Source organism: Ambystoma mexicanum, chromosome 12 (genome assembly GCF_040938575.1).
Source record: "Ambystoma mexicanum isolate Mex_15411 chromosome 12, UKY_AmexF1_1, whole genome shotgun sequence".
Classification (NCBI taxonomy): domain Eukaryota; kingdom Metazoa; phylum Chordata; class Amphibia; order Caudata; family Ambystomatidae; genus Ambystoma; species Ambystoma mexicanum.
The window spans coordinates 909,082,336-909,154,424 of NC_090936.1; positions in this window are offsets into that span (position 1 = coordinate 909,082,336).

Below are 72,089 nucleotides of genomic sequence, written 5' to 3' on the forward strand. Positions count from 1 at the left end.
AGGGGCCAGCAAGGGTGGAAGGTTCTCTGGAATCATCCAGGGTGATGGAGGTGGCGGTGGAGGAGGAGGAAGATGAAGGCCAGTGCAAGGAGTCAGGTGGGGACATTGAGGAGGGTGTTCAGGCTGCACCCTGGGCCAGGGATGGAAGGATGTGCATTGCACCAAGGAGGGAGCTGACCAACCTCCTGTCCCTGATGCAGCCTTGACCGCCATCATTGATGCGCCTGCATTTGAGGCCACAGTGATCACCCCTGAGATGCCACATGCCCTGATGGCTGGGATTGCGAGGCGTACGGGTGGGATATTTGATGATGTGAGAGGGATTTCTGACAAATCATCACAAAACATGTGCATCTCAATGTCCCAGCTGTCACGTGTGCTGCTCTCGGGTGGCTTCTGTGCACTGCCACATTCAGCTGCTCCCTCCTCCACTGACTCCTCTGTTCCCAGTCGTCCTGTGGGGGCTTTCCTTGCCACTTCCCATCACGGCCCCCTCTCCTCCTGTCCTACCCACACCACCCATTCTGGTGGTCAGAACATCCCTGCGTAAGGTGGAAGTCAAGAAAAGTACAACAGAGGTGGTTGCTGTGCCTGCCCAGGCATACAAACAAGAACAGGCATCAGTTGGGCAGCTGGCACATCATGACAGTGCTGGTACTGTATCCCCCATTGTGCAACATCCAGGTGGTAGGGGTGCATGCGCAGGGTACGCTTAGCCAGGCAACAGCACCATAGAACTGCCCAGGGTAAAGCAACACAGGGCCCAACAACATCAGGGAGGCAAGCGAATCAGCAAGGTTTGGACAACTGGCAGGAGCAGCGCTGCCGGTTCAGCCATATGGTGTTCGTCCGCATGGATTTGCGAATGCAACTGATGGTGGAGAGGCAGCAGGCCAGGGCGGCACGGGTTGCAGGGCACAGGTGGTGAAAAGAAGGACACTGAGGTGGGTTGAGATTCTGGAGGAGGCTTGTAGGGATGCAGGGGGGAGGAGGATGAGGGACCACCTGCAAGCCATCCAGGACTGGTCAGTGGCCCGCCTCGAAATCGAGGACGAATAATGTGACCCTGCACTAAAGGACATAATGGCACAGTATTGAGCCTGCTGCCCATGTAAATAGTTGATTTTGGGGTTTATTGTTTTGGTTCTTTTCTTCCCTTGGAAATGTCCCCCTTTAAATATTGAGATTGTTGCTAGTGTATACATTGCTAATACAGTTTCTTGTTATTCTTCACACAGTTGTTGTCTCTTTGTTCATGTGTTTTAGTTTTATTTTGCTATGCATTTTGTGTGTGACTCTCACGTGGGTTGGGAACACACTGTGGAGGGGTGGTATATGCTCTGCAATTATGTATGGGGTGGTTTGGGGGGCTCACAATGCATGGACACCCACCAACACACATGAACTGACAAACAGCGTGTGGTCCCATGTCATGTAGCACTTCTTTCACTGTATTGCTTCTTCATCACATGTGAGTTGGGTTATATGTGGCTCAAGTGTCATGTGAGTCCATCCTCTAGAAGCAACTCACTCTGGGGTCCATAATCTTGAAAAGCCCTTGGACACGTGCCTGGGCACCTTGACTTGCAGATACTGTCCTGGTCACACATTCAGCTATCTCACTAAATTATACTGGTCATGATTTTCATGGTACTTATAATGGTTCTGTCTGACTCTGCCCACTAACACCTTCATATCTACTTTCATGTGACCTTCTTTCTCCAGTTGGGCTGTATTCTATCTACTGTGTGGCTTACATGCCCCCATCAGCATAAATGGTTTAACATATGTGTTTTAGTGTGGTGATGAGCATGTAAGGATTCAGTGCCCCTTTGAGTGCCCTTTTCAAATGTAGTGAACTTGCCACTGACATCTGTATCCTACCCTCGAAAAACCTGTTCATCTGCTCAACAAATCCATTTATGGAAGTTTGGTATAACCAGGTAGTCCTCTTTACACTATTGTGTTCCCATAAAACGTTGTGCATCTTATTTGATTGGAATTTCCCCCACATTCCTATGACATATTCTCAGGATCACTTCTTGATCAAAGATGATGGAACTGAACTTCATAATATTGTGTGATGCTACACCTCTCATAACTACAATCCGTTCTACTCATTTGGATGGATTCCTTGTGGAAGCTTTTGGTTCTCAAATGATCCCGCTATATTCATTCCAATGTTCAAACAGACCATACCCATGACTTCAACAGCCCAGAGGGGTGTCATGAGTTGTGGCCCACAATCTCTCACCAAGTCAAGTCAGTATATTTCCAGCCACCAATAGTTCTTTTCTACTTTTATTTTTGTTATGTTGTTGTTTCATGAGCAAGCTCAAAAACCCTCATTCTAAGGCTTGTAGGGTGAACCAGTTGGCTGGCTCTCATGATACCCCATTGTCATTATTTGCATTATATATCTATCATTTGAACAATGGCTCTATCTCCAAGCCAGACACATAATCCAGCAGCCATAAATGGAATATTCCTGTTGATTTTTATAGGGATGCAATTCACAAATGGAACATTCTTATTGACATTGGCAGGGGAAGCATTTCTCAAATGTGGGTACACAATGATTGGCTTTGACATATTACCTTTTCAAGCACATTTAACAAAATGTACAGAACATTATTGAACAATTCAGATTCCATTATTTTGGTAAAACTGTGCTTATTGTACAACAGCTTGGTGTGTTTGAAAAATGGTTCCCTTTATCCAATGTAAAACACCTGAAAATAGATGTGGGCAGAGAAAAATCTCCCACTTATAGCTTGTCCTGCTTACAGAGTGTTTTTCAAAGCAAATAATTTCCCTTATTTGCCATTATGAGTAGGTAGACATATTATCAGCATTGTCATTAAGATATAACATCAGAGAACACAGCACTTCCAACATAAGAATGTTAATTGGTAAACAGAGGAGGAATTTTGAAAGGATGTAATTGCATACTGCAAAACATGCACAACAATTGCACTGCAGAATTATGTAAGGGTGTTTTGCACAAATACACATCCGAAGCTATTTATGTAAATGAAAAGGACAGACATCCAAGATAATATAGATAAAACACCATTCAATCAAGAACACTCAATTGTTTGACACACCGATAGCCAAATATGTTTTGTATAAGTACTAACACCAGTGTACTATTTGGTAAAGATCTTCTTTTTCCAAAACATGCTAGCTTATTTGTACACGGTCAATAATGGCAAGTTGAAATCATTGAAATCGTAAACAAACATGATAGTCAGTTCTACTGTTGTTACTTATTACATTAATGACATCATCATCTGTTAGGATTGGATTGGCAAATAGGGAAATGGAGATGCTTTTAGCAGGTTTGGGTGATCCTCCAGAATTTGACCCTGAGAAACCTGAAGGGGCAAGAGTTTGGAGAACAACTGCTAACCCCCATTTTCTCCTGCCTGGTTAAGGAAAAAAATACTACTGGGCCAAGACTGTAATTCTAGTCTGTGAGCCTGACAATTGGCACATCGCCAATTTTAACATATTTTGATTTGTAATGATTGCTTCAATAATTAGGAGTAAAGCTAAATAACAAAGCTGAACTGCCTTGGAAAAAAACAGCAACAACTTTTCAGATACCATGGCTCTGAGACATTAATGGGGCTAACCATTGTCATTTTGCCAGTGTTTATACATTTTTATCCATTGACTGTTTCAATATTATGGGAGGTGAAAAAAGCTATTTTTGCAATTTTTTGTAACATGTATTTTTATTTTCAATGGGAGTAAGATTAAGTCACACAATGATGTCGTTTTGTGTGGATAGGCCTTCAGCTTTGCCTGTGCTAGTGAAACACTGAGCTAAGCATGGTACTGAGTCTCAGCACAGTCTCCATACATAACCTGTGTTGCCCCTCAAACGTCTATTGCCTGGAAACGTGATACCATCAAGGCACAAAGGAAGGATGAGAGGAATCCTTGCAGGAGGATTTAAATTGCTTTACCTGTAATCTTTTTGATCCATGGCAGTAAAATAATCTTTAGGTTTTTCTTAGTAGACTACCCATAGAAGCCCCTACTCCAGTGTTGTTTTGTTGTTGCCATCTGGGACTCGAAGTCCTGGAATTATAAAGGGGAACTAAGGCACAATGGGAGTAATTACAACCCTGGCGGGATGGGGTTAACAGGGCCGGTAGAGCTGCCGGCCCCATTAACCCCCTACCGCCTCATTACAAGGTTTCCTCGAGGGACCCGCTAAGGATGCCTGGTTTTACGAGGCGTCCTTAGTGGGTCCCGCGAGCAGACCAGCATGCTAACAGGCTGTCATTAACGGGCTCATTGTTAGCATGCTTCCCATTCCCATTGAGCCCTATGGGGGTTCGAATGGGAATAAGGATGGGTTCCTGGAATGGGGAAATACTGGGCCCTCCAAGGTCAGAATGGGCCGGTATTTCCCCATTCCAGGAACCCGGACCCGGTACTCGGAATGGGGGTAGCCATGCCGCAAATAGCGGCATGGCTACCTCCAATGTTGTAATGACCCCTAATAAGTCTCCCCTAATAAGTCTCCCCTAATAAGTCTCAGATGCAAAGAAAAATCAACACTGGACTAGCATCCCCAGAATGGAATGGACATTTTGACAGGGTTTTTCATCCTTTTTCCAGATGTTGGTCTGTATGACCTCATCTGTACCCTGGCTTGCCAATCCACTGCATCGCGATTGTGAGTATGATGAAATGTTTTATTGGGCCACAATGGCTACAGACACACACATTGTTGATCAGTGGTTGGTAATGGTAACATTTTACAAATTAATACAAGAGTAGGATGCTTGCTATAAATTAATCTGCTTTATTGTCAATATAGATATTGATTATGTATTGACTTTTCTCTTTTTAGGTGTTCATGTCTTATCTCTACAATTGAATACATATTCACAAAATGCTAAAAGAGTGTGAACATTATTAATGTGTTTCTGTTTATGAGTTTGTTGAATTGACTTCTGCCCTGTAGGCATAAAAGGATACATAGTAGCTAAATTGCCCTCTGTTAGGCAGAATCCTGTGCAGTGCCCTTGGGGACCACTACACACAATTAAGACTACAGGTGGCAATACAAGTTTTACCTTTGTTACAACCCTGTACTACTATGTCAGAGTGGTAGCAGTGGCGGAGCAGCCAGCCCTATCTCAAGAGTATATGAGCAGTAGCAGAGATTACACAAAGGGACCACGATTACTGTGACTCAAGCAAACACTGACTCAAGGTTTCAGGTAGAAAAATATAAGTACATTTATTTTTAAACCATTTGTTGTAAACACGACACTTCTATTAGATTTAAAACCACACGAAAAATATACTACAACTAATCCATTCACTTTGTACAGTAAGTCTCAAGGTAAGTACCCTGTGTTTGAATGGACGGGTGTTACGAACAAAACATGTTACCGTGAATACTATTGCAATCACTTTTTGACAGTTCGGTCTAATAACTAAACGCGTATCTGTGACATGAAATGCTACCGGGGCAAACACACACTTAGCACCTAAGATACTCAGAGGGAGTTGGAGGCAAAAATCACAGGCAATATTTTGGTTAGGCGGGCAGAATCGAGAAACACTCAGAGACAGGAGTTCAAGAGTCAAAGGGCCGGAGCCAGGGTTAAGTGACACCGGGGACCTGTTGCCGAAGACCACACAGTCAGACAGTTCATGATTCAACGTAGCCAAGAGTACTTCGATATTGTCAATGTTCGGAAGCAAAAGTTATAAGAAGGAGGGAAGACAAGGGCAAGCCTTGAAGATGAAGAAAATGGGTTCACCCTTGTTTCCTAACGCAGCACACAGTACCTTATTCCAATGGTGCAGCTGGTGCCCTGGCAGTTGTTCCTGTTGGTGTCCCACAGACCCACGGTTCCTGGAGCTTCGAGGTGAAGGAGGACGTCTGAAAGGGGTCTGCACCACACAGGGATAAAGTCGGCAGCAGCGACTATGAATTAAAGGTGTGCTCCTTAAAAACAGGAGATGCTCTTCAGGTGGCTATCCGGACCGCTACAGGCGTGTGCAGCGATTTCGACCACGAAGGCGACCTCTGGCTGAAGAAGATGAGCTGGTTATCCCCACCATGCCCAAGGGAAGAAGACTCCGGAATGGATCTTCTCTAGTTGCCGAAGGGTAGATAGCTCAGGACTGCAGCAGGGCTTCACCGGGATGGGGTAGTTGCAGCAGTCGTCGTTCTCTCTGCTTCTCTTCGGTTCCTTGTAGTTCCAGTGGCGACTCTGACTTGTAGCCCAAGAGACCTGCCTTTTATGTGCACAATCCCCATTCACACAGCCTGGCTGTCAATCACCCAGCAGTGGGGTTGTTCAGCCTGGACAACCACCTCAGCCAATCATGGCAAAGTGCGACTTGGGTTTCCTAGGATACCCTGTGCAGGGGGTGACTACACTCCTCCCTCACATTCAGCCCACCTAGACACCCAGGCGCCTGGTGGAGGGCTTCTGGGCAGAAGCCCGCCAAAAGATGGTGAACAAAGGAGGCAAACCTAGTTTGCCGTGCAAAGTAAAACACAAGAAGGACTTTAACAAAAAGAAATGCGAATAAACACAACAGGAGCCAAAATAAAGACAATTTAGTCAAGCAGGTTTATGTCCGAGGCTAATATAATAGCCTAAAACAATACCACAGTTATCTAATATAATCGCGGTAGAAAAGTTGGGGTAGATACCACTGCCACCAGCCAAGTCTAAATGTTAAAAGAGCGAAACAATGCTCTGGGAGGTACAGATAAAAAGGGATACGAAGTAACCCTTTCCAGTACTCCATGGAAGATGGGGTGTACTGGATCTGTGGTAGATTGACAAGTAAAAGTTAATGGTAACTTTACCCTTTTCTGGGGGACTGTAGTCAGCCTCAGAAATGGAGTCGGGGGGAAGTCTCAAAGACAACCCTGTGCCACGGCACTGAAGGTGCTGTATGACACACAAAAGAAGGCGGGCTAATGAAGTGGTGTACTTCAGAGTCCACAATCACAAACACTGAGAAATATACCTGGCAAAACACAGGTAAGAGTGGGGAAAAGCTCACACTCTTACCAAGTGGAAAACAATAAACTCCAGAAGTCCAGCAAAGCTGCTTGGGGACTCACTAGGTGAGGGAAATTAGCCATAAATGAGAATTCTCCCTAACACTCGCCCCCCCCCCAGATTGAGGGACAGGAGGATTTAATCCACTCCTGGATGGACCTCATACCTCTAGTCGTTTACAAACATCCTAGAGAGACCATGAGCATTTTGGTGGTGACTTCCTGCTCTGTGCTCCATGGAAAAATCAAATCTTTGCAGGCAGATTGACCATCTGAGTAACTTTGGGTTTTCCCCTTTCATTTGCATCAGCCATCTCAAGGGTTGGTGGTCAGTCTGAATAATGAAGGTAGAGCCATACAAGTATGGTCTAAACCTCTTCAGTGACCACACAATAGCAAAGCATTCTCTTTCTATTGTTGCCCACCTTGTCTCAGGATCCTTTAACTTCCTGCTGATGAAACAAATGGGGTGTTCCCTACCTCTCTCATCCAGTTGACTAAGGACTGCACCTATACCTACATTAGAAGCATCAGTCTGTACATTGAAGGGTTGGTGATAACCAGGAGCTCTTAGGACTGGAGCTTGACAAAGGGCTTTCTTTAGACCTTCAACGGCTTGATTGCACTCCTCATTCCACCTGACATTTTTAGGAAATTTAGGAGAGGAGATGATATTCAAGGGAGAAGCTATGGTCCCATAGTTCTCTATGAAGTTCCTATAATACCCAGTGAAACCTGGGAAGGCTCTCACTTGGGTTTGAGTAGTGAGGGTGGCCCAGTTGTGTACAGCCTTTACTTTGCTAGTCAATGGCCTTATTTCACCTCCTCCTACCTCATGTCCAAGGTAGACCACTGAACTCTGACCAATTTGACATTTGCTTGCCTTTATGGTCAGATGGGCCTTTTCAAGAGCCTGCAATACATAACCTAGGTGTTCAACATGTTCTTTCCATGTAGAGCTGAAAACTGCAATGTCATCCAAGTATGCCATGCAGAAGTCTTCCATCCCATTCAGAACTTGATTGACCATCCTCTGAAATGTAGCAGGTGAATTCTTTAGTCCAAAAGGCATTACCTTGAATTGGTAGAGGCCAGCTCGGGTGGGGAATGCAGTTTTCTCCTTGGCATGGTCTGTCAGGGCTATTTTCCAATAGCCTGACGTTAGATCAAATGTGCTGAGGTACTTGGCTGCACCAAGTTTGTCCACCAGCTCATCTGTCCTAGGCAAAGGATGGGCATCGGTCTTTGTGACTGCTTTTAGAGCTCTATAGTCCACGCAGAATCTCAACTCTTTGGATCCTTCCTTTGGTACAAGCACAACTGGGCTAGACCATGGGCTAGTAGAGGGCTCTATAACCCCGAGATCAAGCATCTTGTTGACCTCATTCCTTATGTGGGATCTGACATTGTCTGACATTCTGTGCCCCCTGCTTTTGACAGGCAAACAGTCACCAGTATGTATGTCATGCTGGCCCCAAGGGGTCAAGCCTGGTGAACGTGAGAACAGGGAGGCAAACTGATTTAACAGTAACTTGCACTCATCCTGCTGGTCAGATGTGAGACTGGAAGAGAGATTAAATCCTTCCACTTGCTCATCTAAAGGTAAGCCTCTGAGGAGGTCAAGCAAAGGTTCACTCTCCTCCTCCTCCTCCTGATCTGAAGCTAGAAGCAGAGCTCCTATGTCAGGTCTGGAGACATAAGCCTTTAAACGGTTGGTGTGAAAGACTCTGGGAGCCTCCTTAGGATTGCCTAAGTCCATCAGATAGTTTACCTCTCCAAGTTTACACACAACCTTGAAGGGTCCTCTGCCCTGTTGGGACCATAACGAGTACAAGCTGGTCTTGAGTAAACTCAACCATGTTAGCCTTCTGGTCATGCCAATGTTTGACCAGAGCTTGACCAGCCCTCAAGTTATCACTTGCCTCTGCCATCATGTGTGACATTCTCCTCTGGAGACCTATCACATAGCCAGTCACTCTGACTGGCTTGGGGGAAGGAGCACTCTCCAACCCCTCCTTAATCAGGGCCAATGGACCTCTGACTGGATGGCCATAGAGAAGTTTGAAGGGACTGAATCCTACTCCCTCCTGAGGGACTTCTCTATATGCAAAAAGAAGGCATGGCAGTAGAAGGTCCCACTTGCTTCTAAGGGGTTCTTCTAAAGCACCTATCATGCTCTTCATAGTTCTGTTAAACCTCTCTACCAACCCATTGGTTAGGGGTGGTACGCAGTTGAGAACTTGTAGGTGACTCCACAGATTTTCCACATGGTTTGCATGTAGTGGGAAATAAAGTTTGATCCCCTGTCAGATATCACCTCCTTAGGAAAACCTACCCGGGTAAAAATACCAAGTAGGGCCTTAGCCACAGCCGGAGCTGTACAGTCCTCATAGGTATGGCTTCAGGAAATCTAGTGGCATGGTCCACTACATCCAGGATGAACCTGTTGCCTGAAGATGTGGGATGGTCAAGAGGAGCAACAAAACAATGTCAATCCCCACCCTCTCAAAAGGAACTCCCACCACTGGGAGAGGCACTAAGGGTGCCACATTCTTGGCTCCCCTCTTACCAGAGGTTTGGCAAGTGTGGCAGCTTCTGCAGAATTTGTCCACTTCTGTACCCATCTTAGGCCAGTAGAAGTGAAGAGAGAGTCTTTCTTTGGTCTTCTTAAAACTTAAGTGACCAGCCAAAGGTACCTCATGGGCTAACTGCAGAAACTGGAGTCGGTTCACTAGAGGTACTACAAGTCTTTTGTAGTCTCCAGGGGTTGACTCGGTTGCTTCACTGTAGAAGAGGCCATCCTCCCAGTGTAACCTATACTTCCCAGACTAAGTCCCATTGAGCTGAGAAGCTGCCTGTAGGTGAAGACCTTCCAGGGTAGGACATTCTCTTTTTCCTTTGCTGAAGTCTTCCCTGTTGGGTCCACCTTCTGCCAGTAAAGACTGCAGCTCAGGATGGTCAACAGGGTCAAGATCTCCCACCAGGGTAAGATCTTCTTCTAGATCTGATTCCTCAGTATCTAGTTGAACCATACAGGTTTGAACCTCACACTCAGCCTCAGCTGGTGGAGGAGTCACATATGTGACTTTGGACAGTCGTGGAGATGTCCTTCTGGGCACAGGAGTGCTTGCTGGTTTCTTGCTGGCAGATTTGGGTTTCCCCTTTATCTCTTTCTGAACTGTAATAGCAGTAAGTAAGTCCTGTGTTCTTGGGGTGATAGCTTCCTCTATCGTGTCCCCAGGAGAGCCTCTCAAGGTTCACTCCCTTGCAGACCTAGTGAGCTCCAGTTTCCTTCTGCTGGGGGGCCTGGGGGTACTAGAGACAACTCCAAGAGTTTTAAGGTCATTACCCAACAGGACCCTTCCAGGTACGTTATTTTGCACACTTGCAGGTATTCTGACAGTCATGTCATTACTCTGGATGATAGCTGGTAACTGGGGATCCATTTGCACCAGGGCCTCCAGCTAACTTGGTTAGGTATTTGGGTGCCTTAGCAACATCCTCTACGTTGAAAAAACATTCTTCAACCACAGTTATGCTGGCTCCAGTGTCTCGGATGGCAGGGGTTTCCTGACCATTCACAAGAACACTATCTTTGTAATACTCTTTACTATTATCTGGGATTGAGTTATAGACATCTAAGTACTGTTATTCCCAAAGACCCAAGGACACTAAAGAACACTAGCTGGGACTCTCATGGGCTCATCAGCTAGTAGCTAAACGTTTCCACTGGCTATAGGTACTTCATCCACCTGGGAGAAGGCTAAGGTGACAGTGTTGATCCCTGAAGGTTTACCCTTACACTTGGGATCTCCTTTCACATGGCCAGGTAACCCACAAACAAAGCATTTCCCAAATGATATGTCATACCTGTAATGTTCTGCCAAGATATGCGCCTGGTTGCCCTTGGGCCTGGTCTGCGCTATACAAATAAACAAAATACAAAAAAATACAAATGCTCTCAGGAATGGGGGTTTGCTCTGACCTCCATCTGGTGTGGAACCAGATGGTACACTAGCCTGATTCGGTTTACCTTGGGGCTTACCCTGGTTATGTTTGTGGCCCTCTTTTGGATTGGAATTATTGGAATTCGCTTTGTTGTCTTTCTTGGTCTGCTTCCCCTCATCCTTCTTCTGAGTAGCCCCAGAATCCTTGTAAGTAGCCCTGTTGGCAACCCATAAGTCAGCAGCTTTAGCTAGTTTCTTAGGATCTATCTCCTTCTAATCAGCCAAGTGCTGTCTAAGCTCAGGAGAGCAGACATCAAAAATAGACTCCAACATTACAAGATTCCTCAAACCTTCATAAGTGTTCACTTTGTAACCCTTAACCCAACCATCTAAGTTTTTCAAACATTCACACACCCAGGTAGCCCAAGGGGTACCATTATGCTTTTTGAGGGTTCTAAACCTCTTAAGCTACTGGGAAGGTGTCTTCCCAAATCTAGTTATTAATGCTAATTTCACACACTCATAATCCTGTTTATCCTCCTCCCCCAACTCCATTACAGCATCACTTGCAACAGGGGGGAGCCTAGAGAAAAGCCAAGGAATAACTGATTCCCTGAGATACCTTGAATCCCATGATTGTACTCAAACATTGCTAACCAATCCAAAACATCAAGTTTAGTCTCATACATACCAATAATTTCCTTTGGCATACGGGGTCTCTTAGGGCTGGAAGACCTAGAAGACTCTGGGAGAGAAGCATTTTCTAGAGACAGTTTCTTCATTTCTAGTTCATGGTTCAGCTCCATTTCTCTGAGCCTTAAATCTTGATGTTTCATGGCAGTTTGTGCATCAATATGTTTCACTTCCAATTCAAGTCTCATTTTCTCCAGTGCAATAAACCCAGGAGTAAGTGTAGGACCTTTGGGGGTCACTGTGGACAGAGGTTGTGCATTCTGAGCAGGCAAAGGAGTTGTTGGGTTTCCTAACAAGGACTAATCTACTTCTTCTAAAGTAACACTCTCAGAATCAGAAACATCAAAATCCACATTTGCTGGAGTGGTAGGCCCTTCTGATCCACTCTCCAGACTTTTTCCCATTTACTTTGCAACCAGTTCAGATTTCTTTCCTTTATCAGAGAGATTCTTATCCCTACACATGGTTCTCAGAACCTCAGCAGTATAGAGTAAAATACTCTCTTCAGTGTAGCTTTCCATATTTGACATGATTTCTCAGTTAAATAGAATTAGTGGTGTTAGCCTTGTGGTTAGTTGAACCCTAGCAATAGCAGCACTCTAAGTGTAATCACTCTACTTCCAAATCCTCACCGCTGTACACCAGTGTTAGGCAGAATCCTGTGCAGTGCCCTTAGGAACCACTACACACAATTATGACTACAGGTGGCAATACACGTTTTACCTTTGGTACAAGCCTGTACTACTATGTCAGAGTGGTAGCAGTGGCGGAGCAGCCAGGCCTATCTCAAGAGTATATGAGCAGTAGCAGAGATTACACAAAGAGACCACAATTACTGTGACTCAAGCAAACATTGACTCAAAGTTTCATGTAGAAAAATATAAGTACAGTTATTTTTAAACCATTTGTTGTAAACACGGCACTTCTATTAGATTTAAAACCACACGAAAAATATACTACAACTAACCAATTCACTTTGTACAGTAAGTCTCAAGGTAAGTACCCTGTGTTTGAATGGACCAGTGTTACGAACAAAACATGTTACCGTGAATACGATTGCGATCACTTTTTGACAGTTTGGTCTAATAACTAAACGCGTATCCGTGACATGAAATGCTACCGGGGCAAAAACATACTTAGCACCTGAGATACCCAGAGGGAGTTGGAGGCAAAAATCACAGGCAATATTTTAGTTAGGCAGGCAGAATCGAGAAACACTCAGAGACAGGAGTTCAAGAGTCAAAGGGCCGGAGCCAGGGTTAAGTGACACTGGGGACTTGTTGCCGAAGATCACACAGTCAGACAGTTCATGATTCAATGTAGCCAAGAGTACTTCGATATTGTCAATGTTCGGAAGCAAAAGTTATAAGAAGGAGGGAAGACAAGGGCAAGCCTTGAAGATGAAGAAAATGGTTCACCCTGTTTCCTCAAGCTGGACACAGTACCTTATTCCAATGGTGCAGCTGGTGCCCTGGCAGTTGTTCCTGTTGGTGTCCCGCAGACCCACAGTTCCTGGAGCTTCAAGGAGAAGGAGGACGTCTGAAGGGGGTCTGCACCACACAGGGATGAAGCCGGCAGCGACAATGAATAAAAGGTGCGCTCCTTAAAAACAGGAGAGTCTCTTCAGGTGGCTATCCGGACCACTACAGCCGTGTGCAGCGATTTCGACCACGAAGGAGACCTCTGGCTGAAGAAGATGAGCTGGTTATCCCCACCAGGCTCAAGGGAAGAAGACTCCAGACTGGATCTTCTCTAGTCGTCGAAGGGTAGATGACTGCAGCAGGGCTTCACCGGGACGGGGTAGTTGCAGCAGTCGTCCGTCTCTCTGCTTCTCTTCGGTTTCTTGTAGTTCCAGTGGCGACTCTTACTTCTAGCCCAAGAGACTTGCCTTTTATGCACAAAAACCCCATTCACACAGCCTGGCTGTCAATCACCCAGCAGGGGTTTGTCCAGCCTGGACAACCACCTCAGCCAATCAGGGCAAAGTGTGACTTGGGGTTCCTAGGATACCCTGTGCAGGGGGTGACTACACCCCTCCCTCACATTCAGCCCACCTAGACACACAGGCGCCTGGTGGAGGGCTTCTGGGTAGAAGCCCGCCAAAAGACGGTGAACAAAGAAGGCAAACCTAATTTGCTGCGCAAAGTAAAACACAAGAAGGACTTGAAAAAGAAATGGTGAATAAACCCAACCGGAGCCAAAAGAAAGACAATTTGGTCAAGCGGGTTTATGTTCGAGGCTAATATAATAGCCTAAAACAATACCACATTTATCTAATATAATCGCGGTAGAAAAAGTTAGGGTAGATACCACTACCACCAGCCAAGTATAAATGTTAAAAGAGCGAAATAATTCTCTAGGTGGTACAGATAAAAAGGGATACGAAGTAACCCTTTCCAGTACTCCATGGAAGATGGGGTGTACTGGATCTGTGGTAGATTGACTAGGTAAAGTTAATGGTAACTTTACCCTTTGCTGGGGGACTGTAGTCAGCCTCAGAAATTGAGTCGGGGGAAGTCTCAAAGACAACCCTGTGCCACGGCACTGAAGGTGCTGTGTGACACACAAAGGAAGGGGGCTACTGAAGTGGTGTACTTCAGAGTCCACAATCGCAAAACAGAGAAATATACCTGGCAAAACACAGGTAAGAGTGGGGAAGAGCTCACACTCTTACCAAGTGGAAAAAAATAAACTCCAGAAGTCCAGCAAAGCTGCTGGGGGACTCACTAGGTGGGAACAAGGATTAAGAACAGCACTGGACACATTTCTAAATCCATGTGAGACTTTGTGATTACAACTGAATGCTGATAAAACAAACATGTTGGGGTTTAAGGCACAGTGCACAAAGTATACAGATGTGGCTATCTATGTACAAGGAAGTAAACTAGAACATACATGGCTTTATGATTACTTAGGACTCTGATTCCATGAGAACTGTGGATGGTCTTCTCAACTTCCTAAAACTTGCTCTAATTTGGGAAAGTTTGGGGGGCTACTCATTCCTTTTTTGTAAAACATGGACCAGGGGCAATATTGCATGCTTTGGAGTTATACCGAAAGCAGGTGATACCAACTTCAACCCTTGGAGATGAAATTTGGGGCTGCAGGATTATAGGTGCATTGAAGAAAGTGGAGAATAGGCTTTTAAACAATGTATTTTTGGTGCCACAGAGTTCACCATCAGCACTTCTACATTTGGAATTGGACATTAGCCCAATAGGAAATTGTTATCTGTAAAATCAGCATATTACTGGTTTTGGCTGTGGAGCTGAGATAGCCTTGGGACCTATCGAGAAGCAGTAAGACATTTATTGCGCCTGGAAAGGGGGCAAATGTATCCCATGGGCAGCATATCTTAAGAAGCAATTAATAGGGCTGAATAAAACTGCACTATGGGATACACTGGAAAAAATAGATAAACTCACCTTGGTCGGGATAAAGAGAACAGTAACAATGAGAAACCAAGAGTTGATGTTGGCCACGGCTAGAAGTATTATATTGGGTCTGGCCTACATGTGGAAATCGATATAATATTGTGACCCCAATCGCATTGTTTGAATGTATGTTGGCCTACGCCAAGCTGTCTAAAGAATATCGTAAACATAGGTTCCGCGGCAAGGTCTTGACCTTAATGTATTGTGTAAGCCACCATCTTGTATCTAGCCGCCATTTTAGGTATTCTTGCAGTATGGAAGTCACCTCAAACCATAAAATGGAGGCCGAACGACATTGCGAGTAAGACTTCGGCCATGGTGACCTCCGCACACGTGAATGAATAATATGTCCGCAGGCTACTTGTTAGGGTCATGAACTAAGACCCTGTCCTCTGTTCAACCTTTGTGTAAATATGTAACTGTATCAGCGGAACTGATCTAATGTATGTAAATTGCATGTTCGACCTGGCTACGAACCCTAGCCATGGTTCCAGAAATGGTTAACTTGTAAGAGGGCTGGCCAATGCAGTACTAAATGTATAAAAACCCAAGCATCCCGATGATCGGTCTCTCCCACTTTCAATGCGAACCTAACGTTGAAGGTTCGTGTGTTAGTCAGAGAGCCGAATAGCTATTCGCATGTCAATTGACTTTGATAACTTGGTAACTTTGTAACTTTGAAATAAAGCGCTTTATATGGTCCTTTGTAACCTGTGTTGGTGTGTTTCCATTTGGGCTTCCCGGCCTCATGTCAATTTCTCTGTTTCCACAGTTGGCGCCCGAATAGGGACCCTCAAGATTGATGCCGGATCATTGAAGGTTGACGCAGACTATCGAATCGGGATCGGACGGTGTGATTCTGCGGGCCCGACCGATCGAGACGCGATACCTCGGCAGCGCTGCACGATCCGATCCTTGGGCGATAGTCGTGCGGTCTGACACGGCATCTTGACGAGGGTCCAGATCCGAGGCGGGCAGATTTGCCGAAACCACTGAACGCAGGTAAAATTTGTTAGTTGAAGTCCTTTGAAAACCGTACGGTCCTCCTTAGGTTTGGTCAGGTGTAGTCGTGACCCGGCTCTTAATTTAACCCTGACAATTTGAATTTGGCGTATTGTATCTGCAGACACAATTATTGGACCAGGTAACACCAATTCTTTGAGAAATGCCTGGGAAATTGTCTAGCTGTTTTAGGGCTCTATTCCACAGCGATCAACAATCTTTGGAATTTAGCCGTCCGGCACCACAGGAGGGGTCGCCGGCGTGTACTATGTACTGTAAGTATGGCATTGGTAGTATTGTATTTAATGACATTTGGCACAGACAGACCAGAAATGCCTCCGAATTTCAGTGGCCAATCAATGGTAGTTTTGAGATCCCCCGTATTGAATACTTAGAGTCGATTTTGCTTAAGAAGAAGGCTAGGCCAGCAGCCTTTGATGTGTTACAAAATTGGAAAAAGGAAGCATTACAGCAGCTTAAAAGTAGGGATAAACATGCACGACGTCATAAAACGAATGCCGAAAAGGCATTGTTATATGACAAGGAAAAACGATTAGATAAAACCCAAAAAATGGACAGAGCTTTTTCGCTCGGAGTCCAGAAAATTTATCCTTCTAAAGATTTCCATGTTTCCGAGGAGTTTATTGGGAAAATATTAAACGAACGGAGGCCTGATTCTTCAGCGCCACCAGGGATACCGAACAGAAAGTATATGGACATGTTGATAGATTGTTTGAGTTTAGACAGGATTTTGAAAGATTACAAAATGAGGATGATGAGGACGATAGGATATATATGCAGAAACGGTTCCTTTCGTGCCGAAGATCAGCACCCGAGGAAATACGGATCTGTACTAGAGATGCGGTTCGATGGATCTCGGATTCATCAATACCGCCGGATGAGGTATACGATACATACAGTCAATATACAGTAGAAATGCAAAGGAAGGTGATTCAAGTGATGGTACAGCGCTTGCAGGAAGAATGTATAAGAAAGAAGGTTGGTTGCCCTACAGAGTTATTAGGTATTTGTAAAAGAGCTTTTTCGCCTGACACTTCCACAGCTGCTTTAGCGCTTGATTTGGCCTTATTACTCAGTAAGCGGTCGGAGGTCCCTATATCTCAGTTGCCTATGAGAGAGGTCCCTCCGACCCTTGTCCCAAAAGTAGAAATCCCCGCCGACGCGGTGACCGGCGCTCCCGCGGTGGATATCCCAGCACACTACGTATCACAGTTTGTTCACGTCCCGTTCTCTCGACAGGAAGTGAACACGATCAGACAATCAGTCCCTGATATTAGGAAGAACCTGACAGGGTTTTATAAAGAAATAGAATCCGTTTTGCAGTCTTCCGTGTTCACCTTAAGTGACATGGATCTATTGTTTCCAGTGCTTTTACCTGTTGATGTATGGAAGCAGGTACGGACGGTAGATGATGTGCCGGGGTTAGGGGATACATGGGTAAATCTAACTAGAATAGATGGGGAACGACCAGCTGGTGAGAAGCCACCCCAGGTAATACTCACTTTACCTGATAGAATAGTTGCCAAATTGAAAACTATAATTCCAGAAAAAAGGATTATTTGGGACAAGCTTACGGCCTGTGTCCAAGGAAAAACTGAAGGTACCACTGAATTCTTTAATAGGTTTGAACAGGTGTTCTCCGACTTCAGTGGACAGGATTTGGGTACAGAGTCGGGGAAGAGGTTGTTTGTGGACAAATTTGTGCGTGGATTGTTGCCCGACATCCAGTCACAAATCATGTCCTCAGAGATCGCTTGGCAGGCAAAATCTCAGTCAGAGGTTTTGCATATGGCTCAGTATTATGAGAATCGGGTTAATAACGAGAAAGAGAAAATCGAAAAAAGAAGGGGTGACCTAAAGACTAAGGTATTGTTGCAGCAAATTGTCAGGCACCCCAGAGGAGGTACGACACAAACTAGAGGTCAGTACATTCCAAGAGGAAATACTCCTCTAAATTCTATAAATATTAATCAGTGTGCTTATTGCCGCCAGGAAGGTCACTGGCGAGCACAGTGCCCTGCCCTCCGTCAGAGGTCAGGAGGCACATTCGGAGGTATGGGTAGGCGACCACGGGGCCGCCCTGGAGTAGGGGGTCCTGATAGAGGTCAGCTTTTACGAGATCCCCAGCAACCTTTTTCACAGGAAAATCAGACTTCGAGTATGGACTCAAGAAATATATTTGATCACCCTTCCGCTGTCTATCTTTCTGAGGAACTTCCCTTTGATGAAGTTCTGCCTTACTAGGATTGCCCGAAGCAGCGTTTGGAACCTTTACCTATTCCAGTTATTCAGAAGGGCCCCTATGTTGAATTATTGGTGGGGAATAGGAAACATCAGTTCTTGATCGACACTGGAGCGCAGAAGTGCTCCATTGACCATTCTCGGGTTCCAAACATTCCCCTGTCAGGGCAAACGAATGTTTCTATAGGGTTCTCTGGTATACCAACTGTTTGTCCGGTCTCTGCACCGGTACCCATTTCTTTGGGCCCTTTTACAGACCAGTGCCCTTTCCTTCTTACTTCAAACTGCGGAGAAAATTTGCTGGGGTTAAATTTGTTGAAGAAATTGAACGCAGTGATTCATTGTTCCCCTGACGGAATAAGATTAACAGTTTCACCACAGCAACCTTTTAACTCCCAATACTTGACCCGACCTCTACCTCCCGAATTTGGCATCGTCCCAGAATATTTGTGGGCAATAGACGACAATGATGTCGGGATATTGCACATTGACCCTGTTAAGATAGTATTGAAACATGGGGTTAAACCACCGCGCATTCCGCAATATAAAATTTCAGTTGAGGGCGAGCGCGCTCTGAAATGCATTGTCTCCGATTTTGTACATCGTGGAGTGATCGAAGAGATTACAGGTAGCTTATGTAATAGTCCGATCTTACCGGTATATAAGAAAGGCGACAATGCAATTCCGTATCGGTTTATAATAGACCTTCGTGCTATTAACCGGGTAGTGGCCCCACAATTTCCAATCGTGCCGGATGTAACAACAATCTTAACAATGATCCCTGCTACGGCTACGCACTTCAGTGTCGTAGATTTGAAAAATGCCTTCTTTAGTATTCCGATACACAAGGAGAGCAGGTATTTGTTTGCGTTCACCTTGGGGGGACGCTCATTTACATTCACAAGGGCACCTCAAGGGTATACTGAAAGTCCTAGTATCTATAGTAGAGCCTTAAAAGAGCAGCTCGACACCCTTGAACTGCCACCTACTTGCACGCTGCTTCAATATGTAGACGATTTGCTCTTAGCTGCAGACTCTGAGAAAGCTTGTAAAGAAGGCACTATATTGTTGCTTGTTCATTTAGCTGAACATGGTCACAAAGCTTCACTTAAGAAATTTCAATATTGTTGCCAGGAGGTTGCCTATTTAGGCTACCTCCTGTCAAAGGAGGGGAGAAGATTGACACCTGAACGAATAAAACACATTTCTGGCATGTCTGTCCCAAAAACGCAGAAGGAAGTCAGAGCCCTGATAGGGATGGCGTCCTACTGTAGACTGTGGATCCCGAATTTTGCCCTAGTGGTAAAACCGATGTTGGCTTTGACGAGGAAGGGCATTTCTTTGCCACTGCCATGGGAATCGGAACATCAACGATCATTTGAGCTTCTCAAAGCCGCGCTGTGTTCAGCACCGGTTCTGGGTACACCAAATTATGATAAGGCCTTTGTGTTGTTTGTGCATGAATGTAATGGATGTGCTTTGTCTGTGTTAACGCAGGAACATGGAGGGAAGAATAGGCCGTGCGGCTATTATTCCTCCGCCCTCGATCCTGTCGCATGCGCTTTGCCGCGATGTCTGCGCGCTGTTGCTGCTGCTGCTGCGTCTGTAAAACAGAGTGAGGGGATGGTCCTAGGCCACGATTTGATTTTGATGGTACCTCACTCTGTTGATATTCTATTGAATAAAACTCAAACACAACACCTTACTTCTGCCCGGTTGACCAGGTATGAATTAGTTCTATTTGCTCCTCATATCCAAATTAAAAGGTGTTGTGTTCTCAATCCGGCTGAACTTTTGCCTCTCCCGCAAACTTCTGCTTGCGGCGATGATGGATCACATGACTGCCTGTACGCCACCGAACAAGAAACAAAGGGCAGAATAGACCTCTCAGATACTCCTTTGGAGAATGTGGAAGGGGAACTGTTTTGTGATGGCTCCTGCTTTAAACTTCCGAATGGCACATCTACAGCTGCTTATGCAGTTACTACTTTGAACAAGATCGTAGAAACTAAAAGGATTCCGCATAACTCTGCGCAGGCCGCAGAGATTATAGCGTTGACCCGTGCTTGTGAGCTCTCCCAAGGGCATAGAGTTAATATTTATACGGATAGTCAGTACGCCTTTGGGGTGGCTCACAACTTCGGAAAATTGTGGTCGGAAAGAGGGTTTCTGACCTCACATGGGACCAAGATTCAGCATGGTCCCTTAATAGTACAGTTACTTTCAGCACTCTCACTCCCTAAACAACTAGCGATTATGAAATGTGCAGCTCATCGCAAGGTCATAGATGATGTGGGCAAAGGAAATGCTTTTGCAGATTCGATAGCTAGACAAACAGCTACAGACCTTAGCACAGACATGTATACCTCAAGGGAAGTGAGAGATGGTTGTATAATAGATGAAGGCATTGGGTCTGTGCGAGATATTCAGACTGATGCCTCTGTTGAAGAATCTAGGAAATGGGCTGAAGGCATGGGGAAATTGGATGATGAAGGGTGTTGGGTGGACGCATCTGACGGGAAATGGTTGCTTCCTGATTCTTATGTATTAGCAATGGTCACAATGGCACACGGTCCAACACATGTGTGTGCCCAGCAAATTGCGAAGATATTACAGCAGGTTTGGGTGAATGATAAAATTTTGGAAACTGCAAAAAGATATGTTAGAAATTGTATGATTTGTCTACAACACAATGTGGGTAAAGGGACAGTGACTCCAAGGGGAAGTTTCGGGCCCCCCTCTGTCCCCTTTGAAACCATTCACCTTGATTTCATTGAAATGGAACGTTGTAATAACTTGAAATATGTTCTTGTTATCATTTGTGCTTTTAGCAAGTGGGTCGAGGCTTTCCCTGCCAAAGATGCTACCGCCATGACCACCGCAAAGATCTTGGTGAAAGAATATTTTCCTCGATTTGGGCTCCCGAGGATAATCTGGTCGGATAACGGCCCACATTTCATCGCAGCTGTAATATTGCAAATATGTGTTGCCTTAGGGATTGAGAAACGTTTTCATTCAGCTAGGCACCCTCAAAGTGCGGGGTTGGTAGAAAGACACAACGGTATTTTGAAAAACAAGCTTGCAAAAACATGTGCTGAGACTAAATTAAAATGGCCAGATGCTTTACCTATTGTATTGTTAGCTATGCGCACCACACCCCAGACTAGAACTGGGCTTTCTTCATTGAAGTAGTGATGGGAAGGCCTGCTAATATTTGGGGCCTCCCTAAACCTAAAGCCCTGAGGGATGTGGAGAATGTATTGCTTGTAGATTATTGTAATCAATTGACTAAAAACCTGTATTTCATCTATCACCAGGTGAAGGCCGCCTTACCTGTACGGTTTACGGGCCCAGGACACGATATATTGCCCGGCAGCTGGATCCTGGTAAAGGCCTACGAAAGGTCTTCCTGTCTCGCGCCTCGCTGGCGGGGACCCTACCAGGTTCTATTGGTCACCAGGACGGCAGTGCGGGTGGCAGGAAAGAAGAACTGGATACATGCAACACACATCAAGAAGATCCCTCACCCGACGCCACACGTTACAGAAGAAACAGAACCCCTCGCTGGTGCTACACTCTCTGATCTCGGAGTAGCAGGCAGCGTTGTGAGTGCGTCGGAGAAGTTCTCTGAGCCTGAGGAGCTCGGGAAGCCGTCCATTTTGTCTCCGCACTCCCTTGATCAATCACTTCCGGAAACTCTGGTTTCAAGTTCTGCGACTTCCGTCGCCACCGACGTGACGCTCCCCTCAGGGAGCGACGATACTTTGCCTTTGGATTCGGAAAACTTGGGTACCATCAGGTACAACCTTCGACCACGAAAATAAAATCGTTGCACGAGTATCGTGCATCTGGAAGAAAAAGGAGTGATTGGAATACTATTGTCTTTTCCTTTTTTGGAACACAGAAAAGGAGGGTTCTGTTGGCTAGGGTTGGGAAGGACTAAGAAGTCGCGCGGCCGAAGTGCCGCCAGCAACGAACATTGGGGCCGTCGATCGGGACAACCATGATGCCTGCCGCCTTCACCACTGCTCCTCGTATAGAACTATTTGATAAGGAGGTGACCAGTTCGAACAATGGACAATGTGCCTGGGCCCTGAAAACGTACTGTTGTGTTCTTGTTCTGATTATTGTTAGTTTTGCAACTGCTGCCGTGGGACTTTGGTACTTTGAAGAGATTTATCCTTTGAAGCCTCTGTTACCGACCGACATTGTACCAACTGTTTTGACTCCTTCTGTACACCTTCACACTCTGTCCCCTAGGGACTCTCGGCATAGACAGAAATATCATAATAACACTCTGATGATAGTGATGAATGCTACGCATGCTATTTTTAATAAGAGTAATTGTTGGATTTGCACGCATTTGCCACAACATGGGAACAAGGGACTGGGATGGTATATACATCCCTTACCTCTAACGACTTCCTGCTATGCCTCTCTTAGAGCACTCTTCTTTGGCCGATGGAATGATAGCATCTCAGGGAACTTCGATGGCACTAATTTGAATGAATTTGAGAGACGTGAATTGACTCCCCTGGGATGCTCGCTTTTCGCAAATAGGAGTAGACCTAATATCGCTTCTATTAGGCCGTCTGATAAACTTTCCTTTCCGTTCCAAAATCTAGTTTCTTTCAAGATGGCTCCGATAGGCAATAAGGATGCCATGCCTCCTTCTTATTCTGTGAATCACAATCCTGATTCTGTCCCTTTCTGTGTACAAAGAAATGGCACTAGGCCAATGGGATATTTTGAGCCTTGTATACATATTGTAAATTTGACTGGGGAAAATAGGCCTTTGTATGTAGGGGGACCCGTTTATTTTGTTTGTGGTAGTTTAGCTTTTCCCTGGTTGCCCAAGGATTGGCAGGGGACTTGTTATTTAGGGATATTGTTACCAGGTGTATTTATAGCCAGTACCTTAGAGGTATCCAAGGCTCGCCCGCGACGAGATAGTGATGGAGATACCCCCGGACAAGTGTTCGGGGATATAGCCAAATCAGTAGTCCCCTTTTGGGGACAAATAGCAAATTCAGAAAACATTAGGGGATTAGCTAGGGTATTGGAGAAAACGATCAACCGGACCACGGACATACTTTACAATATGACCTTAGAGCAAAAGGCGATAAGATTGGTAGCACTGCAAAATCGAATGGCATTAGATGTCATTTTAGCCGAACGAGGTGGAGTATGTAAATTAGTGGGGTCCGCTTGTTGCGTTTTCGTACCAGATTCTTCACCAACAATATTTAAAGCAATTCAGAATTTACACACTCTTAGTTCTGAAGTCCATATCCCTGTAGGAGACTGGAGCCTTAGTACTTGGTTTTGGGATTCTCTGCGATCTTGGGGGTGGAAGGTGCTTTCTGTTATTTTAGGTATTTTAGGGACTCTGTTATTTCTTTGCTGTTGTTTTCAATGCCTCCCAAGTATATGCGGAATGATGGGGGGATGTTGTGCCCAGGTAGTGAGCGCAATAGGGCGAAAGATATACACTCCGAAGACAGCATCTAAAGAGTTCATGTTGCAAGAAGTTCTTACGAACGACCTTATGGCTATTGATATTTCAGACAATGATGCGGAACCTATGGATGATAATGCCTTCAAGTATTTTCAAAAGTATTAGAAAATTATGTTTTAGCACTTGGCATAGGCCAAAAGGAGGGTCTGTGGAAATCGATATAATATTGTGACCCCAATCGCATTGTTTGAATGTATGTTGGCCTACGCCAAGCTGTCTAAAGAATATCGTAAACATAGGTTCCGCGGCAAGGTCTTGACCTTAATGTATTGTGTAAGCCGCCATCTTGTATCTAGCCGCCATTTTAGGTATTCTTGCAGTATGGAAGTCACCTCAAACCATAAAATGGAGGCCGAACGACATTGCGAGTAAGACTTCGGCCATGGTGACCTCCGCACACGTGAATGAATAATATGTCCGCAGGCTACTTGTTAGGGTCATGAACTAAGACCCTGTCCTCTGTTCAACCTTTGTGTAAATATGTAACTGTATCAGCGGAACTGATCTAATGTATGTAAATTGCATGTTCGACCTGGCTACGAACCCTAGCCATGGTTCCAGAAATGGTTAACTTGTAAGAGGGCTGGCCAATGCAGTACTAAATGTATAAAAACCCAAGCATCCCGATGATCGGTCTCTCCCACTTTCAATGCGAACCTAACGTTGAAGGTTCGTGTGTTAGTCAGAGAGCCGAATAGCTATTCGCATGTCAATTGACTTTGATAACTTGGTAACTTTGTAACTTTGAAATAAAGCGCTTTATATGGTCCTTTGTAACCTGTGTTGGTGTGTTTCCATTTGGGCTTCCCGGCCTCATGTCAATTTCTCTGTTTCCACATACATTGAGGATAAGGCAGACTTTGGTTTTGCACGTTACCTCGATTACATTCAACCGCCATATGATAAATCCCTTTACATTCGATTCCGGATGGGAATGCTTCATTTAGCATCCTTTACCAAATTCTGGGGTCCAGGTGGATCATGAATTTGCCAATTATGTGGCTTAGGCATGGAAGGTGATGTGCACTTTTTGCTTTTCTGTGTTAAATTAAAATATCAGAGAATCCTTTATTTAAGACCTCTTTTTAGGACAGCTGGTTCCCGATTCATGACCGAAGCCATGAAATTCTGCAGATCAACACATTGATTTGCAGGAGCCCGTTACATTCACAGGACTTGGCTGCTCAGGTTCAAGTTGTTGGATAAGGGCAAGATTAACAGGAATTCAAGTACCATTTTATGGTGATTACATTTTAGGTTCCTTTGGGTGGTTTATTTAAAACTTTGGATTTTAATGAAAATGCAAGTATATTCCCTTCTTCTTTTAGATTTTTTGTTTCGGAGATGAGTTTACCAAAAATGTTTTACATTTTATACCTGCAAAATGATTGATGGTCTTATTCAATTTCTATATTTTGTATGTCTGTTTTTATATGTACTTTATGGTTTTAATTCCATATAAAGTATTAAGAGGATAAATTAGTTAAGTAAACACATCAATGTGCAAATAACTACAAAAAACTATAAATCCCTTTCCTTCAGTTAAGGAAATACAAAGAAATGCAACGTGTAATAGTGCAGCACTCTGGGTTTTCAGCCGGTAGGAAAAACAGGCGGGAAATGCAATAGGAATTCAAATTGATATGTCTTCCAGTGGAAACAAAAGTTGCAAAAGGGACTATGAAACGTGGACCAGGTGGAGAGAGTCAGTTCAAAGTCCTTCAAAGTCAGTCTGACATCATCGAACCAGTCTTCAATCTGTACTGTAGCGCGGTAAATCAGGTTTAGGCGCGACGAATAGTGCTGGGTCCAGTGGGTTCAAAGTGGGAGCTCGGTGTGGCTCCAGTGTGGTTCAGATGACTCACCATGATTGAATCAAGGGTCGAGTTTGTTTGAGACATTAGTAAGCACTGTTTCAGGTCAACACGTGAGATGATGCTCCAGTGGTTGAGTTTGAGTCGAGGTCCGTCGGTTCAATGCAGTGACCTTTGTGAGCCAATGAATCGTTTGCAGAGGTAGCAGTTCAAAGAACTGCAGTGGCAAGCAGGTTGTTCCAAATGAACAGGTGACATGTTCACTTGGCACAATACAACGGTTGAGGCAAAGCAGTGGTTGTTTGAAGGTACAATGAAGTGGCAAAAGCAGCACTGGTGGGTCCCTCTGGTTGGGGTGTGTTTCAAGGCAGTGGAACAGGGATCCTGATTAATCGATCTCTCCAGATGACGTGTGATCCACAGCAGTGGCTCTAGGTCAGGTTGAGTCCTTTCAGATTCTGTTCTCCCTGCCTAGGGATGTTTGTTGCAGAGTGGCAGGACCTGGTCCTCAGCACAATTCACCCCCAATGTGCCTTGTGAGTGATGTGACGAAACATGCCTGTCAGGCTAGGGAGATGAGCCCGCTCTGAAATACCCCCTTAGCGATCAAGGCAAGTGGAATCTCACTAAGAGAGTCTTACCCTTTGGGGACAAGGACTCCCGTTCCTACTAGGAACTCCCTAAGTCATTCCCATGGTTGCATTTATGGGTCAGCGTATATGAAGAACTGTATGCAACTCAGAGTCTTGAGTAAGGATCATACACATTTGTAAGGACAAAAAAGAGGAGTTGTCTGTTTAATGGTAGACCTCCATTTAACTACAAAGAAGAAACTAGAAGAGGACGACAGGCCAAGCCATGGAGAAGTTGAGAGAGGCATACCCACACAGGGGAAGCCCCTCGAACAGCGTAACACCTGAGAGAGGAAGAGCCAACAAGAGCTGTGGAGCATCTGATTTTCAAAAGTGCTCCAGATCTGAGAGTGAGATGCTAGAGGTCCGGCGTCTAAGCTAGCGTAGAAGCCAAGGAGAAGGGAACTGAAGTCCCTGCAATGACATGACCACAATAGCTTGATGGTGTGCAGTGTGCCCTTATAACAACACCGAAAACCTGATGAATCAGCAAGACATGCAGTGTTATGTGACCACCGAGAGGGAGTTGACAAATACAGAGACACCAGCAGAATCAAGAAGCGGGAGAACAAGAATGAACAAAGAAAACCCAAACAGAGGACACGCCAAGCTGTCGAGATGTTGAGAGAGGCATACACACACAGGTGAAGCCCTCGAAACAGCGTCACACCTGAGAGAGGCAAAGCCAACAAGAGCAGTGGAGCATCTGACTTTCAAAAGTGCTCCAGATGTGAGAGTAAGATGCTAGAGGTCTGGCGTTTAAGCAAACGTAGAAGCCAAGGAGAAGAGAACTCAAGTCCCTTTGATTGGCGTAACCACAATAGCTTCATGGTGTGCAGTGTTCCCTTATAACAACACCGAAATCCTGAGGAATCAGCAAGACCTCTGGTTACAAGCAGTAATATGTGACCACCGAGAGGGAGTCGACAAATACAGAGACACCAGCAGGAGCAAGAAGCCGGAGAATAAGAATGAACAGATAAACCCAAGCAGGCACCTGTCCCATAGCCCTTTCCCTGCAGTTACCATTTTAACAGGGCGAACAGGAAAACTGGGAGGCCACCAGTGAATAGTAGTACATCTGGAGACACTCACCCTAGGGAAACTGATGAGAACTGGAATGTAAAGTTAATGAACTGTAACTGTAAATTTCTAAGAAAGAGCGTCTTCTTTAAGCTTGACAGAGAAACTATTGAAACTAAGGCACAAGTACTCTGGGAAGAAGGGAAAAAACCTGGTACTTTAAAAGTTGAAGAGCGAAGCAAATCAGAGGGATAAAATAGACCAATAAGAAAAAGATAATTCTATGAAGTAAAGGCAAGTGAAGCCGATAAGAGCAGAGAGCCACAAACCAAATCACCCCAGGAGAGGGAGAACATTAATGATCAAGATATAATATACCACATAAGAAAGAGTCTGTTAAAGAAATCTAAAAGGCAAATGAGCCTAGGGAAAAGGACAAGACAGAGAGCTACAAGAGATTCATGGAAGTCAATCCCGTGGGAAGAAGGACAACCTAATGTCCTTATAAAAGAGTTGCAAGAAATTGTACAGAAGGTGTGAATGACTATTTAAAAATAGACTACTAGCAATATCCTTGATGAAACTCTAAGAAAGAGACAATCAGGAGAAGGGAGTCATTCTACTAACCTTATTTTTGTTTACATTAGTGGTAGGGTCAGTTAGTATTAGTTTTTTTTTGTTGTTTTTAAACAGCACACAGCCCAGCAAACACAGATGGGAACCCAGTCAGTCAAATGGGGAACACCCCAAACATATTAATCCTATCATACAAATTAAATATATGGTTATATATATTACTCATGTGATATTTAATGAAACAACCAGTCAAAAAGAATCAACAATATTCACAGTAAATTGTGGTAACGTAAAATCTCATACAATTTAAAAAAGTTCAGAGTAATTCTAAACAGCAGATATTCCTGTTTTCATTGAAAATGATGGCACTGAGCCAAGAAAAAATTATTTTGTGAAGTGGAACAGTCCAACGAATATGGAAAACATCAGCAAGTCATTGATCTATTAGAAAAGGAAAATAACTCATTCAGAAGACAACAATAAAGTTCCTTATTCATTTGATGATGGACTGACTCCCTATACAGTGAAGGACACTAAATTAACACTGTGCCTATCGTTACGTCATGATCTGTCTAAGCATAAAATATAGTATCAGTAACCTGTCGTGTAGACCTTAATTCACAAGACAAATCTTCTAAAACATTTGAGCACCTATACGATCAAAAACTGTAATTATTGCCAATTCAAAGCACAAAGGGGCAAGAGTGAATGAGCCAACAAGGCTGAAAGACTCACCAAAAGTGATGGTCAAAGCAATGCTAACCAGCCATTTCTAAAAATAATTTGGAGTGTTCCCCTTTGAGTGACTGGGTTCCATCTGCATTTGTTGTGCTTTGTGCTGCTTTTTCATAATGTATCCCCTAGCAGGGATTTACCCACAGTACCAGAAGATCTTCTTATTGTTTTGTTAAACATATTTAACACATAGTGCACCTTTTTTGTCCTTTTCCCCAGTATTAGTTTTTGGAGAGGTGACCCATTCTTTTTTTGGTAACCTCCTGACGACTGACGAGCACCTTAGTTATTTATATAGGGTGGGACTACCCCATAGCAAAAGGAAAAGATAGGCCTTTTGATTATTGTTTAATAAAACCAGGCAAGATGGTATCACAGTGCTTGCGTCCTTTTTCTGACCCGCCACAGTGGGTAGGGAGCAGAGCGTGCCTTTGCCTTGGAATTCTCCTTCGCCACCTCAATGGCTGAGGGTTTTGCAAAGGTCAACTCTCAAAAAAGGTGAAAACAAATTCTTCCTTATGTCGTGGATGGTTAAAAAGGGAATCAAAGGAGTGGGATACACCCTTCTTTACAGGCAAAGGTCCACAAGTGAGTGGAGAAATGCCAACCTGCTTTAAGAGGGCCAATCCATGTCTTTGTGATAGTGGTTCCTTTGACTCCTGTTGCCCATGGCTTCTCCAACCATCTCATAACTGGTCTGGTCTGGGTTGACAGTGCTGACATGTGTCTGATTCAAATTGAATGTGATTTTTAATAATTATGTAAACACTTTATTACCATACCAATTGGGTATGGCTAACATGTTTTAGACTACCCTGCCATGTAGGGCTCATAGCCCAATCTGAGACAGAGCAATCTCCTGTGAACTTTTTTTAACACTAACCAAGGATCCGATTGGACAAAGGAGTTAGCGGGTTTAAATGAAGGTCCAATAACACATATATAATAGTGTTAGAGATATCAATTGGCCTCAAGCTGAAACACTTGTGTACGAGCGCGATAGAAATAAAATATCAATATCAATATCAATATCAAGCACAGGGACCGCATCTCTATGGTGCTGAAATCTGTGCATTTGCTCCCTGTTGCTGCAAAGATCAAGTTCAAGCCCCTCTGCATTGTCCACAAGGCTTTCTTGGGCCTGGGACCTACCTACTGCAACATTGCCCACCTAAATACTGTTCTTCCTGAGGCCTCCACTCATCTACCTCCAACCTTCTGTGAATGAGCGGGCTCTCCAAGCAGAGATTTGGAGGGAGATCTTTATCCTCAGCAGGGTCCATCCTTTGGAATAGCATCCCTGCCGCCCTCCATCTTGAGTGTGATCTCCTTAAGTTCCGGAAACTCCTTAAGACATTCCTTTTCTGCTCTTCCTTCTCTCTCCCTGTAAACTGCTAACATCTATCTCTGCTCTATCCCTCCTTTTGCACACAGCTTGCTGACTGGCCGCCGAGTGTACCTCCGATTCTCACAGGTACCTGGCACCCTTGCTAGTCCTCTCGCACTTGCATCCGGGCCTGCACTTGCCTCATTGCTACTGCACTTGGTTATGAACCCTGAGAGTGGCATCTCCCAGCACTTACCCCAGTTTCTGACTGACTGGGCGCACTTGGACTCCCCCCTTCCACCTGTCCTCGCCCCCTCCCCTCTCCTGTACCACCTGTGCACTTGCACGATCTGAACGTACCATACCTTGAAGATCATCTATCTATCTTCCCTGTCTCCCCTCCTTGCATGGTGGTGCCTCAATGCACTTGGAAAAACTGCAGAATCGTTATCAGATCTATTTGCTGTTATCTACACTGTTAATTGTATTATATGCACTTACTCTGCCTGTGCAGACTTGTATCGTTCAGAAATTCAAGGGCTCTGAGTTACTTTTTCCCCTTGTTCTCTCCCTCCTTGAGCGCTTCAAAACACTTGCCTCGTGTATAGACGCTTTACAAATAAACATTACAATACTATACCTGTTAGGGAGAATGGCTAATTTCCTTTTCCTATTGAGTCCCTCACCAGCTTTGCTGGATTTCTAGGATTTTTTTGTTTTTCCTCTGGTAAGAGTGTAAGCCTTTTTCCCCACTCTTGCATGTGTTTTGCTGTGTGTAAATAACATTTTCTTGTGTTCATAGACTGTGGACCCTCACCTACTCCATAGGCATCATCTTTTTATTGTGTGTTATACGGCACCTTCGGTGCAGTGACACAGGGTTGTCTTTTAGACTTTCCAACTCAGACTCAATTTTCTGGGACTGACTACTGTCCCCAGAACATGTAAAGTTGCCATTAACTTTATTAGTCTTTTAAAATCCACAGACCCAGTATACCATATCTTACATAGAGCACTGGAAAGGGTTAATACTTATTCTTTTTTGTCTGTTTGTCTTGGAGCATTGTTTCGCTCCCTTTTCATCAAGACTTGGCTGGTGGCAGTGATAACTGCCCTATTTTTCCTACCGCAGTTAGCTTAAATAACCTGGGCATTGTTTTAGGCTATCTTGGCAGCCTTGAACCTAAACCCACTGGACCATATACATTTTTATACGGTTCTGGCTGGGTTTATTCTCCATTTAATTTTGAAAATGTCTTTCTCGTGTTTTCTCCACACGCCAAACCAGGTTTGGCTCCTTTGTTCATTGTCTTTTCGCAGGCTTCTCCACACAAGCCCTCCTTAGGCGCCTGAAAGTCTGGGTAGGCAGGATGTGAGAGAGGGGTTTTGGGACCCCTGCCATGGGTTCCCTGGGTAACCCAAGTCGCACTCCTGTTTGATTGGCTAAGTGACTGTCCCGACGGGACAGCCACCCTGCTGTGTGTGTGATTGACATCCAGGCTGTGTGAATAGGGATAAACTGCATAAAAAGCAGGTCTCTGGGATTGGAAAGGCAGAGTCACCACTGGAACGAAAGAACCGACGAGGAGCTGACAGAAGAGGACCCCTACAACGACTGAACTGCCCGGGGAAGCCCTGATGCAGGTCCGAATCTTCCAGCTCTAACGACAGAGAAGATCTACCAGGAATCTTCTTCGCCTGAACTGGTGGGACCAACCAGTTTGCCCAAACTGAAAGCCAGGACTCCCTCCTCTGGTCGAATTTGCTGTACAGAGCTACATTGAACCGGATAGCCAGGAAGGTCAGACCCGGCTTGGATTTTAAGGAGCACACTTTTTATTCATTGCTTTGCTCTGCTGCTGGTTTCTTCCATGGGCAGTGCAGGACCCTCCCGTCTTCCTACTTCATGTCAGTCCGACAGTTGCTTCAGGAACCGTCAGCCTGCAGGAACTGCCAGGAACGTCTGCCTCAGCTACTGCTTCTTCTCCATTTAAAGGTACTGTGCAAATACGGTTGTTTGTTTCGTCCAGCCGCGGTTTGTGAAACCTTTCGCCAATCCGAGGGCTTGTCCATCTCTACTCTTTAAACTAACATTTCTGCCAACCAACTTCGTCTGGAACTCTTAGCAAAGTCTTAACCGCAAACTACCCTGAACTGTGTGATCTTGAGCAAAAGACTTTTGTCCTATTGACTTTGGCCCTAAGCCTTTTTGATTTGATTCCAACACTGTAGTTCCTCTTTCTAGATTGCCCTGCTTACATACCTGTTGGTGCTGCTCAATTTTTACCTAACTTTGTCTTTCCCTTCCATTTTAAATTACTGGAGTGCCATTTTTCTCATACTTCATTTTGAGTTTAACTTGTCGAGAATCTATTGGGAATGGTGTGGTGTATTAAGAGTGTGAATTTTCACTGCTTTACTTTAGTGAAATGTTTTACAACTGATGTGTAAATAAATGTATATTCTTTTACTCAGAAACCTTGAGTGAGTGTTTGTTTGAATCATAGTATTTGCCGTCCTTTGTGTAACTATTGATACTGCTCACTTGCTCTTGAGATAAGTCTGGCTGCTCAGCCATCGCTACCACTTTACTGTGTAGTACAGGCTTGTACCAAAGGTGAATTTGTACTGTCACTTGTAGTCTTTATTGTGTGTGGTGTCCCCAAAGGGTATTGCATATGATTCTGCCTAACAATACCATACCATACCATAGAAGACAACTCAGAGAATCATAACAGTACATAGGGGAAGACTATACTTTCTCTCACCCACAGAAAGAAATGACCGAGGGCTCAGAATCCAAGGGTGAACAGAACCTGTGTGAATACAAGACAGGAAGAGAGATCTAGACAGCAGCTCTACCATGAAACAATGGAAAATCTCCAGACTCACAGGATAATCCCAGTAACTAAAGATCCTAGTCAGTGAATAGAAGTGATTTTCGATGCTGGTTCAGACAAATACGTATTTTAAGAGAAACACAAAAGCAACTGCAAGTAGACATAACTGTATCGAAAGGACAAGTGGTAGAAAACAACAACAACATTCATTTAGTTACAACTCTCCTAGGGGCAAAGTAATCAAAAGAAATTGAAGCACTTTTTGTCCTAAAATATCTTTAAAATATGATGGTCTTGTGGCAGCTAAAGACTGCCCCCACTATACCTTGGATTGAATTTGAGGGGAAAATGTGTTAATAAACCAGCCTTTTCAAAAAATGTGAGGAACACTTCATAAATGTATACACAGAATATTGGGCTGCTCTAGGATCAGTTCACCAATTAAAGAACCATGTTGAACACAACATTTAGGGGCCGATTCATGGAACAAATGTGCGTCGAAAATCTTCGCGCAAGCAGGCGCAAGCGGAAAAAAACAGGCGCACGCGAACGCGTGCGATTCATGGAAGTCCCTGCGCGTGTTCACCTCGGGATGCGCGCCAAACCCGTGCATGGCGCACAAGTCACTGCAACATCCCGAAAGGCGTGCGCGACGCGCACAGTGAAAGCGCACAACCTCGGCGCATACACCAGAAAGTGGGCGGGACACGGGGCGTAACGCGTGGAATGGGGAACAACGCACGAAAATAAGAGCGTAACTGGGGATGTACTGCAGGGAAGCAGACGGAACGCCCACACGCACTCGAACCCCACGTATTCATGGAATCGAATAGGGCAAAGCCACGCACAGCCAAAGACACGCACAAGCTGAAACACGTCCGCCACACGAAGGCAGGCGGTAGAGTCCAAGCGCATCACAAAAGTGGCAGCATACAGCAATTGGGCCTGTGCGAGCGGGGCACGTGTATTGCGAGGGTGTGCGGGAAGCAACACACGCGATCGAGCGGGGTACGTGTATTTCGGGGGCGCGCGGGAAGTTACACACACGATTGAGCGGGGTACGTACATATCGGGGGTGTGCGGGTAGTTACACACGCGATTGAGGGGGGTACGTGTATTTCAGGGGTGCGCGGGAAGTTACACACGCGATTGAGCGGGGTACGTGTATTTCGGGGGTGCGCGGGAAGTTACACACGCGATTGAGCGGGGTACGTGTATATCGGGGGTGCGCGGGTAGTTACACATACGATTGAGCGGGGTACCTGTATTTCGGGGGTGCGCAGGAAGTTACACACGTGATTGAGCGGGGTACGTGTATTTCTGGGGTGCGCGGGAAGTCACACACGCGATCTCATCAGGGTACGTGTATTTCAGGGTGCGGGGGAAGTATACCACGCAACATCAGCAGGATACGTGTATTCCAGGGGTGCGCGGGAAGTTCCACACGCAATTCCATCAGGGTAAGTGTATTACAGGGGTGCGCAGGAAGTTCCACACGCGATATCATCAGGGTACATTTATTAAAAGGGTGCGCGGGGAGCAGCACACGTGAATTGCACGTGTGGGTCCTCCCAGGTGTTCCCTCTACACCCTCCACGGCCCCTGCAGGTGGCTCACACCACAGGGGCCTACCCAGCACATGTCATGAAGGCACCATCCACCATGGCCATGCCCACCAGCCAACCCACATGTCAACTTGCACTACTGCCCACCAACACATGTCCCCCTGCACCCCCAGCCACCAGGGGCACCCTCCACCAGGCCCCCACCCATGTCTCCCACCACCCCCACCTCCCCAGTCACCAGGGGCAGCCTCCACCAGGCCCCCACCCATGTCTACCACCACCCCCACCCCCCAGTCACCAGGGGCAGCCTCCACCAGGCCCCCACCCATGTCTCCCACCACCCCCACCCCCCAGCAGTGCAGGGGCAGCCTCCACCAAGCCCCCACCCATGTCTCCCACCACCCCCACCCCCCAGCAGGGCAGGGGCAGCCTCCACCAGGCCCCCACTCATGTCTCCCATCACCCCCACCCCCCAGCCACCAGGGGTATCCTCCACCAGGCCCCCACTCATTTCCCCTATCACCCCCACCCCCTAGCCACCAGGGGCAGCCTCCACCAGGCCCCCACTCATGTCTCCCTGCACCCCCACCCCCCAGCAGTGCAGGGGCAGCCTCCACCAGGCCCCCACTCATGTCTCCCATCACCCCCACCCCCCCAGCCACCAGGGGCATCCTCCACCAGGCCCCCACTCATTTCCCCTATCACCCCCACCCCCCAGCCACCAGGTGCAGCCTCCACCAGGCCCCCACTCATGTATCCCTGCACCCCCACCCCCCAGCAGTGCAGGGGCAGCCTCCACCAGGCCCCCACTCATGTCTCCCATCACCCCCACCCCCCAGCCACCAGGGGCATCCTCCACCAGGCCCCCACTCATTTCCCCTAGCACCCCCACCCCCCAGCCACCAGGGGCAGCCTCCACCAGGCCCCCACTCATGTCTCCCTGCACCCCCACCCCCCAGCAGTGCAGGGGCAGTCTCCACCAGGCCCCCACTCATGTCTCCCTGCACCCCCACCCCCCAGAAGTGCAGGGGCAGCCTCCACCAGGGCCCCACTCATGTCTACCACCATCCCCACACCCCAGCAGTGCAGGGGCAGCCTCCACCAGGCCCCCACTCATGTCTCCCTGCACCCCCAGCCACCAGGGGCAGCCTCCACCAGGCCCCCACTCATGTCTCCCTGAACCCCCACCCTGCAGCAGTGCAGGGGCAGCCTCAACCAGGCCCCCACTCATGTCTCCCTGCACCCCCAGCCACCAGGGGCAGCCTCCACCAGGCCCCCACTCATGTCTCCCTGAACCCCCACCCTGCAGCAGTGCAGGGGCAGCCTCAACCAGGCCCCCACTCATGTCTCCCTGCACCCCCACCCCCCAGCCACCAGGGGCAGCCTCCACCAGGCCCCCACTCATGTCTCCCTGCACCCCCAGCCACCAGGGGCAGCCTCCACCAGGCCCCCACTCATGTCTCCCTGAACCCCCACCCTGCAGCAGTGCAGGGGCAGCCTCAACCACGCCCCCACTCATATCTCCCTGCACCCCCACCCCCCAGCCACCAGGGGCAGCCTCCACCAGGTCCCCACTCATGTATCCCATCACCCCCACCCCCCAGCAGTGCAGGGGCAGCCACCACCAGGCCCCCACCCATGTCTACCACCACCCCCACACCCCAGCAGTGCAGGGGCAGCCTCCACCAGGTCCCCACCCATGTCTCCCACCACCCCCACCCCCCAGCAGTGCAGGGGCACCCACCACCAGGCCCAAACCCATGTTTCCCACCACCGCCAACCCCCAGCAGTGCAGGGGCAGCCTCCACCAGGCCCCCACCCATGTCTCCCACCACCCCCACCCTCCAGCCACCAGGGGCAGCCTCCACCAGGCCCCCACTCATGTCTCCCTGCACCCCCACCCCCCAGCAGTGCAGGGGCAGTTTCCACCAGGCCCCCACTCATGTCCAACTCATGTCTCTCATCACCCCCACCCCCAGCAGTGCAGGGGTAGCCTCCACCAGGCCCCCACCCATGTCTACCACCACCCCCACACCCCAGCAGTGCAGGGGCAGCCACCACCAGGCCCCCACCCATGTCTCCCACCACCCCCACCCCCCAGCAGTGCAGGGGCAGCCTCCATCAGGCCCCCACCCATGTCTCCCACCACCCCCACCCCCCAGCACTGTGGGGCACCTGCCAGCAGACCCCACCCATGTCGCCCACCACCTCCACCCCCCAGCCACCAGGGGCAGCCTCCACCAGGCCCCCACCCATGTCTCCCACCACCCCCACCCCCAGCAGTGCAGGGGCAGCCTCCACCAGGCCCCGACTCATGTCTCCCTGCACCCCCACCCCTCAGCAGTGCAGGGGCAGCCTCCACCAGGCCCCCACTCATGTCCAACTCATGTCTCCCATCACCCCCACCCCCAGCAGTGCAGGGGCAGCCTCCACCAGGCCCCCACTCATGTCCAACTCATGTCTCCCATCACCCCCACCCCAAGCAGTGCAGGGGCAGCCTCCACCAGGCCCCCACTCATGTCTCCCTGCACCCCCACCCCCCAGCAGTGCAGGGGCAGCCTCCACCAGGCCCCCACTCATGTCTCCCTGCACCCCCACCCCCCAGCCACCAGGGGCAGCCTCCACCAGGTCCCCACTCATGTCTCCCATCACCCCCACCCCCAGCAGTGCAGGGGCAGCCTCCACCAGGCCCCCACCCATATCTACCAGCACCCCCACACCCCAGCAGTGCAGGGGCAGCCTCCACCAGGCCCCCACTCATGTCTCCCATCACCCCCACCCCCCAGCCACCAGGGGCAGCCTCCACCAGGCCCCCACTCATGTCTCCCTGCACCCCCACCCCCCAGCAGTGCAGGGGCAGCCTCCACCAGTCCCCCACTCATATCTCCCATAACCCCCACCCCCCAGCCACCAGGGGCAGCCTCCACCAGGCCCCCACCCATGTCTCCCACCACCCCCACCCCCCAGCACTGTGGGGCACCTGCCAGCAGGCCCCCACCCATGTCCAACCATGTTCCCCACCACCCCCACCCCCCAGCACTGTGGGGCACTTGCCAGCAGACCCCACCCATGTCTCCCACCACCTCCACCCCCCAGCCACCAGGGGCAGCCTCCACCAGGCCCCCACGCATGTCTTCCACCACCCCCACCCCCCAGCAGTGCAGGGGCAGACGCAACCAGGCCCCCACTCATGTCTCCCTGCACCCCCACCCCCGAGGAGTGCAGGGGCAGCCTCCACCAGGCCCCCACCCATGTCTCCCACCACCCCCACCCCCCACCAGTGCAGGGGCAGCCTCCACCAGGTCCCCACCCATGTCTCCCACCACCCCCACCCCCCAGCCATCAGGGGCAGCCTCCACCAGGCCCCCACTTATGTCTCCCTGCACCCCCACCCCCCAGCAGTGCAGGGGCAGCCTCCACCAGGCCCCCACTCATGCCTCCCATCACCCCCACCCCCCAGCCACCAGGGGCATCCTCCACCAGGCCCCGGCTCATTTCCCTTATCACCCCCACCCCCCAGCCACCAGGGGCAGCCTCCACCAGGCCCCCACTCATGTCTCTCTGCACCCCCACACCCCAGCAGTGCAGGGGCAGCCTCCAAAAGGCACCCACTCATGTCTCCCATCACCCCCACACCCCAGCCACCAGGGGCAGCCTCCACCAGGCCCCCACCCATGTCTCTCACCACACCCACCCCCAGCAGTGCAGGGGCAGCCTCCACCAGGCCCCCACCCATGTCTCCCACTACCCCCACCCCCCAGCAGTGCAGGGGCAGCCTCCACCAGGCCCCCACTCATGTCTCCCTGCATCCCCACCCCCGAGGAGTGCAGGGGCAGCCTCCACCGGGGCCCCCGCCCATGTCTCCCACCACCCCCACCCCCCAGCAGTGCAGGGGCAGCCTCCACCAGGCCCCCACTCATGTCTCCCATAACCCCCACCCCAAGCAGTGCAGGGGCAGCCTCCACCAGGCCCCCACTCATGTCTCCCTGCACCCCCACCCCCCAGCAGTGCAGGGGCAGCCTCCACCAGGCCCCCACTCATGTCTCCCTGCACCCCCACCCCCCAGCCACCAGGGGCAGCCTCCACCAGGTCCCCACTCATGTCTCCCAACACCCCCACCCCCAGCAGTGCAGGGGCAGCCTCCACCAGGCCCCCACCCATATCTACCAGCACCCCCACACCCCAGCAGTGCAGGGGCAGCCTCCACCAGGCCCCCACTCATGTCTCCCATCACCCCCACCCCCCAGCCACCAGGGGCAGCCTCCACCAGGCCCCCACTCATGTCTCCCTGCACCCCCACCCCCCAGCAGTGCAGGGGCAGCCTCCACCAGTCCCTCACTCATATCTCCCATAACCCCCACCCCCCAGCCACCAGGGGCAGCCTCCACCAGGCCCCCACCCATGTCTCCCACCACCCCCACCCCCCAGCACTATGGGGCACCTGCCAGCAGGCCCCCACCCATGTCCAACCATGTTCCCCACCACCCCCACCCCCCAGCACTGTGGGGCACTTGCCAGCAGACCCCACCCATGTCTCCCACCACCTCCACCCCCCAGCCACCAGGGGCAGCCTCCACCAGGCCCCCACGCATGTCTTCCACCACCCCCACCCCCCAGCAGTGCAGGGGCAGCCTCCACCAGGCCCCCACTCATGTCTCCCTGCACCCCCACCCCCGAGGAGTGCAGGGGCAGCCTCCACCAGGCCCCCACCCATGTCTCCCACCACCCCCACCCCCCAGCAGTGCAGGGGCAGCCTCCACCAGGTCCCCACCCATGTCTCCCACCACCCCCACCCCCCAGCCATCAGGGGCAGCCTCCACCAGGCCCCCACTTATGTCTCCCTGCACCCCCACCCCCCAGCAGTGCAGGGGCAGCCTCCACCAGGCCCCCACTCATGTCTCCCATCACCCCCACCCCCCAGCCACCAGGGGCATCCTCCACCAGGCCCCGGCTCATTTCCCTTATCACCCCCACCCCCCAGCCACCAGGGGCAGCCTCCACCAGGCCCCCACTCATGTCTCTCTGCACCCCCACACCCCAGCAGTGCAGGGGCAGCCTCCAAAAGGCACCCACTCATGTCTCCCATCACCCCCACACCCCAGCCACCAGGGGCAGCCTCCACCAGGCCCCCACCCATGTCTCCCACCACCCCCACCCCCCAGCAGTGCAGGGGCAGCCTCCACCAGGCCCCCACCCATGTCTCCCACCACCCCCACCCCCCAGCAGTGCAGGGGCAGCCTCCACCAGGTCCCCACTCATGTCTCCCTGCATCCCCACCCCTGAGGAGTGCAGGGGCAGCCTCCACCAGGCCCCCGCCCATGTCTCCCACCACCCCCACCCCCCAGCAGTGCAGGGGCAGCCTCCACCAGGCCCCCACTCATGTCTCCCATCACCCCCACCCCCAGCAGTGCAGGGGCAGCCTCCACCAGGCCCCCACTCATGTCTCCCTGCACCTCCACCCCCCAGCAGTGCAGGAGCAGCCTCCACCAGGCCCCCACTCATGTCTCCCTGCACCCCCACCCCCCAGCCACCAGGGGGAGCCTCCACCAGGTCCCCACTCATGTCTCCAATCACCCCCACCCCCCAGCAGTGCAAGGGCAGCCTCCACCAGGCCCCCACCCATGTCTACCAGCACCCCCACACCCAGCAGTGCAGGGGCAGCCTCCACCAGGCCCCCACTCATGTCTCCCATCACCCCCACCCCCCAGCCACCAGGGGCAGCCACCACCAGGCCCCCACTCATGTCTCCCTGCACCCCCACACCCAGCATTGCAGGGGCAGCCTCCACCAGTCCCCCACTCATACGTCCCACCACCCCCACCCCCCAGCCACCAGGGGCAGCCTCCACCATGCCCCCACCCATGTCTCCCACCACCCCCACACCCCAGCACTGTGGGGCACCTGCCAGCAGGCCCCCACCCATGTCCAACCATGTTCCCCACCACCCCGACCCCCCAGCACTGTGGGGCACCTGCCAGCAGACCCCACCCATGTCTCCCACCACCTCCACCCCCCAGCCACCAGGGGCAGCCTCCACCAGGCCCCCACCCATGTCTCCCACCACCCCCATCCCCCAGCAGTGCAGGGGCAGCCTCCACCAGGCCCCCACTCATGTCTGCCTGCACCCCCACCCCCGAGAAGTGCAGGGGCAGCCTCCACCAGGCCCCCACCCATGTCTCCCACCACCCCCACCCCCAGCAGTGCAGGGGCAGCCTCCACCAGGTCCCCACCCATGTCTCCCACCACCCCCACACCCCAGAAACCAGGGTCAGCCTCCACCAGGCCCCCACTCATGTCTCCCTGCACCCCCACCCCCCAGCAGTGCAGGGGCAGCCTCCACCAGGCCCCCACTCATGTCTCCCTGCACCCCCACCCCCCAGCAGTGCAGGGGCAGCCTCCACCAGGCCCCCACTCATGTCTCCCTGCACCCCCACACCTGAGGAGTGCAGGGGCAGCCTCCACCAGGCCCCCACCCATGTCTCCCACCACCCCCACCCCCCAGCAGTGCAGGGGCAGCCTCCACCAGGCCCCCACCCATGTCTACCAGCACCCCCACACCCCAGCAGTGCAGGGGCAGCCTCCACCAGGCCCCCACTCATGTCTCCCATCACCCCCACCCCCCAGCCACCAGGGGCAGCCTCCACCAGGCCCCCACTCATGTCTCCCTGCACCCCCACCCCCCAGCAGTGCAGGGGCAGCCTCCACCAGTCCCCCACTCATATCTCCCACCACCCCCACCCCCAGCCACCAGGGGCAGCCTCCACCAGGCCCCCATCCATGTCTCCCACCACCCCCACCCCCCAGCACTGTGGGGCACCTGTCAGCAGGCCCCCACCCATGTCCAACCCATTATCCCCACCACCCCCACCCCCCAGCACTGTGGGGCACCTGCCAGCAGGCCCCCACTCATGTCCAACTCATGTACCCCTGCACCCCCACCCCCCAGCACTGTGGGGCACCTGCCAGCAGGCCCCCACCCATGTCCAACTCATGTTCCCCACCACCCCCACCCCCCAGCACTTTGGGGCACCTGCCAGCAGGCCCCCACCCATGTCCAACTCATGTTCCCCACCACCCCCACCCCCCAGCACGGTGGGGCACCTGCCAGCAGGCCCCCACCCATGTCCAACTCATGTTCCCCACCACCCCCATCCCCCAGCCACCAGGGGCACCCTCCACAGGCCCCCACCCATGTCTCCCACCACCCCCCAGCAGTGCAGGGGCACCCTCCACCAGGCCCCCACCCATGTCTCCCACCACCCCCACCCCCCAGCCACCAGGGGTAGCCTCCACCAGGCCCCCACTCATTTTCCCTATCACCCCCACCCCCCAGCCACTAGGGGCAGCCTCCACCAGGCCCCCACTCATGTCTCCCTGCACCCCCCCAGCAGTGCAGGGGCAGCCTCCACCAGGCCCCCACTCATGTCTCCCATCACCCCCACCCCCCAGCCACCAGGGGCTTCCTCCACCAGGCCCCCACTCATTGCCCCTATCACCCCCACCCCCCAGCCACCAGGGGCAGCCTCCACCAGGCCCCCGCTCATGTCTCCCTGCACCCCCACCCCCCAGCAGTGCAGGGGCAGCCTCCACCAGGCCCCCACCCATGTCTCCCACCACCCCCACCCCCCAGCAGTGCAGGGGCAGCCTCCACCAGACCCCCACTCATGTCTCCCTGCATCCCCACCCCCGAGGAGTGCAGGGGCAGCCTCCACCAGGCCCCCACCCATGTCTCCCGCCACCCCCACCCCCCAGCAGTGCAGGGGCAGCCTCCACCAGGACCCCACTCATGTCTCCCTGCACCCCCACCCCCCAGCAGTGCAGGGGCAGCCTCCACCAGGCCCCCACTTATGTCCAACTCATGTCTCTCATCACCCCCACCCCCAGCAGTGCAGGGGCAGCATCCACCAGGCCCCCACTCATGTCCAACTCATGTCTCCCATCACCCCCACCCCCAGCAGTGCAGGAGCAGCCTCCACCAGGCCCCCATCCATGTGCAACTCATGTTCCCGAGCCAACATGTCATCACAATCTAGATCCCTGGTCCCTATGGTCTGCCTCCAAATGCAAAACACCCACCCGAGTATTGCATCCACCCACTCATAATTTGCAATTACATCACAGAACACCAATTGCAAGTTCCGAAACAAACACATTTCCCTCACATACACCCAATGGGTGTCAGTGAATCTCACAACACATATCATGAAATGCATGAAACCAATGAGATACCACACATTGAAGTTCACCAAAAATAATATGTATTAAAGGAAACATCAATAGAATAAAAAATGAAGAAACAGAAACGTGAATGTACAAAAATGAAAAGAAGCATGTCCGTCAAAAAAAGCAAAACCAAAAATAAAAATCCAAAGTAATGTCCAAAGTCAATGTCCACAAAACAAAATCCAATGGGAAATAAAAAAGAAAGCCATTGCTCCATGGTCAAAAATAGAAAAAAAAATACAATCCAACTGTCAACTATGTACATGGGAACAATCCAGGGTCCATTATCCCAACAAAATAAAGGAAACCTATCTAACTGCACTAACTAATAAAATAAACTATATACAAAAATGTGGCCAATGTCCGAAAGGTCCAAATAAAATAAAAACAAAAATGAAACCTAACACTACCTAGAAACTATGTACAAGGGCAGAGGGCTAGTTTCACGGCTCACTTGTGGATGTTCCGGGCCAGGGCATCATCGAACTCCTCCTCAATGTCCCGGAGGCGGTCCTCCTTCATGGCCCCGAGGGTCCGCAGGGCCGCCGACGTCTCCACCTCCAAACCCCTGCGGATTGCCTTGAGGCACTCGGCCCGCCTCAGGGCCCTCCGCATGGAGTTCTCCGCCCTGACCATTGTGAGCCGTGCCTCTTCCGCCCGCTGCCGCTCCGCATCTATGGCGTGGCCCAACCGCTGCCACACGGAAGACACTCTCTGTCCTGGGTCCTCCTGCCCTCCGGCCGATGCCTGCCCCTCCGATGTCAAAGGCCCCGAGCCTTCATGGCTCCCAGCACGTTGCTGCTGCTGCTGTGCCTCTGCCCATGCACTGCCTCCTGCTGCCTGCACATCCTCCGCCGGCTGGGGTGCAGTTGTTGATGTGGCCACCCCTGCTGGACGTCCGACTCCCGACTGTGGCAGGGATGCCTCCTCCACCAGCCTGGCCGCACCGTCAGAGGCAGCTCCACAGGGCACCCAGGTGACTGATGGGTGGGAAGATGGCACAGAGGACGACTGGCGCGTAGGGGGTCCAGTTGAGGAGGGGGTCGGAGCAAGCCCCATCAGACGGAGGAATCCGGCCTGGGTGACCTGTCCCAGCAGGCTGACGTGGTCAACAAGCCATTCGAGATGACTCGCAGTCTCTTAATGAAAAGACTGCAGGTCACCTCGCATGGCCCGTTGACGCAACGCCACACCAGCCAGGACAGGCTCAACCCGGACCTGGATAGCCACGTCCGCAGGCAGAGGAAGGCCAGTTGACGTGAGCTCATCCCCTGCCTGAAAACGGGTCTGGATGTAGGCATCCCTGCTGGTGCAAGATGATGCAGGGACAGGATCGGGGACAGGATTGCACACAGGCACCTCCGCGGCGGCCTGTGCTGCCTCCTGTCCCTGGTCCTGCACTGCACCACTAGCACCAGTGGGATCCCCACCTCCAGACCCCGTCTCTGGTGCTTGCACGGCCTCCTCCTCCACCAAACCTCCCACCAACCTGGATGACTCCGTGCCATCTTCCCCTGTTGGGCCCTGTGGGGTCCCAGCTGCCCCTTCTGCTGCCGAGGAGTCCAACTCCAACCTCCGCCTCTTGGACCTCCCCCCGGCAGCTGCGGCCTGGGACGCGGCACCGGACTCCTCACTCCCCGACGAGATGACAACCTGGGAGGGGAGCCGGGCCTTGCGTCTCCGGCTGGCGGTCGGATCCCCGCCGCTGTGCTCCACAGCACCTTCTCCGCCCTCTTCATCAGTTGACGCTGCAGACAGGGAGAAACAAAACACAGGCATCAGGGCACTGTACAATGGACACATACACACATGACAGTTGTACATGAGTGGCATTGGCAAACCTCAGACATGTCATCACAATCCCCAACACACATGTCATTACAACTCGCACACATGAGCCATACCACAGTCATATCGCAACTGCCACCACCATCCACACACATACAACAGCATGAGCAGCCAAAGGTGAGCCAGACATCACATGCAACACAGGAAGTGCACCACACATGTACACACACCACCACACTTGCATGCATGTGTACACCTCTGCCAAGTGTCGTACTGTTCAGACGGGCATCCATGTCACATCTGCCAATCAGGCTTCCACATACCGCTGTCACATGCATCCATGTTGCATCACTGTTGCACCCTTGTCAAATACACACACATGCACATGTACACAGTGCTGATACATGCAGCCGAAAACAACATACATGCGTGACATCACGGACATGTCTACTTACATACACATTCATCCAAACATGTGTGCCCACACAACTGCATTTGGCATGCAAGCCTACACACACAAGCACCATCCATGTCTCACACATTACAGCCCTCGCATGTGTCAGCCCCACGGCCCTGTACACCCCCACCCATACTCGACCCCATACAAACAGATGTGCAACCTGCACACTACTGAATAATCACCACACGCACTGCTCACAATCAGGATGCATGTACACTCACCGCTTGACTACAGACGGGTCTGCTTCTCAAGGACCTGGACGTGGAGCGCTGGGGATATGTGTTCCAGGACCCTCATCTATTCTTCCAACAAGTGGCCCCAGCGCCCCTTGGCATCCGCTGCCTTCAAGAGGCGCCGGGCCTTGTTCAGGGTCCTGGACCTGAAGTCCTCCCACCGCTTCCTGACATGTTGTAAGTCGCGGACTTCCACCCCCTCCGCGTTGATGGCAGTCACAATGTCAGTCCAGATCCGAGTCCATCCTTCCTTGTCGGCGCAGGAACTTCCGAAGAGGGCATCATACTGCCCCAGGACTTGCTCCACCAGGACACCAACTTCGGTGGCACTGAAGCTGGTGCCCCTCTGCCTCTCTGGCCGGGGATTGTCAGTGGTCACAGATGGTGTTTTCCCCGACATGACAACACCAGAGGCAGGAGTGGGTGGGTAACTGGGTCCTGGGGCTGGGCTGTGGAGCGATGGAATCACAGTCGGGAGTCTTCGGTTCCAGCAGGGGTGGTCACAGCAACAGCACCCCTGGCTGATGTGCAGGTTGCAAATGGCAGGGCACGTGGGCAGCAGGCAGTCAGGCAGCAGCAGATGGCAGGCGGGAACGTGCTCGGGGCTCTGGGGGGCAGTAGTTCGGCCTTCTGAGCAGGAGCGTGGTCTTCCGTGTGCTTACGCATGGCCAGCTTGATACGGAGTGATTTGGCACGTGAAAAATCTGCACGTCAGCGTGTAATTCGAGGAAAGGCCCTTAGCGCGTAAGCGCGTCTGCACGCATACGCATTTTCATTGGACAGAAGGCCCCTCAAGAGCAAGCGCCCCTGTGACGTGACGCGTACAGACGTGCATGCGCATTTCAGCGCGTGTGAAAAACTGCATGTCCGCGTGTAATACGAGGAAAGGGCCCATGTGCGTATGCACGGCAGCACGCATATGCGATTTCATTGGACCAAAGGCCCTTAGCGCATGAGCACGTCTGTGACGTGAGGCGCGCAGGTGTTTCCCTCATTGCACGTGATGACAGAACACACGTGGATTTCCACCAATCGCGTGTGAAAGTTCCCGGCACCCCGGAACACACGTATCCAGGCTAATCACGTGTGGAACTTCCCGCGCACCCCGAAACACACGTACCCAGGCCAGTTACGTGTACGCTCACTCCCCTCCGATCACACGCGATGACACTCGGACCGTATCCGAATACGGGAAACCCGCGCACGGCAAAAGACGTGCACAGGCGTCAACGCGTCTGCCACACGAAGGCAGGCGGAAGTGTCCCCGCGCACAGCATAAAAGTGCGCACAAACAGCAAACGCGTATATACAGCTACGATGAATGCCCCATTTGTCGCTGCACTGATCATGGGACACCGCAGAAGGAGGAGAATAGCCAGGGCACGCATTTTCGCACCACAGACAAGCCTTTTTGGTATGCCTGACGACCAGGTCTATGGCAGGTATAGGTTTCCACCCCATATCATCCTAGACTTGGTCGGGGAGTGGGAAGATGACCTCACATCCCCCACCCTTTGCTCCCAAGCATTGAGCCCCTTGGAGAAGCTGCTCAATGTCCTGCATTTTTTGGCCACTGGGTCATTTCAGCAGACCACTGCCATAGTGGGGGTGGTCTCACTGGCCACGCAGTCACGCTGCCTACACCAGGTACTGGCAATCATGACAGCGCGCCCCTCAGTCCGCAGGCACATATACATGCCCAGAACACCCGCAGAAAGGCAGACCGTTGTCCTGGATTTTTTCAGGGTGGCACACTTCCCCAAAGTGCTCGGTGCCATAGATTGCACCCATGTGGCCCTACGTCCACCTAGGGCCATTGAGCACATCTACCGAAACCGCAAGCACTGGCATTCCATCAATGTACAGGTGGTATGTGATGCAAAGGGAATCATCACCTCTGTCTATGCAAACTACCCTGGCTCCACCCATGACAGTTTCATATACAGAATGTCTGCCCTGAGCCGGGCCATGGAAGCTGGGCAGCATGGCGACACATGGCTCCTAGGTCAGTACAAATGCCCTTGCACATGCATGCAAGTCACACACAGACAAATATCCAAACCCTAATAATCTCAACTATTATCACCTCCCCAGGGGACAGTGCCTACCCTCTGAGCAACCACATGATGACGCCAATCCGGAACCCCACCACACCACCCCAGGTAAGATACAACGCTGCCCATATTGCAACCAGGGGCATAGTGGAGCGCACATTCGGAGTGCTCAAGTCACGTTTCCGCTCCCTTGACCGCTCTGGTGGCCAACTACTCTATGCACCACCAGTAGTGTGCAGGATCATTGTGGCAGCATGTGTCCTGCACAATGTTGCAACACGGCAGGGCGTCCCGGTGGACATGGTGGTGCCCCCACATCCCCAACCACAGGCACAGGCGCTGCCCATGGGAGGGGACAGGGCACGTGGCGAGGAAGCCCGGACCCAGCTTGTGGCCACATTTTTCACCTAAACTCCCACCCCTGCGGAGTGCACACAGGCCTGGCACATACCAGGTGACAATCGATGATGACAAAGAGACAGTTAACTGTCACAACCCTACCACCCTGAGAAAGTTGCCATGGAAGTGCCACATCGTCTGCATCCCTAGCTACTTAAACACAAGCTATCCTGTGTGACCAAAAGGCACACATTTGACATATGACATGATATGGGCCATACACAAGTATTCCAAGGCGCAATGAGGCAGGGAGGGGGGAACAAGGGAACACAGGGAACGGTACTACTAGGCCAGGTGTCATTGGGATCGTGCAAGTGCAGGGGTAGGGGGAATGGGAAAAGTGCAAGGGGAAGGGTGGGGGGGAGTCCAGTACAGGGGAAGTAGCCCAAAAAAATAATACATAGGTCGCCTGGTGGCAACTACAAAGGTAAGTGCAGACAAGTGCTGGGAAGGGAGGGCTGTAGGGATAGAGAGACAGTACTGCAGTGCAGGGGTTGCCAGGGAGGCAGTGCAAGTGGAGATTGGCTGGGCCAGGGACCGAGGTCGGTGAGAGTGGGCCAGTTGCAGCTCCTCTGCAGTTCCAGTGGAGAATTCTGCAAGGGAGAGGCAGACAGTACGCAGAAGCAAAGAGGAAGGTCTTGAGGTGCTTCCAGAACTGGAGATGATTCCCCTCAAGTTCAAGTCAGGCCGGAAGTCTGTTCCAGGGGGAGGGCCCTGCTGCGGAGAGAAATCTACCCCCAGCTAGTTGCTCTGAGAAGCGGATGACACGGACATGCAAGGTGTGCATCACACACACCTGCTAAACAGGCCATGGCCATCACTGTCATGTCACTCAAACACTCCCAAACATCAACATGACATGGCACGCAATACCCAGACACCAATGCAGTAACGATAAGGTACACATTGCCATGTCCTAAATGCACAGTGGCATCGGACACTGCTGCCTGACCCGGAATCAGATGAAATGACAGACCAACAACCTACCACCCAAAATAAGTCATTTCCAAATGCATTAAAACAGTCGTAGACGTAACATCACAATGATTGCCTATTTACATGCACAATATGCATTGCAAAATCAACACTGCAGCTCATGTGTGCAGTGTCCTACTCCTGCATCACACTGCTCAGCGCACAGCACAGTGAACAGCCATTGTGTGTGATGCACACCCTGAGCATCACATCTAAGTGACAGACCACGTCAAACAGCAAATTAGGCATGTACTGGATCCATGATCGGTCACAGAACATGTGCTGCCGGGACACAGTGGGCACCAGAAGGCAAACAGTGTACACGTGGATATGCAAGGGTGGGAGTACATGTAGTGCATCAGAGTGCAAGTGTGTGGTTCTGCAAGGACATGCACTCCACATATGCATGTGCACTCAAGTGACCATCAGTGTTCCATACACATCACATGTGAACATCCACCATGTGTACACCCCAGCATGTCAAACCACAACTATCCCCTCGCACCTGAAAGGAAAACACAACACATGAACAGGCATTGATCAGCAGAACACAACATGTACATAGGATACCACCATTACTATGTCAGAGTTCCCATCACACTGCAGGGCAAGGCAACTATCAACAACAACCCCCCCCTCCTCCCTCACAAATGACCATGACCCACTGAACAACTGCACCTGGGTCATGGAGCCTCCAAACCTTAATTCCACCTGGCCAACGGATCACCTTTACCCTTCGTCACCATCTCCCACCTTGTGTGTAAAAAGATGCCTGAACCCTCAGAATCCAGACTCATTTCCAAAATCACAAAATCCAAGGCATAAAAACGAACCCGAACACCCTCCAGTAGATGACTTGACGTAGCAGTACCTCACAAAGGCCAAGTACTACCACAATGATGCAACAACCAAGGTAGCACAGCAAAACAATGTCACGACAGGATGTGAGACATGAGTGGTACATGACATAGGATGATGCACCATGAATGGATGTCTACTGTCACAGGTCCCCTGTACAGGCGTGGGAGTGTCACGAAACAACCACCCCCACCATGTCCCGGGTACCTGCAAGGTCAGACTCACACAGGCCCCTGAGACCCTGGTGGGGAAGGAGGTTCAGGGATATGCAGTCGGGACAGGTGTTGACTCACTGGATGACTGGAATGAGCGGCAGGAGAGGGGAGGAGGAATGACACATGAAACTAGGGAATGCACGAAAATGTACAACCTGCATGAACACATACACAATCCAAACAGACTTGGACATCATTGTCATGGCCTTCTGTAGTCCAGGCTTAGGAGTGGTACGAACCAACCACCCCCTCTAGGGTTTTGGCGCCTGCAAGTTCGGGGCTTACACAGGCATCCGCAACCCCAGTGGGGAAAGAGGGTCAGGGAACGTTGCTTGGAAAGGCACGGGAAGGAGGAACACCAGGTAGAGGGCACAGGTTTCAAAATTGCATAGGATCACGGGTGATTAGGGAGAAAAAAACATACCAAATTGAACCACACATACATCCATGCATCAGTACATTCCCCAGCAAGCCTATGCAGAGCAGTTCGTAAGAAAAACTACAAGACACTTAGCTCTGGTTTTGAGTGCTGGCCTCCTGCCTGCGCACTCTCAGGCCCGGTTACAGGAGCACTGCAATGCTGCAAAGAGAGACACAGTCAACAACCTGTACGTGCCAATTGCACAAAAACACAACACCAAACATGCCCCATAGCAACAGACTACTCTACAAACAGACAATCTGTGGTTGATGCTTCATACCCATATATAACATCACCCCTGTGACGGGTCATACACAGTCAATGCAGTAAGGCAGCCGCTGCTGGGTGCGTGGCAAATGGAACACCAATGTGTCACAATTCACACAACATGCAATGTTCCCTGGGTAAGCAGACAGACCCATATAGCAAGCCATGACTACAGAGCAAGTTGCGTACCACCATGACCGAAACAAAGTTGGCAGTGCATTTATCATGAAGTACGTGGAAAAGACATGAACTGCACCCGAGTATGTCCCTTGCTGTATGTCCCTGTGAGCTGCCCCTTTCCATGTCTCGGAAGGCTACATGGTTGATACAAGTGCCTCAATGGACCTTGGTGTACCGGAGGGTATGTGCCACTGCCCCTGCATGTGTCCCAGACAACCCTACTATCAGCAGCCATCAGTCCACAAACACATCTGAGCTGCATTGTGTGCTTCAACACCAATATTCGTCTAAGCTCACCCTCAGTGCTGTGACTAAGCCTGCATGTGCAACTCGCCTGGTGCAAGCTTTGCTGTGTCGTGGCCCCCCTGTGATGCTCACCTTGCCTGGAGTTCCTTGGAACATGTCAGCAGTTCTAGGATGTGGGTCTGCAATCACTGTGCCTCTGCTTCTGCACACATGTGCATGTGGGCACCAACAAACGGGTCCAGAATTCCGTCGTCCAATGGGCCATGTCTGCTGGCAAAGGTGCTCTGGAGGCTCATCCCCCTGCAGAAAGGGCATGAAACACATGATTAATGCTTCAAAGTCATCTGTGTGTGTCTCATCAGGCATCTCATTACTTGACCATGTCAGAGAGTCACATCACAAATCACACCATCAGTCCGTCTTTCACCTCCAAAGTGTGGAACAATATCTACAGCATGAATTGCAACAGGCACATGTACAGGAAAGATATGAAACATACTACACAATGCATAGCAATCAATGTCCACATTAATCATGACACACCCCATCTAGCAAAAGCTGAACAGTGGACAATGACACCTAAATCATCCCCACTAGGGGTGTCAACACAAGTCACACAACACCAGACATGCCACAGATATGACAGTCCAAGGCCCTTGTGTAAAATGCTGTAACACCAAACCATCCTTGCGAGCCCATGGATAAGGAAGGCAGGAGTGGCATATGTGAGTCAAGGAACCCAAGCAGCAAACACATACACAAGACAACCATGAAGGGCCCAGCTGGAAAAGACAGTGGATGCCTTCAAAAGCCACAAAGCACCGCACCGTCACATGAAAGCACAATAGACTAGCAATTTTAAACTAAATCAACTATTAACTAATTACACTAACTATGGAAAACCTGCATTACCTATTTAAACTATCAAACAGAAACTTAACTAACTAATCTAAAAGAAAAATCAAAAATGGCCACATACGACCCGGGGGGAAGGGGAGGCACCCAGGAGGGGGGAGGTACAGGGTGCTGCTCAACATCCACATGCGATGATGCTGAGCCAAAATAAAATCCTCCATGGGCTCAACGCCTGCACAGCACGACCTATGTGGGAGATAGATGGTCGTCCGAGTCTGGCTCATCCTGGAAAGGAGGACGTGGCACAGTAGCCTGGCCACGCCTAGCCGCAGCTTGCCCCTCGTCGGCAGCAAGTCTGCCGGACGGGTGAGTCTGGTTCTGTGTGGCGATGTGACGTAGGTCTGCATGCAGAACCTCCCGTGATACACGTGCTTCCTCTTGCAAGGTAGCACGTGTAACACAGAGTTCCTCCTGCAAGGCCTGGCTGGACAACCGCTGCACCTCCCGGCAAGCCTGTAGCTCAGCCGAGATGGTACGCTCAAGCTGTGCAAACCTCTCCTCTGCCTGCTGCCTCTGGGACATCATAAGGACACCCAGAGTGAATCTGAGGGAAGCATACTCCTCCCTCAGGGCATCCATGTGTGCCTCTGTGTGAGCAGCAATTGCTTGATGCAGAGACAACATTTAAGCCTGGCGTGCCCTGTCTGAGGCCGCCATGCCCAGCCTGAGCGAGCGGGCCGTGGACCGTGCCGCCTGCTGCTGGAGAAGCACCTGCCTACCAGGGGGGAGCACAGATCGGGCCACACGCTCCATGCTCTCAGCGATGTTCTCCATTGCTGCCCCCTGCCGTTCAGAATTGGCAGTCATGTCTTGCTCCCACTCAGTATACAGTGGTTGCGCGCGGCGACCGCGTTGCCGGGCTTGACCCCTGCGGGACCCAAGGACCGGGGGTCCTCGCTGTGTTGGCACCGCCTGCGGCTGCACGACTACATGCCCCCGTCGACGTGATGCCCATGGCACATCAGTGACTGGTGTGGAGGGTGACCCTGCGTCTTGATCCACCACGGGCGGATGAACCAAGACTGTCTGATCCCTCAGTGCAGGTGTCGCAGACAGAGGAGTGTCCACATCAGAATCACTCACCCCTGACACATGGACTTGATGCTCATCCAACTCAACATGGACGTCAGAGTCGTCATCAAGGCTGGACTCATAGGCAGCCAGAGACAAGATGGACTGCAGCACTTGGGGGTTTTCGTGGCCTACCACCCCACAACCCCCACTAGTGCCGGGTTGATGTGGCGTTACCAACCCTGTGTCTGGCATGACAACACCATCCTCTGCCTCCATTGCATCATCACCTGAAAAATAGAGAGAAAAAGGTCAATACACATGTCAGAAGCACACGACACACACACACCGACAGCAAAGGCATCCGGCAGACATGTGACACACACCATATGATCTGGCATGCATGCTGGGTCTACTTTGAATAGCTTCTGTGATCAGACCTGTTGAAAGGTGGCAGTTTCCATGGAAGTGGGTCTATGCAGTGCAGAAAATGTGTCCGCCACTCACTACCTACATGTACAAGCACTACATGGTGTGTGCCAGGAAATGTGAAGACAGTGCAATGTCAAATTCAGACATCACATGCATTGTGCATTCAATGTGTACCATGTCTAGAAGCCAAGCACCCCTCCACCCCAGTACCAAAGCAGGGATGCCTAGCATGGAATCAAAAGGCTGACCATACACCTGTGTATGGACAGGCAGTGTTGACTGGCATCAACAGCTTGATGTGATTCAAATTACAACACTGCAAATGATGCTGGGACAGTGGGCAGGACACATGATGGAAACTCCGGAGGCCGCCCACGTGTGAAGAAGACACAACAAGAGTTGGACAGAGTCATTGGCCATTGAACAGGCTGAGGCCTGTGAGCCACACAGATTGTCAGAGCCTAAACATGTGTGCAACGCAGGACTGAGCCACAGTTGACATGGGAAGGCTGATGAGATGGCAGGCAATGTATCTAACCAAGGACTTATATTACAGTGATCATCCAGTCAAGGACACATAGGGGCATGCGTGCAATGCACATGGAGCATGAATGGGCACTCATGTCCCTGCGGGACATCTGACCCATGCACAGTACAAGTGAGATACCCTGCATCGAGTACTAAGGCTGTACCACACGGCATATGTCTGGCAGATTCTACGCTGGAAGTTTGCATCTACACAGGACCAATGAACAAGAAAGTACACATTGGCAAGATTGAAGCAGACCAGTGCAAAGGTGGAACTGGGGTGCAGAGTGGCGGAGGAGGGGTAAGGGAGCATGCCTACATGGAGTCCCGCATGCAGGCAGAGGAGACATGCATGACGGTAGCATTGCATTACTTACACATCAGAACCATGTACACGTCACATGTAGCAGCAGTCATGCACAACACATCCCACAAGTGAAACACACACGTCCTCAACAAACACGCATCAACACTCACTGGACTGGGCATCAAAGTCCAGCTTCTCTCCCAATCCTTCGACCAATTCTGGTGGTATGAACTCCGCAACGAGAGCCTCATGCGGAGTGAGTTCTTCCTCCTCTGATGCAGGCCCACCGCCAGTCACCAGAGTCAAGTTGTAATTTGAGGCACGCTTGGCCTTAGTGCTGCGCTTGATGTCATGCCAACGCTTTTTGCACTCCTGCGCCGTGTGCACCTCATGGCCGAATGAACTGACATGTTCCGCAACATGCTTCCAGTGGGTGTCACGTTGGGCAGCCGTGGTCTGACTATTGGCACCCACTAGCATGTCATGGCTGTCGCCCCGCACGTAGTCCACGAGGAAGTCCAGTTCCTGCTTACAGAAAGGCTTCTTCCTCGACGTGCAGGAGGTCGTGGCTGTGTGTGGGGTCCCAGCCTGTGCTGTAGGTGCAACCTTCCTCCTCTTGGACTGTGGCGCAGACCCTGGCTGGCTAATGCCGCCCTGACCAGTATGGCCAGTGGGTTCGGTGGATTGAGCCAAGGGAGTGGCAGGTGGAGGGATGACCAAAGGCCTGACTTGTGTCAGTGGCAGCTGGGTGCCCACTAATGGACCCTGCGCAGCAACATCAGCTGTGGCAGGGTCGTTGGCCGCAACGGTCCTGGTTGGCAGACTCACAACCGGGGTGCTGTTGGGTGCATCTGCCCCTGCACTTGCCAACACCCGGCTGTTCGGGGCAGCAGATGACATGACTGCCCCAGGGACACGTGTCTTGGTCTGAGCAGCCCGGCCTGCCCCTATGGTTTCCCCCCTGGCCTGTTGGAGATCTACCAAGGGCTCTTCAAGTGCCAACGCAGCCTGCGCTGGCAGACCCTGAGCCTGGGTGGCGGTGTCCACAACTGCACCTGCAGCTACCACTACCCTTGGGCCCGTGGCAGTCGATGGAACGGACTGCCGGGTCATATGGGTGCCAGTGCCAGATGCAGGAGCTGCATCCCCCGGAACCACAGGGGGTGGTGGCATGGCTGCACCGACACATGGCACAACATTGTGCTCAAGTGGCGCACCCCTGCCTCTTCCCCCTCTGTGGCTGCCCTGGACACCCTGGAGTCCCCCTACTCCCTGGTCACCACGGCCACGTCCCCGACCACGCCCGCCACGAGGAGTACGCCCAGCTGAGGCGCCCCTCACCTTTGGTGGCCTCCCAACCATGGCACAGATGTAGTAGTGCTGGCACAGATGGAGTGGTGCCAATGGGAGGTGTACACCACAATTGACCTGGGCAATTGGGGTGAAGGGGTGGGAAGCAAGATGTTAACAGCCCCCCTGCACCTGAAAGGCTGTATGTGACCCCGGTGATGTGGTGACGGGTCACGCAACGCTCAGGCACCCCAAAACTGCAGTAAAACCGTGCATGCAACCCTGCAGCCTACATGCGTGGATTCAACCTCCCGCAGTACGCGGTGGCACCCAGTAACACAAATAACGCGTACGTGTGGGACACGCAGGCTACTATGACATCAAAAATGGGTGCGATACACAGGGGCACTCGCAGTGGGAAAAAGAGTGTGTGTGACTCACCGTCTGACTAGCGCGATGCAGAAAAACACGCGTAGCCAATACCCCCGCCAAAAGAAGAGATACGTCCTTGATAGCTGTGAAGTTGTGATGGCGCGCGAAACAACAGGAAGCAGCAACACACGTCGGTCTCCACGAAAGGCACGTACAGTGAACTGCTGGGCCCGCTCACCTTTAACCCGTGCTGAGGGAAACGCACACGCGCGTCACGTCACTTACGCGCATGGGCCCTTTCCTCGCATTACACGCGGACGTGCAGTTTCCACGCACGCTTACGCGCATGGCCCTTTCCTCGTATTACACGCGGACGTGCAGTTTCAACGCGCGCTTACGCGCATGGGCCCTTTCCTCGTATTACACGTGGACGTGCAGTTTTTCACGCGCGCTGAAATGCGCATGCACGTCTGTATGCGTCACGTCACAGGGGCGCTTGCGCTTGAGGGGCCTTCTGTCCAATGAAAATGCGTATGCGTGCAGACGCGCTTACGCGCTAAGGGCCTTTCCTCGAATTACAAGCTGACGTACAGATTTTTCACGTGCCAAATCACTCCGTATCAAGCTGGCCACGCGTAAGCACACGGAAGACCACGATACTGCCCAGAAGGCCGAACTACTGCCCCCCAGAACCCCAAGCACGCTCCCACCTGGCATCTGCTGCTGCCTGACTGCCTGCTGCCCACGTGCCCTGCCATTTGCTACCTGCACATCAGCCAGGGGTGCTGTTGCTGTGACCACCCCTGCTGGAACCGAAGACTCCCGACTGGGATTCCATCGCTCCACAGCCCAGCCCCAGGACCCAGATGCCCACCCACTCCTGCCTCTGGGGTTGTCATGTCGGGGCAAACACCATCTGTGACCACTGACAACCCCTGGCCAGAGAGGCAGAGGGGCACCAGCTTCAGTGCCACCGAAGTTGGTGTCCTGGTGGAGCAAGTCCTGGGGCAGTATGATGCCCTCTTCGGAAGTTCCCACGCCGACAAGGAAGGACGGACTCCGATCTGGACTGACATCGTGACTGCCATTAACGCGGAGTAGGTGGCAGTTCGCGACTTACAACATGTCAAGAAGCGCTGGGAGGACTTCAGGTCCAGGACCCTGAACAAGGCCCGGCGCCTCTTGAAGGCAGCGGATGCCAAGGGGCGCCGGGGCCACTTGTCGGAAGAACAGATGAGGATCCTGGAACGCATATCCCCAGCGCTCCACGTCCAGGTCCTTGAGAAGCAGACCCGTCTGGAGTCGAGCGGTGAGTGTACATGCATCCTGATTGTGAGCAGTGCGTGTGGTGATTATTCAGTAGTGTGCAGGTTGCACATCTGTTTGTATGGGGTCGAGTATGGGTGGGGGTGTACAGGGCCGTGGGGCTGACACATGCGAGGGCTGTAATGTGTGAGACATGGATGGTGCTTGTGTGTGTAGGCTTGCATGCCAAATGCAGTTGTGTGGGCACACATGTTTGGGTGAATGTGTATGTAAGTAGACATGTCCGTGATGTCACGCATGTATGTTGTTTTCGGCTGCATGTATCAGCACTGTGTACATGTGCATGTGTGTGTATTTGACAAGGGTGCAACAGTGATGCAACATGGATGCATGTGACAGCGGTATGTGGAAGCCTGATTGGCAGATGTGACATTGATGCCCGTCTTAACAGTGCGACACATGGCAGAGGTGTACACATGCATGCAAGTGTGGTGGTGTGTGTACATGTGTGGTGCACTTCCTGTGTTGCATGTGATGTCTGGCTCACCTTTGGCTGCTCATGCTGTTGTAGGTGTATGGATAGTGGTGGCAGTTGCGATATGGCTGTGGTATGGCTCATGTGTGCGAGTTGTAATGACATGTGTGTTGGGGATTGTGAAGACATGTCTGAGGTTTGCCAATGCCACTCATGTACAACTGTCATGTGTGTATGTGTCCATTGTACAGTGCCGTGATGCCTGTGTTTTGTTTCTCCCTGTCTGCAGCGTCAACTGATGAAGAGGGCGGAGAAGGTGCTGTGGAGCACAGCGGCGGGGATCCGACTGCCAGCCGGAGACGCAAGGCCCGGCTCCCCTCCCAGGTTGTCATCTCGTCGGGGAGTGAGGAGTCCGGTGCCACGTCCCAGGCCGCAGCTGCCGGGGGGAGGTCCAAGAGGTGGAGGTTGGAGTTGGACTCCTCGGCAGCAGAAGGGGCAGCTGGGACCCCACAGGGCCCAACAGGGGAAGATGGCACGGAGTCATCCAGGTTGGTGGGGGGTTTGGTGGAGGAGGAGGCCGTGCAAGCACCAGAGACGGGGTCTGGAGGTGGGGATCCCACTGGTGCTAGTGGTGCAGTGCAGGACCAGGGACAGGAGGCAGCACAGGCCGCCGCGGAGGTGTCTGTGTGCAATCCTGTCCCCGATCCTGTCCCTGCATCATCTTGCACCAGCAGGGATGCCTACGTCCAGACCCGTTTTCAGGCAGGGGATGAGCTCACGTCAACTGGCCTTCCTCTGCCTGCGGACGTGGCAATCCAGGTCCGGGTTGAGCCTGTCCTGGCTGGTGTGGCGTTGCGTCAACGGGCCATGCGAGGTGACCTGCTGTCTTTTCATGAAGAGACTGCAAGTCATCTCGAATGGCTCGTTGACCACGTCAGCCTGCTGGGACAGGTCACCCAGGCCGGATTCCTCCGTCTGATGGGGCTTGCTCCGACCCCCTCCTCAACTGGACCCCCTACGCGCCAGTCGTCCTCTGTGCCATCTCCCCACCCATCAGTCACCTGGGTGCCCTGTGGAGCTGCCTCTGACGGTGCGGCCAGGCTGGTGGAGGAGGCATCCCTGCCACAGTCGGGAGTCGGACGTCCAGCAGGGGTGGCCACATCAACAACTGCACCCCAGCCGGCGGAAGATGTGCAGGCAGCAGGAGGCAGTGCACGGGTAGAGGCACAGCAGCAGCAGCAACGTGCCGGGAGCCATGAAGGCTCGGGGCCTTCGACATCGGAGGGGCAGGCATCGGCCGGAGGGCAGGAGGACGCCGGACAGAGAGTCACTTCCGTGTGGCAGCGGTTGGGCCACGCCATAGATGCGGAGCGGCAGCGGGCGGAAGAGGCACGGCTCACAATGGTCAGGGCGGAGAACTCCATGCGGAGGGCCCTGAGGCGGGCCGAGTACCTCGAGGCAATCCGCAGGGGTTTGGAGGTGGAGACGTCAGCGGCCCTGCGGACCCTCGGGGCCATGGAGGAGGACCGCCTCCGGGACATTGAGGAGGAGTTCGATGATGCCCTGGCCCGGAACATCCACAAGTGAGCCGTGACACTAGCCCGCTGCCCTTGTACATAGTTTCTAGGTAGTGTTAGGTTTCATTTTTGTTTTTATTTTATCTGGACCTTTAGGACATTGGTCACATTTTTGTATGTAGTTTATTTTATTAGTTAGTGCAGTTAGATAGGTTTCCTTTATTTTGTTGGGATAATGGACCCTGGATTGTTCCCATGTGCATAGTTGACAGTTGGATTGTATTTTTTTTTCTATTTTTGACCATGGAGCAATGGCTTTCTTTTTTATTTCCCATTGGATTTTGTTTTGTGGACATTGACTTTGGACATTACCTTGGATTTTTATTTTTGGTTTTGCTTTTTTTGACGGACATGCTTCTTTTCATTTTTGTACATTCACGTTTCTGTTTCTTCATTTTTTATTCTATTGATGTTTCCTTTAATACATATTATTTTTGGTGAACTTCAATGTGTGGTATCTCATTGGTTTCATGCATTTCATGATATGTGTTTTGAGATTCACTGACACCCATTGGGTGTATGTGAGGGAAATGTGTTTGTTTCGGAACTTGCAATTGGTGTTCTGTGATGTAATTGCAAATTATGAGTGGGTGGATGCAATACTCGGGTGGGTGTTTTGCATTTGGAGGCTGACCATAGGGACCAGGGATCTAGATTGTGATGACATGTTGGCTGGGGAACATGAGTTGCACATGGGTGGGGGCCTGGTGGAGGCTGCCCCTGCACTGCTGGGGGTGGGGGTGATGGGAGACATGAGTTGGACATGAGTGGGGGCCTGGCGGAGGCTGCCCCTGCACTGCTGGGGGGTGGGGGTGGTGGGAGACATGGGTGGGGGCCTGGTGGAGGCTGCCCCTGCACTGCTGGGGGGTGGGGGTGGTGGGAGACATGGGTGGGGGTCTGGTGGAGGCTGCCCCTGCACTCCTCGGGGGTGGGGGTGCAGGGGGACATGAGTGGGGGCCTGGTGGAGGCTGCCCCTGCACTGCTGGGGGGTGGGGTGGTGGGAGACATGGGTGGGGGCCTGGTGGAGGCTGCCCCTGCACTGCTGGGGTGGTGGGAGACATGGGTGGGGGCCTGTGGAGGGTGCCCCTGGTGGCTCGGGGATGGGGGTGGTGGGGAACATGAGTTGGACATGGGTGGGGGCCTGCTGGCAGGTGCCCCACAGTGCTGGGGGGTGGGGGTGGTGGGGAACATGAGTTGGACATGGGTGGGGGCCTGCTGGCAGGTGCCCCACAGTGCTGGGGGGTGGGGGTGCAGGGGTACATGAGTTGGGCATGGGTGGGGGCCTGCTGGCAGGTGCCCCACAGTGCTGTGGGGTGGGGGTGCAGGGGTACATGAGTTGCACATGGGTGGGGGCCTGCTGGCAGGTGCCCCACAGTGCTGGGGGGTGGGGGTTGTGGGAGACATGGGTGGGGGCCTGGTGGAGGCTGGCCCTGGTGGCTGGGGGGTGGGGGTGGTGGGAGACATGGGTGGGGGCCTGGTGGTGGGTGCCCCTGCACTGCTGGGGGGTGGGGGTGGTGGGAGACATGGGTGGGGGCCTGGTGGAGGCTGCCCCTGGTGGCTGGGGGGTGGGGGTGGTGGGAGACATGGGTGGGGGCCTGGTGGAGGCTGCCCCTGCACTGCTGGGGGCTGGGGGTGGTGGGAGACATGGGTGGGGGCCTGGTGGAGGCTGCCCCTGCACTGCTGGGGAGTGGGGGTGCAGGGAGACATGAGTGGGGGTCTGGTGGAGGCTGCCCCTGGTGGCTGGAGGGTGGGGGTGATAGGGGAAATGAGTGGGGGCCTGGTGGAGGATGCCCCTGGTGGCTGGGGGGTGGGGGTGATGGGAGACATGAGTGGGGGCCTGGTGGAGGCTGCCCCTGCACTGCTGGGGGGTGGGGGTGCAGGGAGACATGAGTGGGGGCCTGGTGGAGGCTGCCCCTGCACTGCTGGGGGTGGGGGTGATGGGAGACATGAGTTGGACATGAGTGGGGGCCTGGTGGAGGCTGCCCCTGCACTGCTGGGGGTGGGGGTGATGGGAGACATGAGCTGGACATGAGTGGGGGCCTGGTGGAGGCTGCCCCTGCACTGCTGGGGGGTGGGGGTGCAGGGAAACATGAGTGGGGGCCTGGTGGAGGCTGCCCCTGCACTGCTGGGGGGTGGGGGTGCAGGGAGACATGGGTGGGGGCCTGGTTGAGGCTGCCCCTGCACTGCTGGGGGGTGGGGGTGCATGGAGACATGAGTGGGGGCCTGGTGGAGGCTGCCCCTGGTGGCTGGGGGGTGGGAGTGATAGGGGAAATGAGTGGGGGCCTGGTGGAGGATGCCCCTGCACTGCTGGGCGGTGGGGGTGCAGGGAGACATGAGTGGGGGCCTGGTGGAGGCTGCCCCTGCACTGCTGGGGGGTGGGGGTGGTGGGAGACATGGGTGGGGGCCTGGTGGAGGCTGCCCCTGCACTCCTCGGGGGTGGGTGTGCAGGGAGACATAAGTGGGGGCCTGGTGGAGGCTGCCCCTGCACTGCTGGGGGGTGGGGGTGGTGGGAGACATGGGTGGGAGCCTGGTGGAGTCTTCCCCTGCACTGCTGGGGGGTGGGGGTGGTGGGAGACATGGGTGGGGGCCTGGTGGAGGCTGCCCCTGGTGGCTGGGGGGTGGGGTGGTGGGAGACATGGGTGGGGGCTGGTGGAGGCTGCCCCTGCACTGCTGGGGGGTGGGGGTTCAGGGAGACATGAGTGGGGGCCTGGTGGAGGCTGCCCCTGCACTGCTGGGGGGTGGGGGTGGTGGGAGACATGGGTGGGGGCCTGGTGGAGGCTGCCCCTGCACTGCTGGGGGGTGGGGGTGGTTGGAGACATGGGTGGGGGCCTGGTGGAGGCTGCCCCTGCACTGCTGGGGGTGGGGGTGATGGGAGACATGAGTTGGACATGAGTGGGGACCTGGTGGAGGCTGCCCCTGCACTGCTGGGGGGTGGGGGTGCAGGGAGACATGAGTGGGGGCCTGGTGGAGGCTGCCCCTGCACTGCTGGGGGTGGGGGTGATGGGAGACATGAGTTGGACATGGGTGGGGGCCTGGTGGAGGCTGACCCTGCACTGCTGGGGGGTGGGGGTGCAGGGAGACATGAGTGGGGGCCTGGTGGAGGCTGCCCGTGCACTGCTGGGGGGTGGGGGTGCAGGGAGACATGAGTGGGGGCCTGGTGGAGGCTGCCCCTGGTGGCTGGGGGTGGGGGTGATAGGGGAAATGAGTGGGGGCCTGGTGGAGGATGCCCCTGGTAGCGGGGGGGTGGGGGTGATAGGGGAAATGAGTGGGGGCCTGGTGGAGGATGCCCCTGCACTGCTGGGGGGTGGGGTTGCAGGGAGACATGAGTGGGGGCCTGGTGGAGGCTGCCCCTGCACTGCTGGGGGGTGGGGGTGGTGGGAGACATGAGTGGGGGCCTGGTGGAGGCTGCCCCTGCACTGCTGGGGGGTGGGGGTGGTGGGAGACATGGGTGGGGGCCTGTTGGAGGCTGCCCCTGCACTCCTTGGGGGTGGGTGTGCAGGGAGACATAAGTGGGGGCCTGGTGGAGGCTGCCCCTGCACTCCTCGGGGGTGGGTGTGTAGGGAGACATAAGTGGGGGCCTGGTGGAGGCTGCCCCTGCACTGCTGGGGGGTGGGGGTGGTGGGAGACATGGGTGGGGGCCTGGTGGAGGCTTCCCCTGCACTGCTGGGGGGTGGGGGTGGTGGGAGACATGGGTGGGGGCCTGGTGGAGGCTGCCCCTGGTGGCTGGGGGGTGGGGGTGGTGGGAGACATGGGTGGGGGCCTGTTGGAGGCTGCCCCTGCACTGCTGGGGGGTGGGGGTTCAGGGAGACATGAGTGGGGGCCTGGTGGAGGCTGCCCCTGCACTGTTGGCGGGTGGGGGTGGTGGGAGACATGGGTGGGGGCCTGGTGGAGGCTGCCCCTGCACTGCTGGGGGGTGGGGTGGTGGGAGACATGGGTGGGGGCCTGGTGGAGGCTGCCCCTGCACTGCTGGGGGTGGGGGTGATGGGAGACATGAGTTGGACATGAGTGGGGGCCTGGTGGAGGCTGCCCCTGCACTGCTGGGGGTGGGGGTGATGGGAGACATGAGTTGGACTTGAGTGGGGACCTGGTGGAGGCTGCCCCTGCACTGCTGGGGGTGGGGTGCAGGGAGACATGAGTCGGGGCCTGGTGGAGGCTGTCCCTGCACTGCTGGGGGTGGGGGTGATGGGAGACATGAGTTGGACATGGGTGGGGGCCTGGTGGAGGCTGCTCCTGAACTGCTGGGGGGTGGGGGTGCAGGCAGACATGAGTGGGGGCCTGGTGGAGGCTGCCCATGCACTGCTGGGGGGTGGGGGTGCAGGGAGACATGAGTGGGGGCCTGGTGGAGGCTGCCCCTGGTGGCTGGGGGGTGGGGGTGATAGGGGAAATGAGTGGGGGCCTGGTGGAGGATGCCCCTGGTGTCTGGGGGGTGGGGGTGATGGGAGACATGAGCGGGGGCATGGTGGAGGCTGCCCCTGCACTGCTGGGGGGTGGGGGTGGTGGGAGACATGGGTGGGGGCCTGGTGGTGGGTGCCCCTGCACTGCTGGGGGGTGGGGGTGGTGGGAGACATGGGTGGGGACCTGGTGGAGGCTGCCGCTGCACTGCTGGGGTGTGGGGGTGGTGGTAGACATGGGTGGGGGCCTGGTGGAGGCTGCCCCTGCACTGCTGGGGGTGGGGGTGATGGGAAACATGAGTTGGACATGAGTGGGGGCCTGGTGGAGGCTGCCCCTGCACTGCTGGGGGGTGGGGGTGCACGGAGCCATGGGTGGGGGCCTGGTGGAGGCTGCCCCTGGTGGCTGGGGGGTGGGGGTGGTGGGAGACATGGGTGGGGGCCTGGTGGTGGGTGCCCCTGCACTGCTGGGGGGTGGGGGTGCAGGGAGACATGAGTGGGGGCCTGGTGGAGGCTGCCCCTGCACTGCTGGTGGGTGGGGGTGGTGGGAGACATGGGTGGGGGCCTGGTGGAGGCTGCCCCTGGTGGCTGGGGGGTGGGGTTGGTGGGAGACATGGGTGGGGGCCTGGTGGAGGCTGCCCCTGGTGGCTGGGGGGTGGGGGTGCTGGGAGACATGGGTGGGGGCCTGGTGGAGGCTGCCCCTGGTGGCTGGGGGGTGGGGGTGGTGGGAGACATGGGTGGGGGCCTGGTCGAGGATGCCCCTGCACTGCTGGGGGGTGGTGGGAGACATGGGTGGGGGCCTGTGGAGGGTGCCCCTGGTGGCTGGGGGTGCAGGGGGACATGCGTTGGTGGGTGGTAGTGCAAGTTGACATGTGGGTTGGCTGGGGGGCATGGCCATGGTGGATGGGGTGCCTGCAGGACATGTGCAGGGTAGGCCCCTGTGGTGTGAGCCACCTGCAAGGGCCGTGGAGGGTGTAGAGGGAACACTTGGGAGGGCCCACACGTGCAATTCACGTGTGGTGCTCCCCGCGCACCCCTGAAATACACGTACCCTGCTGGAATCGCGTGTGTAACTTCCCCTGCACCCTGAAATACACGTACCTGCTGATCTCGCGTGTGGAACTTCACGTGCACCCCTGAAATACAAGTACCCTGCGGAAATCACGTGTGTAACTTCCCCTGCACCCTGAAATACACGTACCCTGCTGATATCGCGTGTGGAACTTCACGCGCACCCAGAAATACACGTACCCTGATGGAATCGCGTGTGGAACTTCCCGCGCACCCCTGAGATACGCGTACCCTGCTTGCACGGGCCCAATCGCGTGTGGAAATTCCCGCGCACCCCTGAAATACAGGTACCCTGCTGGAATCGCGTGTGTAACTTCCCCTGCACTCTGAAATACACGTACCCTGCTGATATCTCGTGTGGAACTTCACGCGCACCCCTGAAATACACGTACCCTGCGGAAATCGCGTGTGTAACTTCCCCTGCACCCTGAAATACACGTACCCTGCTGATATCGCGTGTGGAACTTCACGCACACCCCGAAATACACGTACCCTGATGGAATCGCGTATGGAACTTCCCGCGCACCCCTGAAATACGCGCAGCCTGCTCGCACGGGGTCAATCGCGTGAGGTACTTCCCGCGCACCCCAGTGATACACGTAGCCCACTTGCTGTGCTGGTACAGGGTTAGCGCAGCCCTTTGCGCTGGATTGGGTATGTTGATGGCTTTTCCCTGCACGAGAGGCGTTCTTGGGGGCGTAACTGGCGCTGCTGCAGGGTCGCTGCGCCACTGTGCGCCACGGCTGGTTTTGGTGGCTGGAATACATGAATACGCTGTGCGCGGAAATGGATTTTGGCGCACGCGGCTGGCGCAGGGATTCGCACGCGCACACTGTGCGCCAGCCGCGTGCGCCACTTGTGCGCTGAATTCTATGAATTACCCCCTAAATGTCCACCACATTAAACACCAGTATATTCAACACCTTTTACTCAGAAACAATACCCCATTAAAGCACATGCTATCTCTTCTACCAAAGCAGTTGATCCAAGAAATCATAAAACAACAGGCAAGTCCATACAATACAACAATTCTTACAGTAGCCAAACCAGATGGTACATATAATCTGGTTTTGGACTATAGAATAATCAATGGCAAAACACGCACAGATGCACTTGGCAATTCAAAATCTCAACTTTTCGGGGCTGTTCAGTAACAGCCAGATGTTCAAACGCAAAACAGTTTTAGATTTGTTAATCGGTCTTCACAAGATTTAGACCAACAGAGATTCTTAAATACACTGCCTTCACATTCCAAGGGAAACATTACTGTTTCCAAAGAGTTCCTCAGAGCTACAAAAACAGGCCAGAAACATTATCAAGTAGAATAGAGAGCCTCCAAGAAGGCATTGCAAATTGGTGGCAGTACGTGGATGACATTTAAAACTGCACTCAGCTGTACCATTTTTGCGTGTTTCAATGACGATGAGTGAAGTGGCACTGCTCACATTTTATAGAAAAATGTGCACACATACAGAATCTTCGCACACTCAGACAGACTCCAGCATTACTAGGTCTACTAAACAATGGACAAAAATATGTGCATCTTGGTTAAAATCCGTTTAGGTTTTAGTGAAACTGAATTGCCATCCATTAGACGGGAAAGCAGAATACACAAACATTTGCAGCACATTTACAATTAAAAGACTCACCACACTCTTCTTCAAAATAATACCAATATCGTGTAGCATATTGTTGACATGTTTACATAATACTAGAACAAAAGTTACTTTCCATAATTCTCTGTGAAAATGACTGAATTTTTAAGGGCATTTTCGGATTAGCCCTTCTGTGGCCTTGTTTCAGGTGACAGATGACAGATGACAGGTGACAGATGGCAAATGACAGTGACAGCATTGATTCCTGTTTTTACACCACCTTTGCGTGTATGTGTGGCAGGTTGTGCAGCTCTTCTGTGGTTTGTGAACCATGCACAATTTTGCAGATTTAGTGCGTACAGGGGTTATCACCTCCATTTTTGGCAGTTTTTGTGGCGCATTGGCGTGGATAAAGATATTCCAAAGTCTGCCTCTGGGACCAACAAAGGTGGGGACCTCTCTAGAGGGACAATCCTTATCACAGAGATGGGCTGTTCAAGAATTAGCAAGTCATTAATCCATCCACATGGTTAGATCAATGGAAAATGAAATGGGCAAAGAAAATAGGACTGATCAGATTCAAACATGTTTTGTCCTGGAGTCAATGTTCCCAAAGGAAGATAATATCTGTTTAAATTGACAAACCTTATTGTCAATCTTCCGGGATATTCAAAGATTAAGACTTTTGAATTAATCTGATATTGACGGCTTGATTCATGGAAGTGTTTTATGATGGCGCAATCCCATAGGAAAACGTTCAATGAATCAGTCCCTGAATGTGTTGGCTTTGTTCAGAACATGAGATTTGATAGGGATAAAAATAACTATTCCCTCTAAGGTGGTAAGGGAGCCGACAACCAGGTTTGTAACATATGTTCATGTAACACACAAAGATTCCAGCACTTGCTAGAAAATGAATCCATTGTGGTAGACATGAAGGCTTTTGACGTTGTATGCATACAGGACACCTAAGCGAAGATGTTACTCTGGATGGCTATGTAGTCACATTACAGAGGGCAGTGAATGGATATCAAGGGAGGGGGATTGTTAACGTTGGTGGGTATTTCTACCATCTCACAAATGAGGGTCAGAGACAATACTATGATTGGCAAACTTGTTATATAAATTGTACAGATTCTATAGAAAGAGAATAAGAGATTGCTTATTATTTATATGTACTGTAACTACTTGGAAAATAGCATAGAAAGTATTATTGCCCATGTTGAAACATTTTTATTGAATTGGTATGTCGAAAATATTGGGGAAATTATTATGTGGGGAGATTTTAACACAGCCTGTAGAAGGATGAATGGAGAGGGAGCAACCAATTCAGATAGTCAGAGCTATTTCAGAAAAAAAGCAATCTACTCAGGAATGGAAATTAGCATAATTCTTTGAGGAGTGCAATTCGTCCGCCACTTTTCAAAGTAGCACACAAGATACTTATATGATTGACTTTATATTTGCGTATTGACTTCATTGCTGCCACTGAGACTCAATCAATAAGTATGAGTCATTATGGGGAGCGCTACAGAGCCCACAACCAATATGGCTGCCTTCTCGTGAGCTCCTGGAAAGCCTTGTTAAAGAGGAGGCTAATACTTGACCCATCAGTGCCAAAACCAGCTAAAACTCTGGTGGAGATCGTCGGACCGGGTGTGGAAGTGGAGAGCTGAGTCAGGTGGTGATTGAAATTCCAGAAGCTCCATCGCAGCAAAGTGCGTAGCAGGTGAGGGAAGGCCAAGAGTGCGGCTCGGTGCACGTTGCATCTGAGTGCCTGTGAGCTGCTTGGGTGAAATTCTAGGTGTTTAGCTATGGTCACCACCACCCGCAGCTGGCTGCCCGGGGCCCCTCGAGTGGCTGTGCCTCGAAAAGAATCTGACTGTGCGGGGCGGAGGGTGACCTGAGAGTCAGAACCCGACAGCCCGAGGCGTTTAGCCAAGCGCCGGAGGCGGAAAGCTTGTGGAGTCCGGCGACAAAGGCGGCTTGCCAAGACAGAAAAGAGCAGGCAAGAGGAGAGAAGCAGGAGGGGGCAGGCCCCCTCTGACAGACGGAGCACACCAAAATCACTGATCATACCTTCCGGGAATATCCACACGACTGGACTGCGTTACCTGAGCCAGAGGGGAAAGACCAGGAGAACCCAGCCAGCTGAGGCATCCCCATCATGGGGGAGCAGGAGCCGGCGTGGGATCGGTGGTGGACCAGCCTGCGCCGACCACCGAACCTGCCATCTGGAGCCACACAAGTAAGTCGCTCAACCTGTCGCGGCCCCAGGGAGCCCAAAGAATACGTCTGCTTGCCAATCTATGTAAAAATTACGGCATTCAACGCAGCCGGTGGGAAAAGTGCCTAAAGTGAGGGGAAAGGATGCATGCCACTGGAGACATCCGGAACTAGCACAAAGGAGGCCCTGACAACTCCTGGGCCCAGGCCTGCAGCGGGGCCCAGTCACACACTATAAAGACGGGCACAAACACGGGAACACGGGTGCGCAGGAGCCCACTGCGGGAGAAAACATAGTGACAATATTAATGACATAAAGTCGGCCCCACGCCACAACGGGCCATAGCTGGGAAAGTCACGCACAGGCTGCAAACTATTGGCAATCCATAACAGGGTCAGGAAGCGTGTGCAGTGTAGCACCAGCTGAACTGCAGTAACCCTTAAGGCCGGAATACAGAGGCACAGAGAGATAAAAAAAAAGAGCGGTAGAACGGCAAGAAAGCTGTTGGGAGGTGTGATGAAGGCATGCTGAGGATCCCTAATCATGGCAGGATATGAGGGGGAACAATAACACCAGGGAACTGTAAAAGTGACCAAATCAACAACTGATTGCATGTGAAGAAAGTGAGCAGCGATGACTGGTGTACAGTGGAGTAAGCCAGAGAAGACCCTGTCCTAAAGGCAGCATAAAATTCCCCCACTGCGCCCAACAGTGTGGCGGGTAGTGGCATCGAAGCAATATATGTGCCCAAACCAGCCATGCCGACAGACAGGCATGGCTGCAGTGTATAGAGGCTGAGAGTGCAGCAGGTGAAGGTAGAACAGAGAGGGGTCAGGACACTGATAAAGGAGCCAGCCACATGACCCTGAGCCAAGTGACGGGACCGGGGCCCGAGAAGACAACGACACGCAGAGGCTTTATGGTGAAGGTTGGTAAAAGGCAGACCCACCTACCATTCACTCAGAAAAAAGGGCTATGGAAAAACAACAACAAGCAGGTGGCCACGCTTGTACCACCTACATTGGCGCTACATCATCCCCTGTGGGAGGTGCGGCAAGACCAGGCGGGGAACCCGCAGTTCCGGAGTTAAGCCTGGTTTTCGCAGAAATGCGCTCTGGGTTTGCCACCATCTACACAAAACTGGACGGCCTGACCTACAAAGTGGACAGGATGCAGGAGCGCATAGCTAAAGAGAGCAGAAGAACCTCTGAAGTGGAAACAAGAGTCAGCATACTAGAGGAAACCTGCAATGAAACCGTGCAGGCAGTACAGGAACTGCGAAGGGAAGTAAGGGCTATAAGGGACAAGAATGAAGACCTTGAAGCGAGAACATGAAGAAATAATATTAGGGTGGTGGTTATCCCTGAAACTGTCCTGCAACAGAACATGGAAGTATTCATGGAAACCTTTATAAAAGACGTGCTGCAGGGACCACCACTTTCCTTTCAATTCCTGGTTGAAAGGCCGCACAGGATATAACAACTCGCCCCGAGTCAAAACACACACCCAGTGATAGCGAAGGTGCTAAACTACTGAGACCGAGATACTATACTTAGGAGGACGAGGGAACTTGGGAACCTCACATTTGAGAATAGTAAAGTGTCCTTCTATCCGGATTTCACCCCAGTCGTCCAGAAGGCTGGCATGTCCTTGGAAGCTGCAAAGAGGGCATTACGAGAGTGGGCGCTGCAATACTCTATGCAATACCCCTCCAAACTGAGGGTCTAGCACAATGGAAGGGCGCATTTCTTTATTGACCCGGCAGCAGTACACAAATTCATTGAAACCTTGCCAAAATGACCCGCCAGGTACTGTAACATAAGAGACCAGTATCCTGCCACTTAAAGTGAGCAAAGGGGCAAAGTATTGCCAAGCACAAAGGATAAAGACAACCCTAGCAGGTTGTGATATGGGCCAGAGCCCCAATGTGTCATGTTAAACCAGCGCTAGAAATGTAATAAGTCATTCCTGCGGCACTTGAGAAAAGTAATTTGATTTTAGTCCTCCTCTGAGGTTCAGGAGTTGGAGGCGACTTGGATGGTGGTGTCTGGCACCCCCGGGCTGTTGCTCATGCTGATTAATGTGTTGGGTTGCTATGTGGGGGTGGATTACCCACTGTAGGTTGGGGGTGGGCTGTGTGGGAGGGGTTAGGCAGAATGGGGTAAAGTTGGGCCGGGGTGGGCGGGGTGGGCGGGGAGGCGTAAAGTTGCCCGGTTGGCAGGACTGGAGTATCTCAAAAAGGTTCACATCTTCTCAGAAAGACCACAAATCAGTCCTTAGAACGGGTGGTAATGCGGGGACGAGATGCCCTTCTTTTTGCTCCGCACCCAAGCAATGGCATATAAGGTAATAGGCTGGAATAAGCGGGGGCTGAATGACCCACGTAAAGCCGGTAAGTCTTACAATACTGCGAGAGACATGCGCCAAGGATAGTCATGCTACAGGAAACCCACCTTAAGGGGAAAGGGAATGAAGAGGTTGCAAGGAACTGGGGAAACTGCAAGTACTTCCCTACATATTCAGCATACTCAGCTGGGGTGATGACGCTGGTACACAAGTCGCTATGATTCCGGGTTAGTGATACCATAATAGACTAGACCCTGAGGGGATGTTTGTAATCATCTCAGGATGTGTGGGAAACACAAAGTTGACCCTGGTCAATATATATGGGCCAAACTTGGAGGACCCCAAATTTTTCAACACCCTGCTCGTGCACTGGCAAAAATACCTGCACACTAACATATTGTGGGTGGGAGATCTCAACATACTACTGGACTCAAGCATAGACAGTTCAAGGGGGAGAGGAAGCATACAAGGGCAGCCAAAGCAGTGCTGAATGCAATGGAGGCACGGGATCTGGGAGACATATGGAGACTGCTGCACCCGGGGGAGGGAGGGTTCTCACATCACTCTACGGCACACAACACACAGTGGCATAACACAAAACATAGGGGCTGCCCTGCGAGCCAGGCTGAGGGGGCCTCCTCAACTCGACAACAAATCACAGGTTGCACCACACTTTGGGCGGGCCTAGATTGGCATGCTTGCACAATACCATGAACGTGCTGCTGCAGGGGTATACCGTACACTGCACTAGGAAAAAGATGTGTTTTAATGCAATATACTGCACACTTTCACAGAAAAATTGGCTAAGAATCCAGAGTGCTTGCAATTGTTTTGCAGGGTAACACCAATTCAAAAACACAATACATGCAAGTCACCAACAGTGCACAGGAACATTACTGCTTTGCTATTAAAAATGCCATGACACAATGAAAACATGTCCAACTGGCTGCACAATGTAGACCAGTGTAAACATGTAATAACATATTACAGGAAAGCATTCCAGGCCACATTTAGATATACCAACACTGGTTGCACCAAAATGCCAGTCAAAGCAAACACACTTATCATCGTTGTTTTATCACTGATTCCCAGATAAATATAATGCTGCAGTAAGAAACAGCTAGACTGGCAGCACCCAAAAGCCAGTCTAGCCAGGTAATTACCCTTAGCAGGACTGCTTTATCAGAAATGCTCAGTTACAAAAAGTCAAGTCAAACTAAGAATGACTGGACTAGCCACACCAAATACCTCTCTAGCCACTAATACCACATATCATGCCTGCTTAGCCTGGACATGAACGACCATTATGATTTATTGCACAATCCAGGACCCCCATACATCCCCTCTTCCAAGCACCCATACCCCAACCTCCAAAATCTGCTCCTTGGCACAGAATTACCACCACGTTCCTCTTTGTTGTCCAAGTGCTTATGTAGGAGGCTCCGTAAGAAAGGCATGCAGCAAGAAGACCTGCGCCATTTGCTGTGCCCCCCTGCCTGAGGTAAGAGTCTCCTGACCCTCACCTGCCTAGTCTGCACCAAGAAAAAG